This window comes from Megalobrama amblycephala, unplaced genomic scaffold (assembly GCF_018812025.1).
Source record: "Megalobrama amblycephala isolate DHTTF-2021 unplaced genomic scaffold, ASM1881202v1 scaffold456, whole genome shotgun sequence".
Classification (NCBI taxonomy): domain Eukaryota; kingdom Metazoa; phylum Chordata; class Actinopteri; order Cypriniformes; family Xenocyprididae; genus Megalobrama; species Megalobrama amblycephala.
Genome location: NW_025953387.1, coordinates 95,826 through 157,487, shown reverse-complemented (window position 1 = coordinate 157,487; position 61,662 = coordinate 95,826). Strand labels below are relative to the sequence as shown.

The following is a 61,662-nucleotide window of genomic DNA, read 5'->3' as shown; positions in this document are numbered from 1 at the left end:
AAGTACCTGCATTCTGGAGAAAAATCTTCATCTCTGGATGTTTGTGTGTCATCCATGATGAATCTGAACAGTTGAAACTGAATCTGATCTCCAACAGTGACTCTGGATGGAAGATCTTGTACAAACACAATAATTCAGCTTTTCCTCAAACAGGATCAAGAGACTTCACTCAAATACACAATGTTATTGTATGTTCACACAAATGCTAAAATAAACCCAAGAAACACGAAACAATATAAAACTCCTCCACATTTTCTATCAAGTATCTAAATTCACGACTTACCTTTTATAAAGGTTCCTCTAAAACACACCGATATTCCTGTTGTAGAATATTCCTGGTTGTTACAAATGGCGAAACATCAACTCTGTTCATTTATGCCTTGTCCATATACACATACTTGCGGCACTGGCCACTTGAGAGCTCGTGCACGCGACAGGAAGTGCGTGCGCAAGACTGTCCCAGTTCGCAAAGTTCGGACTCGCGTCTTTGGTAGTTAGGACCATAGATGGTTATGACTTGGAAAGTTCGACTCAGGAGAACGAACTCCCGTGAACGGGAAAACAAAAGTCCGGAGATTCTGCAAATGGCAGAGCAGCGTACTTGATAACGTCACTCAGCTCGCTCTGGCTTCTCCGGTTATCTATGTATGTATATTTTAGCCAACGATAACACGAAATGTGTTATAAAACACCACTCTGCCTCTTTTCGTTTTATTTAAAAAACAAACAAAAACATATTAATAGCCTCAGGCAACTAGTGATTGATTATCTGCAATGTCTGCATATATTGAACAAAATGAAATATTAAACAACCCCGACTCTTTTCGTATATATTTCAAAAATATTAAGCATAATACTATTTGCAGAGGTGGTAGAGTATCCAAAAACTGTACTCAAGTAAAAGTACAAGTAAAAGTGGAAGTAATAATCTTTATAGTTACTTGAGTAAGAGTAAAAAAAAGTATCCAATGAAAAAACTAGCCTACTCTAGTAGCTAGCTACTAGATACTTTGTAAATATATATATATATATATATATATATATATATTATATATATATATATATATATATATGTTTTTGAACGAAGTCTATATGTTCATTAAGGCTGCATTTATTTCATAATAAATACAGAAAATACAATTTCAAATTATGTTTTTTTAATTGTTAATATACTTTAAAATATAATTTATTTATGTGATGCAAAGCTGAATTTTCACTATCATTACTCCAGTCTTCAGTGTCACATGATCCTTCAGAAATCATTGTAATATGCTGATTTATTATCAATCTTGGAAACAGTTGTGCTGCTTATTATTATTGTATAACCTGTGATACTTTTTCAGGATTCTTTGATGAATAAAAAGTTTAAAATATCAGCATTTATTTAAAATAGAAATCTTTTGTAACAATATACCGTTCAAAAGTTTGGGGTCAGTAATTTATTTTCTTTCTTTTTAAAAAAAAAAAAATTAATACATTAATTCAGCACGGATGTGTTAAATTGATAAAAAGTGAGAGTAAAAATTTATATTGTTTGACAAGATTTCTATTTTGAATAAATACTGTTCTTTTTAACCTTTTATTCATCAATGAATTCTGAAAAAAGTATCACAGATTCCAAAAAAAATATTAAGCAACACAACACTGTAAAAAGAAAACTGTGAAATGTACGGTAACTTGCTGGCAGCAATTAGCAAGTAAGTTGCCATGTTCTATTCCACAGTATGCTTACTGTAAATCCAACTATTTTGTTACTGTTTTTATTATACAGTAATTGTACTGTAATAATAAACACAGTAACAAAATAGTAACTGTAAATTGAATCATGGTAACTATTTTTTACTGTGTTTATTATTACAGTAAAATTACTGTATAATAATAAACATAGTAACAAAATAGTTGGATTTACAGTAAGCATGCTGTGGAATAGAACACGGCATCTTACTTGCTAATTGCTGCCAGCAAGTTACAGTACATTTCACAGTTTTCTATCATTACTGCTGTATTTTTTTTATCACAGCAAATATAAGATTACTGTAAACTGCTTTAATTGTGTACTGTAAAATTAAGACATGGTTTTTGTCACAAAATGACATTTATTTAAAACATTTTAAATGTGAAAATACATAGGCATAAAATATCTTACATTATATACATTTATAGGCTATACATTTTTATTATTTGTTATACAACACCCCTAAACATACAAATCCATCATCTTTGTTGAAGTTGAATCAAAATGTCCAGATACAGTTGGAAATGAGTAAAACAGAAAGTAAATATAATTCAAAAACTGTAAAATTTTAAGCTTCAAAATCCTTAATACTGACTTTATTCCTGAATGGGAAACTTGTAGACGACTAAGAAGGCAAGACCGATGGCTTGATGATAATGTGATAAGTTGGTCTGGATAAATTAAACAATCCAGTCAACATTAATATTACTATGTTGACCATATTAACTAGTGTGGACATGATAATGAGTCGGCCTCAATCAGCTCCCTAGGTCAGTAACTAACATTTTTATCCCTGACTTGATGCACATATATGTAACAAGCAAAGTATCACAAAGTACTTTAAATAACATTAAATATAATGTCAGAAAGATATTAGTTCTGCTGCTGTTCATGAATACCAGTAGTGGAGTTATAAAATTGTAACCTTAAATTCACTATATTATTTTAGTTTCAGTTTAATTCATTATTTATTTTTGTTTGTTAATTCATGTTTTTATTTAAAAAGGGAAAAGAAAGAAAAAGAAAAATTGATGTGGATGTGAAGACACTAATAATTGATTTAGTAATGTTTTCATGTTTTATTCAAGTGTCTTATTGTTACGAAGGGAGACTCAGGCAGGGGATCCAAATGCAGCGTTTTATTAACAGTGAGCGTGGTCATACAGGCAGGGTCAAACGGGAACAAACAGGAACAGCAAGGGACAGGCAGAATCGTAGTGAGGGTACAGGCAGTAGATCGAGGCAGGCAGATATCATTCACAGAACGGCAGACAAGGCAAGGGTCAGGACAGGCAGCAATGGGTCGATAACGGGTAGCAGGCAGGAACAGTAACAACAGGCAGACAGGGTATAAATGCTCGGAATTGCTACAACAGTAAACAAGACTTCGCGGTGAGGTGGTGTGTGTGAAAGTCCTTTATAGTCCTGGTAATGAGCTGCAGCTGGGTGTGGTGATTAGTGATAGTGATTGGTGGAGTGAGTGCAGGTGATAGGCAGAGAGGATTATGGGTAATGTAGTCCGGGAAGTGACAGGAACAGACGTGATCGTGACACTTATGCAGAGTTATATATATATATTAGTTGGGAAATTATTTGTCCCTCGGCCCCTTTAAGGGAGCGCGCTTGGAAGAGAAGAAGCGAGTTGTACGAGTGAGTTAGGCAGCTGTTCATGTTATGCCGATACTTCTGATTCTAATTAAAGAAAGAAACATGAATTATCACCATTGTAATTCGTGTTTTATTTATGTTATCCACGCCGAAGGGACTGGAGTGTTCACAGCAGAAAATAAGGGTTACAAAATGATGACATTGTGTTGTCACCAGAAATAGAGTCATCTGTGTCCCAATGTGTGAGCCAGTGCCTTTTACTGTTCTTACAAGTGCCCGGATTCATGTACACCATATACTGATTCACAAGCTCAGGAATTAGGGAGCTGAGCTGATGATCCCAAAAAATCATGGCCATGTCCTGTGATGAGGAAACATCATCTTAATGTGTAAACAAACCTGTATGACTGTAGAAACATGGGATAGTCATAAAGGGAGAATATTAATACATTTACTATAAATTTCAATTATGGCATAATGTCTACATTATAATACATTATATTATATTAACATGTACGCTATCTTCATTGTTTTTGGTTCGTCCCTGTTGGACCTAGTTTCTCAGTCTGTTTGATTAATCATTCTGTTCACCTGTTGTCTCGTTAATTATTTATCTCATTAGGTCCCTTTGTTTGTTCATGCTTATAAGCCCTCAGTTTTCCCTTAGTCTTTATCGGTTCTTGTGACAGATAGCATTTCTTTTTATTCCTGTTTTCTAAGCATTCGTCATTAAAGTCTGTCCTTGAATGTTTCCTCGTCTTTGTGACTTTGCTAACCACGTATTGTAATAATTATACTATATTATTGTCACACAATGGGTGTGTGTGCCGGTGGACAAAAGAAGACTATTGCAGCACTGAATATAAATCCAATACCAAGTTTAATAAATCCCCAAAAAGAAAAACAATCCACTACACAGGCAGAGTGACACCTTAACATAATTGTAACAACAAACAGAGAATGGAGACAAGGCACAACTTAAGTAGGTAATACAAATGAAACTAATTAATCAAACACAGCTGAAACCAAATTAACTAATGACAGTTACTATAGAAACAAATGAAAAGCATGTTACTATATGGTCATGTAGATTATTTAACACTAAACTTGCGGCCTTGAGAACATATGATCTCGCTGTCATGACAAAACATTGATTTGCCACAACACAAGGATGTACATAGTTCATCATATCGATTTTGTATCAATCAAGTTCCCAAACAAAACTCATTGAACCATTCACCATATATAATAATGCTCATTTCTCTTCTCTATAAAGTGCGACTCAACATATTGTATCCATAGTTAATACGTACCTGAAATGACTGTCTTGGTTTCTTTGATGCAGCCTAAAAAGAAAGGGGTTAAACAGTAAATGAAGGGTCCTGTGACAGTTAAAAGCAAACACAATGACAATACAATGGCATATTATGCTTCCACAAGGCAGGAATTCACTTTAAAAGGCTAGCATCTATTCTATGTAGCTGCTGTATTTTGCCTGGCAAAGAAGCTCAGAAAAACATGATCCTTTGAAAAATGTTGTGCTGTTTAAAATACTTACCTGCATGTTGCGGTGTTTTACTTCAGCCTGCTTCAGTATTTGATTCATCATGCCATAGAGAAACAACAAGAAACAGCTAGCACACTTTGCTAACACACATGCATGTGCATGGATACAGTTCCAGTTTACTTTTATCCAGCAATGTTACTCCACCAATCTGATGACATTATCAAACATTGATGGATTAAAAAAAATCTATCCAAATTATATGAGCAAATAGTTATGTTTGTAATGATATGGCTTACTAGTGCCGCTCTCTGCATCTCTCTCCTGGCGCACTCCTAAACACAGGTAAATTTACATGAGGAAACCTTGGTAAATTAACCTAACTTTGCAAAATATGAGCAAAGTTACCTTGTTGAAGTCAAATCCTAAAGAAATTGTGGAATCTCTTCAGTTTCTGCTGCTGAAAAAAGTCCTGCTCAAAATTTCTTTATTGTGATTCACAGTAAAAAAATATATTTACTGTAGAATTTAACCACCATTAAAATTGAACCATGATGCTTTGCAGATTTACAGCAACATGCTGTATTCAAGTTCTACAGTAAGGGTTTATTTATTTTACAGTAATAATGGTGTGAAAACTACAGAAATTTGTTACAGTGTAGACTAATTCACATCTGCTTATTCTCTCTCTCTCTTTCCGTGTGTGCGCATGCGCTGAATGAGTGAGGCTTGTGGATGGAGAGTGCGTGACGGCGGTGTAAGGTATGAGTGTTTGAAAACTTTTTCTACCCTTTTCTATCTCTGAGTTTTGTGTTATTTTAGTTATATTCAGTTTTTGGTCATATTAGGTGTTTATTTTGTGGGAGTCTTTACTCCCAGTCTGTGTACTGGGAGTATGGCAGCTCCAGGTGCGGAGAGTTTGGAGTTTCTAACGAGACGTCATGGTGTGAAAATCGATACTACTGCTAGAATAGAAGATTGTAGTTTAGCGGTAATGCAGTAGTTGGACATGAAAATGTTTAATCGGCGTCGCGAATGAACATCGCGGTTGTTTTGTTTGTTAAAGTACATTGAACTGGCGAACTTGTTATTAGAGCGTGGTCTAGAGATCGGTCTTTGTCAGACATGTGATTTTGTTGTGTGTGACGTCACCGCGGCGCCATATTTGTGGTATCCCTGCTGACTGTGAGAATGAAAGAGATTACACGAGTAGAGATAACAAGTAAATAACTCGCAAAAATGAAGAAGCACAAGAAAACTGTGAAAATGTCATATCGCGATAAACTCACCAAAGATGCCAGGGACCGTTATTTGGAGAAATTGTCATCCATTCATAGCACAGATCTGTACGAGCTGACTGCAGTAAGTTGGAGTGCTGCTGGTCCCGCATTGCTACCTAAATCATCATACTTAAATATTGTTAACTATCTTGTTTATGGTATAAACGCATATACTAGTGAACAATTTAAAAACTATAAATCCCTCGAAGCCCACAGACATTTCACTAATGGCTGGGTGCAGGATTTATTTATATTCTGAACGAAGGACTGCGACAACACAGTAGTAACGATAATGATGATGATGTCGTATTACCTATATGCTATATCATAAGTGCCTGATTAAGGATGGTTTAGTGTTGTGATCAGGAAGAATTTTGAACTATGTAATACTACCCTTTTTTTCATGCATTTTTTTTTCTTTATTGCATTAAGTACACAAACCAATGTATAACACAGTAAACATTGTTCCAATAAACAAGGCATCATCATAGATGTATGTAGAATTTAATAGTTTATTTTATTATAGTACATTCTGATTTATCTTTAGAGCCAAAATAATTTGTAAATTATTGTCCTCCCATCTACCTGTGTTGTCTGGTTCAATGACATTATGTTTTGTTTTTTTGTTTGTTTTTTTTGTCCAAAGGCCTTAATAATAATAAAAAGAAAGATATGTCATGTAAGTTAAATTTCTGGTTTACAGATCGTGCATATTATTAATTATCTTGTTAATGCTATAAGTGCATATACTTGTGAACTCATAAAATAAATCTAAAAATCACCCTGAAAAATGTAATTATACATGCTTTATTGTTCATGCAAGACTGGATAAAGCATCAGCACATTTCTACACTACAATTCTACAAAAGATAGAAGCATGCGCTGTCAGACCGGATGGTTTCTCTGTGAAAATCTCAAAACAATCAATAATCTCTGCTACTCTGTATTCAAACAAAGGAGACATGTCTGTGCAAATCATCTCTGTCTGCCCATACAACTGAAAGCTTCAGGTTTGCATATAGATATGACACCGTTTCATTGAATGTTCTGTATACTGTCTCAGGGGAAACATGAGAAGTGTTGTGCAGGCAGATCAAATCTGAGGTTCATTAAGGTTCACACAAGCATTTGAAATTTGTATTTGTTGCGTCTGGAATCAGAGGCACATGCAGATCACCATCTCCTCCAACCTCCTGCATCTTCTCAGTGTGAAGCTGATCACTTTCTCCAGCCTGATGGACCATTAGTGTCAGCTGACTGCATTGTTTTTCCTTACTTAGTGTCTGTGTGTGCATCTCAATCAGCTCTGAGCTCTTGAATCACTATATTATGTACAAAAATTTTGTGACTGAGACAGTCCTGATCAGTGCCCTAACTACTGAACTAGGGAGCTGATTGAGACACACCCTGTGTTTAATGCTGATGTGGCCCTAATGTACGGAGGGATGGTGTCCAGTTGGGGTCAGTCTCCATAATCTTTAAGCAGGCTGATCTGCAATGAAATGAAAAGGTTTTTTAGCTACATAACATAAGACCACAGCTGTAAACAGTAGTCAGAAAATTAGAATCAGTATATGGATACTGAGCAAAATTGTCGTACCTTAAGTATATAAAATAAAAAATGCCTCAGCAAAATTAAGAATAAAAAAAATGTAGACATATTCAAGTAAAGGGATTCAGTTTAAATTGACTATTGTTTCATAGCACATACAATCCAAAACAATGCGTTGCTATAACATTTGCTACTTTAGAAAACAGAAATCTCTAACTTACCTTTGTGAATGTAGAAAGCAAGCATACGTGAATGGAGATATCTTGACGAAAGTGATGTTTTGCGTCTCACCGCCTCTGTTATTACCTCTTCATACTCTCCATACAGCATTTTTTCAAGTAGGAAACCGACTAAATCTAATCTCGTAGTAAAGTTTTTGACATTTTCTATCGTGGGACATATTATTGAAGCTTTTCACACAAAAGTGTGCAATTTTCATAATGAAAAGAAGCCAAAGAAAAAAACAACAACTCTGCACAGATACAGAAATTGTTTGGATACCTCACAAATGGCAGTGACACCCATAATGCACTTCGGTTTTCACGAGTGTAACGTCACCTGACAAAGACCGATTGGTGGTATTTTTACCTCAGTGTCACCTCTTTCTATGCCTTCAAAGAGAGTAACATTATCTAATGTGATTAAACCAGTAATGATACATTACTGTATAATTTTAACAGTGGTGTATTAATTGTTACTTTTAGATCTATAATGCAAATGTCTGAATATTTACTGTTAGTACACTGTAAATACAATACACTGTAAAAATAAACAAAACAAAGATTATTAGAGCACATTTCACAAGACAATGTTATTTCAGTTTTTATAGTTTGAAATTGTGAAAATTGTTTCTTCATTTATTTCAGTCTACAAAACATCTTCAAGCACTATTATTATGAAGCACAGTCCTGTAATACGTGTAAACACAGCAAGAAAGAACAATAAGTTCATATGGAAAAATGTTTTTAGAAACATAATGACGTCAGCAGTTTAAATCAACCCATCATTCATACTTTCATATGAGCAGTTTATGGATGTGTGTTGGGGTTGATCTCTGTGTTCAATATGAGCTGATCGTCATTTCTACTGACCTAAAGACTGTTATGTGCTTACATATGAATAACACTGATTGACTAGGTACTATGACTAGATGACAGCACAAAAATGTGATTTTTAAAGACACCTGAAGGTGAATTAGTTGTAGAAGGTCTGCAGTTTACATTTAAAAACCAATGATACACATTATTTGACATGGAAATGGAGTTTTTTACACAACAGCTTTGAAAAGACACTTCATGATTACAGCACTACTATATTCTCATCTCCATTCAGACTAGAGCTTCATCAACATCACATTAGTGATCAATTATGAGACAAATTCAAATTGTGCTGTAAAGTAGTTTTAAAGTGACAATAGTGTCATTTTATGTGAGTGAAAGACTTTAATACAGTGCAGTCAGAAATGTATGCTATTTATACAGTCATACAGTATTTTATACATACATATATACAAGTTAACAGAGTTAGTGTAAAATTCACATACTGTACAGTCATCATTAACATTTATGAAACCCCGATTAATCTATGATTAATCTATCAGTCTGTATTCAGTATGTATAACAAGAAACACAAAAGGTGTCTCTCTGTCAGCTCTCTGAGCTCTCTGCTTCAGGACCCTGTGGTTTCTGCTTCAGATTCAGATCAGAGGAGTTTATAAACACTGTGGTGAATTTCGCCAGTTAGAGTGGAGAAAGAAGAGAGTGTCCGTGAGGAGAGTGTGTGGAGCCGGACTCAGAGCGGATATTTGAATGGAAATGGGAATTTCCTCAAAAAAACCTGTAAATCCAAAAATAAAACGGTCAATTATGTAAAAAGACATTCATTTGAAATGATAAAAGTCTGAAACATTCCTTTACTATTTTAATACAGATCAATTATAAACAAGCCAAATCTGTTTATCAAGTACTTGTTCATATAAAAGACATCTCATTTTATCTCATCTCATATATAAATGTTCAGCTACATGTAAACGTGAATATTTATTTGAAATTATTACTTACCACAGTGTCTCTAGTTTATAATGTGGAGAATTCTTTAGATCGGTGAGTAGTTTATGTCCTGAATCTCCTATTTTATTCTCAGACAGACTCAGTTGTCTCAGGTGTGAGGGGTTTGATCTCAGAGCTGAACCCAGAGCAGCACAACCTTCATCTGTGACTCCACAATCTCTCAACCTGTAGAGAACAATGACACACTCTTCACTCTCTCAGTTCAAATCAGATCAGTTTAGCAGTGAATCCATTATTAAAGAGAATACAAACTAAGGGTGCGTTCACACTTGTCATGTTTGGTTCGATTAAAACAAACCCTGGTGCAATTGTTCTGTTAGGGTGCGTTCACACTTGTAGTTCGGTTCGTTTGGTTCATTTGGTCCAGCCCAAAACATATGTGAACGCTGCCATCCGAACCCTGGTGCACACCAAACAAGCTGACCGAGTCGGCTTGTTTTCCATTCCATTCCATTCCGGATCGAATGATATATTAACGCAACACGGACCAAAGACAAAGATAAACTAACCAAAAACAGGAAGATGAGACCCTAAAAAGTACAGAATCCTCACGCATATCGGTTTTTCTCGTCATAGTCACAAGTTTGCCCATCACAGACATCAGATGCGCGTCTCCATGCAGCAGATCGTTTGTGTGTGATGGAGGGATTTCCGTCGCTGTTTTGACTCCTTTACGCTTTTTGTAAGCTCTTCACGAGTTCCCAACTGGCCAAAATCCCATCATATGCAGGCTACGCATGCACAGCGAGCGCATTTACCTCAGCACACAGCCTTGTTTTGGATGTTTGGTAAGTTCCGTCTCAAAAAAAAGCAATGTCATAAAATCCTACCAATCAGGTTGTGAATGTATCCCTATGTCTTTAGGTTCGGTATCTTTTGGTTCGGTGATAAAATTGCCAATCTGAACGCTAATCAAACCAGGACTAAATGTTTTTTTTTTCTTTCTTGGTCCGGACCAAACAAACCAAAGTGTGAACACACCCTTAAAGCACAAATCAAAACCATTACTGGTGTGCATCCTGAGACTGAGGGTGTACTCATACTAGGTGCTCTGAACCATGCCCGAGTGCATTTGACCCTCAAAGCTTGGTTCGTTTGACAAGTGTGATCACTCCGTTCCGTGCCCTGGCACGGTTCATACACTATCCGTGCCTGAGCACAGAACGGTTACTACTTTTGTGTGCGCTACTGTCATCGTTATAACGGCAAACATCTTTATTACTTCTCTCATAGTACACTTATCAATTCATGTAATTAATGTGAGTGTATTTGGGTTTATAACAGGTCTGCTTTTCACTTTTGATGAACAGGAATTGTAGTTTGTGAGTAAAGCTGCAAATTCCTTCATTAATGTCAGCTGCTGTAATAATCCTCTGATACGTGCAAGTGAAAATCACTGCACGTCATAAATGATAAATACATTAGGCGTTATCTTAGCAAAAGTGCATTTCTTCCTGTTTTATTCCATTAAAAAAGTTGCATCGTAGCCTATATGACGTAAGCGTGCTTCGGCCCGGAACGTTAAATAAAATATGAGTGCAGGCCAGTGGGGGAGGGGGGACAATCTCGCTCGGGCTCGGTTCAAGGCAACCATGCCTAGTGTGAGTACACAGAAGCCGTTTCTCAATATGCATACTTGTCTGCAGTGGCGGCTGGTGCAAAAAATATTTGGGGGGGCACAAAAAAAACAAAAAACAAAAAAACAATTTAGAAATGCAGGAATGAATAGGCTAATTGTTAAATATCCATTTAACAAGTGATATAATAATGTATCTATCTAAAACAGTGGTTCTCAACCTTTTTTGGGCCAACGCCCCCCTGTCCATTATCCAGGTCCTTTACCGCCCCCCAAACACCATTAGCCTACATCATGAATCCATTTTCCAAACTGTGTTTTTGTCTTATCCTGAATCACTATGACACACCTATAATAAGAGTTTGTATTGTATATTTATATTGGGACTATTAGACTGGTTCGAGTCAGCACCGCTGCGGAGTACAGAACAAGACGCCTGCAATTTTGATTATTTACCGCTAGAGCTCCAAAAGGTACGGACTGCAGCTTTCATAATGTCACTGAAAGCCAAATAACAGATTTGATTTGACTGAACAGTGGCAGGCAGCCGGGACAAGCTGGAGCTGGAACCGGAACCTCCGAAATCTGATCCTGCACCTCATTTGGGGATCCCCCTCTCATATAACACCAAAAGTGGTCTGTGCCGGGTTTTGTGTTTTCCAACACGCAACATATAAAGCAGTGGCTGTCAAACTTTTTTTTTAAAGAACAACCTTTTTTTTTTTTTTTTTTTAATTGACGCGACCAAACCAAGTCAAGTCAAACTGTGTAGTATATGCTATAAATTATGTGCAAAAAAGGGGTCAAATCACATTAGGCCTAGGCTACATCCTAAAATTGTACCTTTACAATCTAAAAACAAAATGTTTTTTGAAGCAGAAATTAAATACACTAAACTAAAAATTAAAATAAATAAAAACAAAAGAACAGACTAATAATTATTATTATTTTGATTACCCTAGAATAGTCACTTTGCACAGTTACTGCTATTGTACAAATACACTTAGTTGTAGGTTCGAAATTCTACATATGACATAATTATGTTCACCAACAAAAAACATTTTTCAACAAATATTTTGAGCCAAATGTATTTTACTCAGTTTGAACTCCGTCTGTTCGGCGCGCGGCGGCGCTCGTTCACGGAAGTTTGTGCTTGCTGAAGGCTCGTCCACGCCTAACTGCAAAATAGAAAGTCGAGAAAATATTTCCAACTTTTACAGATGGAGAATATGTCTGTGAAACAGGGGCGGATCTACCGGGGTGGCACGGGGTGGCAGCTGCCACCCTAAGAAAAAGCTTTACCACCCCATCTGCCACCCCAAAATTATCAGAGAATAAAATATAAATGTTAGCAGTGTTTCAAGTACTACTGCTTTTCAGCAGCGGCGCTTCAATTATGTGATGACATAAAAAAGACAGCGTATTGCAAAATAATGGCAAGAAAACACGTCTTTCAATAAGCTGCATGACGGTTCATTAACAAATGACTCTTATGAACCGATTCTTTGAGAGTCAAGAACACACAGCGCAGCCAAGTTTCCCCTTATTTCTTCGTGAATCAAAAAATTACTGCTTCTCGGCTAACTCAGAAGTCCTTGAATTTTCGTTATTTTTTGCGAGCTGATTCACCGACCGCCCGCTCCACTTTCATCATGGTCTTTTTGCCATCCGATGAAACGGTAACATGAAATCAATAAGAAAATTCCGATCACAGAAACTAGTTAGGTAAGAATCTAAATGTACTGTATTTTATCTTTTCTAACACGTGTGTTTTCTAACTCACATTTTCTAACACATTATAAGTGATTCAGTTGGCCTAGTTTCCCAAACCATCAGTACTCAAAACAAAGACACATTTCTCAAAACGTTTAACAATGACAACATTAGGTAGCAAAACTGATGACAGACCAGTCAAAATCTAAATGAAAGCTGGATGAAAAATTTACAGGGGTTTTAAACTTACACAGTGGCAGTACTTTAGATGAGGGAAATTTCACTATGTACAGTAAACTGTAGCTCGCTGTACACCCTCAAACTTGTGATTGTCAACTTTCTCTGTAGCCATTTGTTATACTGTATTTTTGCAGAACTGAGAAATGACTGCCTAGGGATATAGGCCTTGTCTTGTGTCAGAAGACCAATACACTGCTATAATACTGTATATACTGTAATAAAATTTGGCCAACTGTGCAGAGGATGCTGAATTTAGTTTTACTGCAATTGACAATATACTGTATTGTGGTGCATACTACTGCAATCTACTGCAAGATCAATTTATAATAGTCAAAATAAAAAAAAGAAAGAAGAAAAATCATTGCTGTATTTTACTGTATCTGTAAATTTATTTTTGTATAATGTAGTAGACAGTGATTCCTGAATATTCCTGAATTCCTAATTCCTGAATCCCAGTATTTTTGTTACAGTGTTACATGAATTGATCTCACTAGTGTTCACTGGGCAGTGCAGTAGTCTGTGTATTTGTTAAGTTTTGTGTGTCATCTGAGGCCAAAGTTTGATTTTGTCAGACAAGAATAAGTTTTTGACTAAAACATTTTATTTTGACCTGGAAGTTTGAGGTTTGTACAAGTTGGTGCATAGTTTTGTGATTGTGTTTATAGCTGTGAGAAAATGTTGAATTGTTTCATTTCAACTAGATGAAAAGTTTGAAAGACAAATTTATGCTGGCTTGTCATAAAGCCAACTTAAAGTCTTGTTTAAAAAACATAAATAGTTTGGTCAGTTAGGCCAGAATATAGATGTTCTGGGTGATCGCTAAAGTGTGGCTAGGTGGTTGCTAGGAGATTCTGGGTGGTTGCTAGGCTCTTGCTATGCCATTGCTGGGGTGTTGCTAGAGTATGTAGTTGATAGGTTGCTCTGGGTGAACACACACAGACATTCCCACCTCTGTTAATAACAGAAACTCAAAAATTGTTTGCAAAAAAACAAGTTTTTGTTGTTCTTTAACTTGCACTAAAACATGTGATTTATGCCATCGAAGTAACCTGTGTAATATTAATAAAACTGCTCATCTCCTTTAGTCATACAAGCTCAGACTCATTTTGAATCTGTTGATGTTTTTCATATAGTGCCTTTAATTGGTGCCATTAAGAATATTGAAATCTTGTTATTTATTTTTAATTTTAAACGGTATATAGGACTACTTTATGGTAATGCAATGTTTGTGAACACAATTGTGTATGTCAGGCCTAAATCTCTAAAAACTATGCATGGGCGCTTGCTTTGGTGTTGCCACCCCTCATAGACCTCATGCCACCCCTTTGCCACCCTATAAATAATTTTCTAGATCTGCCCCTGCAAAGCGCTTTACAATCATATCAGGGGTCTCTCCTCATCCACCACCAGTGTGCAGCATCCACTTGGATGATGCGATGGCAGCCACAGTACAACGGCGCCAGTGCGCTCACCTCACACCAGCTGTAGATGGAGAGGAGAGAGAGTGAAAGAGCCACTTCAGTGGATGGGGATTATTAGGAGGCCGTGATTGGTAAGGGCCTATGATTTAGATTTAGATTTAATTCAGATTTAATTGGTGATTTCAAATGTGGAATTTAATCGAAAGCTTGGCAAACAGCTTTGGAGAATTTGATATTTCCCCATTCAAAGAGATAGGAGCTGCACTTGCATGCCCAAGAGGCGTTTCAAAGATGGCCGCCGAGTGAAATGACTTGTCTTTACAGGACTTTGCTGTTAGCCAAAAAGTATCAAAGTGTCCCCTCTTGGGTTCTAAGCTCTTTCTAAGCTTGCATCTCGCACTAACCAGGCAGCAAGCGTCGATAGTAGGCTAAAGGAGAAAACCCGCATAATTTAAACATATTACTGTTATTATGTCATGATATGAGTTTTCAGGTGAGAATGTGCTGGTTTAAAGCTCAAATTTGTGGTTTATTGATAAAGATAGCGCCTTTCTGAAAATTTGATCTGACGTTGTCGGAGTTGTGAGATCCAGACGATCACCGGACGCTCAGCGCTCATGTGCCCAGCCGAGAGCAGCCTTACCTCGGCTAGTCCTTCTGACGTTTGCTGCTGACTCCGTTTTGGCTGAGGGCAACGTGACGTTTCATAACTTTATATATGGCTATTTAACTTTTGTATTCTAGTAAAGAGCTGATTTTGTACACTTGATTGAATTGTTTGCTTTATTTCTTGTTGTATTCACCTTTTATAATGGCTATTATTGATCATTAAAACTGACATTAAACTAATAAAAAGAAACAGGGTTGTGTTTTATGTTATAGCCCATTTCATTTCATTAAAGTGAAGATAATCGAGTATTTATTTATTTATTTTTTTTAATAAAAGTAAAAGAGAGAAATTGTGACCTAAAATGTATACAGAGATAACCGGAGAAGCCAGAGTGAGCTAAGTGACATTATCAAGTACGCTGCTGTGCCATTTGCAGAATCACCGGACTTGTGTTCTCCCGTTCACGGGAATTCTTTCCCATGAGTCGAACTTGCCAAGTCCTAACTACCAAGATCTTTGCGAACTTGGTTTTGAGAATTGCCTAGTGTGTCTTTATTTAAAGGACAGGACACCTGTGCGACCCACACTTTCAATATCATTTGGAGAAGTCGTCACACAGAGTTTCACACACTGTCCTGTCAATGATCACTCAATGTCTTCAATATCATTCTGAAAAATATAACTGTGTGTGTTATTAGATTAGTCAGATTGTGTTTGTCTGAGTGTGACTTAATTTTATTAATAATGAATGCAGAAATCCAGATATTTTCAAAGGGTTCACAAATGTATTCTTGTCACTGTATATATTGTATTCATATTGAAATGGTTCTTTGTTCAGATGTTTCAGTTGTAAATTTATATGATTGTCAAGGCCTCATATTCACAGTGTCTCTGCTGCCCTCTGCTGGTGAACAACATCAATAATACAGATTCAGTCTTTACTTACACATTCTTCTTCACAACTCAAAACTGCAGTGATCTATGGCATTATATTACTATCAAATGTCAAGAGCGCATTGTGACGCAAGAGCACATCAATGTAATGCTCGAGCTTAAATCTCGAACATTTGATTAATATTATTAAATTGTAAAGAAATTACATATCCATTTTTATCAAAAGAATTCCGTTGTCAGTTCACTCTCAGCCAATAAGATTCCACGTTGCATTTTCATGGATCATGGTCTCTTCTGATTGGTTGATAACTTTTGACAGCGTTTAATCCAGAAGCAAATTAATTTCTAGTGCAAGAGCACAGAGAGATTCGCGAGTGCACAGGACACAGTTTGAGCACGCAGGCGTAATATCTGAGCGAGAGGAGAGGTAGTTCATAAGAGGGCACTGTATATTTGAAAGTGCGTGTCCTGTTTTGCACGAGAGCAAAGGAAATCCGCACGAGCGGAGAGATTTGCACTCAAGCATTACATTGATGTGCTTTTGCGTCACAATAATGCGCTCTTGACATTTGGTAGTAACATAACGCCATATTGATCTTTCTGAATTACATTTCTAAATATATTACATTAAATAAATCTCTACAAGCACAAACGTCCTTTCCTGTCCTTCACCTCAAGTAAGAATGGTGTTAAAAATGCTTTCAACTTTGAAATGTTCATCTTTTACATCATTACTTCTAAGGAGAGTCCCTACAAGGATAGTGAACCAGACTGTGTGTGTGTGTGTGTGATTTTACAAAATTAAAACAATACTTCAGAAAGTGTCAATGCAGAAAGATGAACGTGATGAACAGTAAGAATGAATCCAGCATGTTCTTCATTTCTCTGTTGTGTTGAGCTCGAGTCGGTTTAAAGTCAAGAGACTGAAATGTTGATTGTGTGAAAGTGTGTATTTCAGTGTGACTCTCAGGCTACGTCCACACGAAGCCGGAGCTTACCCTAAACCGATCTTTTTTTTCCCTTTTTTTTTTTGTCTCAAAAAATATCTGTGTCCACACGAAACCACTGAAACGACTCAAAACGATGTAGTATACATGCCAGACCATTATGTGGCGCTGTAATTCTGCTGCAGAAATGCACTTAAAGTAGCGAAGAAGACTTGGAGCATGCGCATAAACCTTGCGCGCTGAATACAAACTTTAGCAAAGCTTAGAAATAACACTTTATTTTGGTTCAGTAGCTTCTGCAGCACAAACGCAAGCATGTAGAGTCTGCTATTGCTGTTGGTGGTGCTGTTTTGTGGCGTTAGCACCGTCTGACTAGGGTCGACACGTGGGGTGATGACATCATCGTTTCAGAAAATATACAGATTGCCCCATCCACACAATAACGCCAAGACGGCGTTTTCAAACTTTTCCACTCTGGGACCCGGTTTCAAAAAATACCGGTTTCACCTTTCGAAAATGGCGGATCCGTGTGGACGAAATGCCTATCCGATAAAAAATATGTGCGGTTTCACGAAACGCGTCTCCGTGTGGACAGGGCCTCAGTCCTGCAGTATTATGTGACTGAGGAGCAGCTCATGTGTTCAATCATTTACAGCTCAATCAGCTGAACTCACAGCAGCAGAAAGAGGCTGAACACTTCAAATATACTTTATATTGTGATTCATGTGTGAGAGTCAAATATGATCTTACCACAGTTTCTCCAGTTTACAGTGAGGATCCTGTAGTACATCAGACAGCAGATTCACTGATTTTCCTATTTTATTCTCAGACAGATTCAGTTCTCTCAGGTGTGAGGGGTTTGATCTCAGAGCTGAAGTCAGAGCAGCACAACCTTCATCTGTGACTCCACATTTCATCAACCTGTAGAGAACAATGACACACTCTTCACTCTCTCAGTTTAGATCAATGCCATTTGTGCCATACACTTTACATTGATAAAATCATATATCCTCTTTATGTTTTAGAATAAATGGCTATTGTTTGTTGTCACTCTAACCCCTCTCTATTAATCTCTCACTCTGTATTTCGAGGTACACGCATACACAGCACCTTACCTGAGCCAATCAGCATCCTTGAAACGTTGATCCTGCCCTCACAGAGACGGTAGTTCAATGCAGCGGGACACCGAGACGGACTAAAGTTATAGCGGCATAATTGTTTATAAATCTTTTATAGATTGTCTTTTGGATGATGGGTTGTGCGTGATTGAAGTAAGTAAGTTTGCAATCCTTAACTCAATAGCCGATGTAAACTTAATTCGCTCTTGTAAACGAGTTATGTCGGTGATGTAACGAGATGTGCTTATGTATGTGTGTAGGCCTATTCATAAGGGTGCTTGTAACCCTCTAGTTAGAATGTTTGTTTATATATCTTCATTATTGTCTGTGCCACAATCTAAATATAATGCCATAGATCTGACTGTAATGCAACACTTTTCACAATTAGTTAACCTTGAGAGCTGTAATATTAAAAATGTGCTAAAAGTTTTTGAGAGAGTAATACTTGGTAACTGTAACGTAGTTTGTAGTTAGGGAAGAAGGAGGCGGGAACCGGCGAACATTCAACATAACTTTAATATAAAATAAACAAATACAAAACGAAAGTAATGCCGGCAGACCCTCGCGGACGTCTGCCGGCCACACAAACATAATAAAACATAAAATAAAGTCCAAGCCTGGTCCTCTCTCATCCTTCACTGTCGTTGCTCCTCCTTTTATGCTTCCTGAGCTCCTCCGTGAGAGACTCAAGGCCGGTGCGCCTCCCAGGTGAAGCTCATTAACTCTCGTGCCACCGGTGTTACAATATATTCGGTTCCTGAAATATTCTGTTCCACTGGGTGGCGCTTACACGAATATTCATGATATCCTGCTATTGCCCGTGTCCTTGAGACAACGCGCAAGTGAATGGAACTGAAAATATTAGCACACGCTCCTCAAATTGCACCGGCCTCGCTGTTCCCTCACGGCTCTCGCCCGCCCTGCTTGCCACAGTAACTATTTCATATTGCAAAGATGTCAGCCAATCACAGCGGTGGGCGTTTACACTGAAGTCTCTCAGAAGACACGCCCCTTAAAACAGCATTCAAATCAGAGGGCTAAAGTCAGGGTAGGAAAAATGCCTTTTAATTCTAAATTATAACAATTTTTGATGTAAAAAGCAAACTAACATTATGAGTGCACCGCAGGAAACATGATAAAACAATAAAGCAATGCAGTTCATGACCCCTTTAATGTTTTCATGTCTTTGTGCCATTAAACTGGTGTTAACTTATTTTTGTTTCTTTTTACCCTAGACCTGATGGCTCTGAAAGAGGAGAGTCAAGAACTGAATGAAATGGAAGAGAAAATTCATGTCGAGAAAGGCCATGATATCATGAACGGGGGAAAATCTTTTAGTAACTCACAAACTCATAAAACAACCTGAAAACCTTAAAGTTGAGACGAGCATTCCCACTGGAGAGAGTCCTTTCACCTGCCAACAGTGTGAAAGAAGTTTCAGAGGGGAAAAAAACCTGGAAGTCCACATGAGAATCCACACTAGAGAGAAGCCTCACACCTGCAATCTATGTGGGGAGAGTTTCTTACTAAAACGAAACCTTAAGACTCACATGAGAATTCACATTAGAGAGGGCCCTTTCACCTGCCAACAGTGTGGGAAGAGCTTCTCACAAAAAAAAGTGTTAACATGAGAATTCACACTGGAGTGAAGCCGTTTGTTTGTGATCAGTGTGGAGAGAGTTTCAGATATAAACAATGCTTTGATCATCACATGAGGATTCACTCAAGAGAGAACTGTATTACATGTCATAAGTGTGCAATGAGTTTCACAGACAGGGATCACCTTAAGAATCATGCAAAAATTCACATCAGAGAGAAGCCTTACATGTGCCATGACTGTGGAAAGACTTTCACAAACAGAGCAAACTTTGAGTTTCACATGAGAATTCACACTGGAGAGAAGCCTTTCACCTGCCCTCAGTGTGGAAAGAGCTTCATGATGAAATATCAGCTTAAGATTCACATGAGAGTTCACACTGGAGAGAAGCCTTACAAGTGTCTTCAGTGTGAAAGGAGCTTCACGACAAAAGGAAACCTTAAGATGCACGTCATGAGAGTTCACAGTTGAGAGAAACGTTTCACCTGCCCTCAATGTGGAAAGAGTTTAACAGTGAAAGGAAATCTTAAGATTCACATGAGAGTTCACACTGGTGAAAAGCCTTACAAGTGTCTTCAATGTAAAAAGAGTTTCAAATGTCACATACACCTGAAATGGCATTTGCAAACTAGGAACTAAGTCTTTGGGGTGGTACTCAATGTTTCAACTGCAGGGACCAGGGTCTAAATGAACAAAGTAAAAAAACATCCCACTCAGAAAGTCCCTGCTCATGAGTTAGTACTTTTTCAAAGTTCATTGTTCTCCTTCATTTATGCTGTTCGTCTGCTGTTTATACTACACGTTACGTGACAGAAGAACAGCAACTGAAGATGGACTTACCGGCTGTCCAGCTGTTATGCCTCGAGCGGCAATCCCTCGCAACCCACACCCACGGATTTCTAAATCTGGCAAGTCTCACCAACAAGCGTCTTTTTCCACACAAGCCTCAGCGCAGAAACTGAGGCATCCCTGCCCAATGTGGGTCCTCGGGGGAGTTTCGCAGAGTATGTGGATTGGGTGCTGATGAACTGCGATTCACCACTGACCATCGGCCTCACTGAGGAGGAAGTCACCAGCCCCGCTCCTTATCCAGAGTTCAGCCTGCCTTCACCCATCTACATGGACAACAAGCTAGAGCAGATGGAGGTATTTAACCTGCTGCGAGGAACGTGCCAGAGATGACGAAAGGGACTGAGCTTTACATCGCCTCAGAGTCGCTCAGATCGTCTGACCAGGTGTGTGAGCTGGCAACACCATGCGCAGGCATGGGAGTCCGAGGGGATGGAGTGGAGCCCCACCAACACTCCCACCACAGAGGATAAGCAAGCGTTGGACTATTTATTTTTTAAAGAGAACTGTTTTGAAGAGGATGATTCCCTGTCCCCGCTGGTTCCGTCCAGCAAAAGTTCTCCTGTGTTTCCAATGTTCCCTCCCAGCCTCCCTCTCCCGCCTCCTCTTCAGACTTCATCCAGTTCCTCTGCCCAGTCGCCACTGTCTCCCTCGGGTCATCTGGCTTTGCCTCCTGGCTCTTCCTCGGCTTGTCGTCCAGACAGAAATGGATTCACTCAACAGATGTGTTCAGAAGCCTGTGGAAGATCTTTTCCTCAAATGGTCCTCCAAATATGGGACTGAAAAGTAAACTGTTCTTTTCAAGATTGTTAAGTTTATACATTTCCTATTTATTATTATTATTATATATTACAATTATACTTCTGTTTTATTTTTAAATGATAATATTAGTTCTATCATTTGTTGTTGAAATGTCTTTAACACTACAATAAGGTTTGATTTGTTAACATTAATGCATTGATTAACATGAACTTACAATGAACAACATATTTTATTAGTCTTTGTTAATGTTAGTTAATGTAAATGATTAAAGCTTTTTGGATCGAGGCATCATTCACACTAACCAATCTTTGTCATGTTTGTCAGTAACAGGCTTTGTGTGTCTTTATCACCTCAAGGTAGAATAGTGTTAAAATGCTTTAAACTTTGAAATGTTCATCTTTGACATCATCAGTCAGGGTGTCGATTACATTTTTAGCACAACTGAATATGATTAAACCAGTAATGATACATTACTGTATAATTTTAACAGTGGTGTATTAATTGTTACTTTAATATCTATAATGCAAATGTCTGAATTTTTACTGTTAGTCAGTACACTGTAAAAAAAATCTCCATTCAGACTAGAGCTTCATCAACATCACATTAGTGATCAATTATGAGAAAAATTCAAATTGTGCTGTAAAGTAGTTTTAAAGTGACAATAGTGTCATTTTATGTGAGTGAGAGACTTTAATACAGTGCAGTCAGAAATGTATGTTATTTATACAGTTATACAGTACTTTATACATACATATATACAAGTTAACAGAGTTAGTGTATAACTCACATACTGTACAGTCATCATTAACATTTATGAAACCCTGTCTTAAAAAAGCTATATTATTAATCTATCAGTCTGTATTCAGTATGTATAACAAGAAACACAAGCGGTGTCTCTCTGTCAGCTCTCTGAGCTCTCTGCTTCAGGACCCTGTGGTTTCTGCTGCGTGATTCAGATCAGAGGAGTTTATAAACACTGTGGTGAATTTCTCAAGTTACAGTGGAGAAAGAAGAGAGTGTCAGTGAGGAGAGTGTGTGGAGCCGGACTCAGAGCGGATATTTGAATGGAAATGGGAATTTCCTCAAAACCTGTAAATCCAAAAATAAAACAGTCAATTATGTAAAATCAGACATTTGTTTGAAATAATAAAACTCTGAAACATGCCTTAACTATTTTAATACAGATCAATTATAAACCAGCAAAATCTCTCTGTTTATCAAATACAATGTACTTATTGTGTTCATATTGTATTGAAAACACTTTTGCTGCTATTGAGGTTGAATATGTGTAAGGTATGGGTAGGTTTAAGGGTGGGTTAAGGTGTAAGGGAACGGTCAACAGTGTAATTATAAATGTAATTAAAGAAATTATTTACAGATGTAATTAAAATATAAGTACAATGTAAAAACATTGCATTGTACTAAGTGATTCATTTAAATGTTAGTACATAGTTGTTAAAGACACCTAATATAAAGTGGGACCAAATATGCATATAAATATATTAATGTTCAGGTATATGAAAATGTGAATATTCAATTGAAATTATTACTTACTGCAGTGTTTCTAGTTTATAATGTGGAGAATTCTTTAGAGCAATGAGCAGTTTAAGTCCTGAATCTCCTATTTTATTCAGTGTCAGATCCAGTACTCTCAGGTGTGAGGGGTTTGATCTCAGAGCTGAAGTCAGAGCAGCACAACCTTCATCTGTGACTCCACAATTATACAACCTGTAGAGAACAATGACACACTCTTCACTCTCTCAGTTCAGATCAGATCAGTTCAGCAGTGAATCCATTATTAAAGAGAAAATACAAACTTAAAGCACAAATATGTGATGAATCTTTGAGATCTGAAATGTCTCAGAGCACAAAACATGATATATGTATGTATGTGTGTGTGTGTGTGCGCATGTTTATATTACATTTTGGGGACCAAATGGTTGCCACAAGGATAGTAAAACCTGATATCACCTACACTCTGGTGACCAGCCAGCTGTCCCAATGGGGCAAATGTAAATATACAGGTCCTTCTCAAAAAATTAGCATATTGTGATAAAAGTTCTTTATTTTCCATAATGTAATGATAAAAATTTAACTTTCATATATTTTAGATTCATTGCACACCAACTGAAATATTTCAGGTCTTTTATTGTTTTAATACTGATGATTTTGGCATACAGCTCAAAAAATTAGCATATTTCATCCGACCAATAAAAGAAAAGTGTTTTTAATACAAAAAAAAAAAAAAAAGTCAACCTTCAAATAATTATGTTCAGTTATGCACTCAATACTTGGTCGGGAATCCTTTTGCAGAAATGACTGCTTCAATGCGGCGTGGCATGGAGGCAATCAGCCTGTGGCACTGCTGAGGTGTTATGGAGGCCCAGGATGCTTCGATAGCGGCCTTAAGCTCATCCAGAGTGTTGGGTCTTGCGTCTCTCAACTTTCTCTTCACAATATCCCACAGATTCTCTATGGGGTTCAGGTCAGGAGAGTTGGCAGGCCAATTGAGCACAGTAATACCATGGTCAGTAAACCATTTACCAGTGGTTTTGGCACTGTGAGCAGGTGCCAGGTCGTGCTGAAAAACGAAATCTTCATCTCCATAAAGCTTTTCAGCAGATGGAAGCATGAAGTGCTCCAAAATCTCCTGATAGCTAGCTGCATTGACCCTGCCCTTGATAAAACACAGTGGACCAACACCAGCAGCTGACATGGCACCCCAGACCATCACTGACTGTGGGTACTTGACACTGGACTTCAGGCATTTTGGCATTTCCTTCTCCCCAGTCTTCCTCCAGACTCTGGCACCTTGATTTCCAAATGACATGCAAAATTTGCTTTCATCCGAAAAAAGTACTTTGGACCACTGAGCAACAGTCCAGTGCTGCTTCTCTGTAGCCCAGGTCAGGCGCTTCTGCCACTGTTTCTGGTTCAAAAGTGGCTTGACCTGGGGAATGCGGCACCTGTAGCCCATTTCCTGCACACGCCTGTGCACGGTGGCTCTGGATGTTTCTACTCCAGACTCAGTCCACTGCTTCCGCAGGTCCCCCAAGGTCTGGAATCAGTCCTTCTCCACAATCTTCCTCAGGGTCAGGTCACCTCTTCTCGTTGTGCAGCGTTTTTTGCCACACTTTTTCCTTCCCACAGACTTCCCACTGAGGTGCCTTGATACAGCACTCTGGGAACAGCCTATTCGTTCAGAAATTTCTTTCTGTGTCTTACCCTCTCGCTTGAGGGTGTCAATGATGGCCTTCTGGACAGCAGTCAGGTCGGCAGTCTTACCCATGATTGCGGTTTTGAGTAATGAACCAGGCTGGGAGTTTTTAAAAGCCTCAGGAATCTTTTGCAGGTGTTTAGAGTTAATTAGTTGATTCAGATGATTAGGTTAATAGCTCGTTTAGAGAACCTTTTCATGATATGCTAATTTTTTGAGATAGGAATTTTGGGTTTTCATGAGCTGTATGCCAAAATCATCAGTATTAAAACAATAAAAGACCTGAAATATTTCAGTTGGTGTGCAATGAATCTAAAATATATGAAAGTTTAATTTTTATCATTACATTATGGAAAATAATGAACTTTTATCACAATATGCTAATTTTTTGAGAAGGACCTGTACTTTTTGTTACAGAGCCCCATGTTTGTCTTCCCCTGTGACCTAGTTTCCCCATTCTGTTGATTAGTTCATTTGATCCACCTGTGTCTTGTTAATCATCCCATCACCTTGTTTAGCTCCCTTTGTTAGTCATCTGTATTTATACCCTGTGTCCCCATTCACTCCTTGTCTGTTCTCGTTGTTGTCTACATGTGTATGCTGTTGTAACCCTGTTTGGAAACTCCTGTGTCTAAGTAAAGTATTGTTAATCGTCATCTTCGTCTTCATCGTTCTTGCTACCACAGCCACACGTAACACTTTTAAATATACATTTTTTTTTAAATGTAAAAATGCTGAATGTTTTCGGTAGGTTTAGGGTTAGTGTAGGGGACAGAATGTACAGTTTGTACAGTATAAAAACCATTACTGGTGTGCATCTTGAGACTGAGTGTCTTTATTTAAAGGACAGGACACCTGTGTGACACACTTTTTTAATCTCATTTCCTTAATTGACTCCAGTTATCTTTTGGAGAAGTCGTCACACAGAGTTTCACACACTGTCCTGTCAATGATCACTCAATGTCTTCATTATCATTCTGAAAAATATAACTGTGTGTTATTAGATTAGTCAGATTGTGTTTGTCTGAGTGTGACTTAATTTTATTAATAATGAATGCAGAAATCCAGATATTTTCAAAGGGTTCACAAATGTATTCTTTTCACTGTATATATTGTATTCATATTGAAATGGTTCTTTGTTCAGATGCTTCAGTTGTAAATTTATATCATTGTCAAGGCCTCATATTCACAGTGTCTCTGCTACCCTCTGCTGGTGAACAACATCAATAATACAGATTCAATCTTCTTCACTTACACATTCTTCTTCTTCACAACTCAAAACTGCAGTGATCTTTCTGAATTACATTTCTGAATATAATTACATTAAATAAATGTCTACAAGCACAAACTCTTCCTGTCCTTCATCTCAAGTGAGAATAGTGTTAAAATTAGAGTTGTTGTACTCGAGACCGATCTTAAGACCACTTTTTGAAGATCTTGGTCTTGTCTTGGTCTCAGACTGAAAGGACTCAGGATTTTATTTCAAGATTTTATTTAAAAAAAAGTACTTGTAAAAGATCTTGATATTTATATTATAACATATGATATAATAAAGCAATATCACAAGAAAGAGGGCTGTTTTCACATATACTGCAAACGTGATATTGATTTTTTACAAATGTTCAATGAACAAAATTTTATTTTTAAAACATTAATCTCAACATTACTTATGAATTTGTAATTGTTTCAATTCAGATGCAACTTCTGTTCCACCTCTGCAGTGTAAAGATGAATTTTGTTGTTAGTGATTTCAATCGATTGGTAACAGCTCTATATAGTCTCTTATTATTCTAATGGTAATTACTGATTAAAAATGAGACGTTTCTCAGGCAGTAAATGTGGATCTTTCAGAAGGATTTGAGGAGTGCTAGTCTGGTCTTGGTCTCAGTTTAGGTGGTCTTGACTACAACACTAGTTAAAAAGCTTTAAACTTTGAAACTTTAATCTTTTACATCATTACGTCTATGGAGAGTCCCTACAAGTATAGTGAACCAGACTGTGTGTGTGTGTGTGTGTGTGTGTGTGTGATTTTACAAAATTAAAAACAATACTTTAGAAAGTGTCAATGCAGAAAGATGAACATGATGAACAGTAAGAATGAATCCAGCATGTTCTTCATTTCTCAGTTGTGTTGAGCTCGAGTCTGTTTAAAGTCAAGAGACTGAAATGTTGATTGTGTGAAAGTGTGTATTTCAGTGTGACTCTCAGTCCTGCAGTATCATGTGACTGAGGAGCAGCTCATGTGTTCAATCATTTACAGCTCAATCAGCTGAACTCACAGCAGCAGAAAGAGGCTGAACACTTCAAATATACTTTACATTGAGATTCATGTGAGAGTCAAATATGATCTTACCACAGTATCTCCAGTTTACAGTGAGGATCCTGTAGTACATCAGACAGCAGATTCACTGATTTTCCTATTTTATTCAGTGACAGATTCAGTTCTCTCAGGTGTGAGGGGTTTGATCTCAGAGCTGAAGTCAGAGCAGCACAACCTTCATCTGTGACTCCACAATTATACAACCTGTAGAGAACAATGACACACTCTTCACTCTCTCAGTTCAGATCATTTATAAAACTTTCTGTAGATTTCATCATAAATGTGTACGTTCTCAAAAAAACTAGATTCTGCGTATGCACAAAAGTGTTCAGTTTTATAAAACAATGCATTTTGCTTTACTCCATGTGCAAAAAATGTAGGTTTTTGGTTTGATTCTGGTCTAAAGCTCGACAAACAGATAAATAGAGTAGTTAAAGAGTGTTTTTTTCAATCTTGTGAAACCTTTTTTATCAACCAAGAACTTTGAAAAAGTAATTCATGCATTTGTTATTTCATGTTTAGACTATTGTAATTCACTTTATTATGGGATTAACAGCTCATCTATGGTTGACGAGAACACATAAATATCAGCACATCTCTCCTGTCTTGATCTCTCTCCAGTGGTTTCCTGTAAAATTCAGAGTTGTAATTTTGTTTTTAAATCACTTAATAATCTAATGTCAGTCTATCTCACTGAGTTGTTGCACTCACACAAATCACGCCAGAACCTGCGCAAAAATCTTTCATATGGAGCTTACAATGCCTAGTTTTACTATTCATAACCTCATCTGCATATCATTTACATGCATATTCTCATCCACGTGACACCATGTTAACACCGTCAAAGGTACGAGACATTGGAAAATATTAGATACGGACTATAAATGCAGATTGTGCCATACACATTACATTGATAAAATCATCCAATATCCTCTTTATGTTTTAGAGTAAATATATCAAAATATCCATAAAAACAAAACTGTAGCTATAAAGTACTTCTCAGAGTTTTTCGAGTAGAGTTGATTCATTTATTTCCACTGGCCAAATAGTGTTTTAATTGTTTTAATCAAATTAAATCAAATCAAATTTATGCAGTTTTACTGATAATGTAATCATATCTTTTAGGATGTTTATAAGCTATTTTTAGTGGAAACAGATCCTACTTGTTTATTGCAGAGTAAATATATGTGATGCCCACTAAAGTGTTATCACATTTGTGGTAGTTTCTGTAATTTTATAATTAATGTTTTGAATATTTGTTTAGGGGTAATGAACCTGTTTCCACCTTCCTTTCATTAAAATATTTTAAATAGAGGTCAGGAGTAATTATGAAGTTCGCCAGCAGAGTGTAGCGTGGCGCTTATTTTGCTCCATGGGGCTTTACGTCAGTTTTGTCCGCTTTGCGGTTTTTTCTCTTTCTGCTGAGCCAGATGAAAAACAGACGCAGAGTTTGCCCTGTCTCATTTATTTCTTCTGTTTCCAGGTTGGTGGAATAGTAACTTAAGCTAAGTACCTGGAGTGTAATATGTTGGCATGTCGCTGAATGTTTTAATGTCCGCTAGTAAGGCTGTTTTATGAATATGTGGACATATATGTACATATAGCAGTAGTCGCATTTTCGCGCATGTTAATGTCACCTGTTGCTACCATATTCACATTGGACAGAGATTTATTTTTAGCTCCTTGAACATTTTTGTAAAGATTCAATACTTTTGAAATGTATGATATTGTGTAAAATGTTAAAAAAGCAAATGTTAAAGCTGAGTTTATGTAATGGTTAAAGCCTAATGTTAAAAACAAATGTGATATATTTTAAAAGTGGTAAAAAAATAAGTTAAAAATCTGTCAGCTCAAGCATTTTAGGAAGAGTAAGAAAATTACTTTATCTGGAAATGTAAAATTGCATTTAGGAACAAAATGTAACCATATGTAAGTGATAACATACACTGTTTGATTTTTAGCTGGAAAGAGACAACTTACAGGGTAACAGTGGTTATTGTCATTGTGATTTATTTAATCACACAAAACTTATAACTCAGTATTTCCTGAGAGGAAAAAAAGACAAATTGTATTTTATTTTGAAGTTGTGTTTATTTCATAGTGAACATTGAATGTTTGTAACCGAGGAGGATTTAAATTGTGAATGTTTAATAAATCCTCTCGTTCTCTCTTTCTGCTGAGCGAGATGAAAAACAGACGCAGAGTTTGCCCTGTCTCATTTATTTCTTCTGTTTCCAGAGAGAGCATATAAGCTGTTTACGTGGTGTCAGCGGGTACCTGTAACAGTTTATTGGGGGCTCGTCCGGGATCACTCCCACCTTGTGGCCGGAGGCTGATCCAGTGATACTGCAACCTTGGACCAGAAGTGACCTAATGCAACCAGCGAGCTGCAGCCAGTGAAAAAGATCTCCAGATACCATCGATGCTGTCTACGGATAAAGAGGTTACCTGTAATGAATAAAGACTGATGACTGTGCCGTGCTGAAATCACCACTCATCAGGAACAGAGCGTGAATTGTGATCCTGGGCTCTTGTGACCAAGTGCGAGGAATTGGGAAGCAGTAAGGCGGATGGTGAGAGGAAAAGGTTGGTGTGGGCCATCAAAAAGACCCTTCTCACTCTCTCTGTAGATGAACTGTTCCAGATTGCCAAGTCAGTGGGTCCAGTGTCAGGAATGGATGAGTCTCGCGTTGAGTCGACAGATGAGGAGGGTTGTTTTGAGTACATTTGCAGTTTCATGTCCAGTGAGCTTTTACTGGAGTTAGAGGATTCGGGGATGGCACATTTATTAAACTTAAAGGAGTTGATTGACATAGTCATTCGGGGTCGTGCTTCACAAGTTGCTGTAACAATTGATGTATCGGGCAGTGGGGATGTAAGTCATGCTAATAATAAGGTTAACCCAACTGATGATAGTGATGTTACCGATATTGGGATTACTAATACAACCCACATGGCACTATCTACGTCTAGTGACACACATGACACAGAGTTGCAGAAAATACTTACTAGTTATGAGGAGCTGAGTAAGAAAATTATGCAGTACAAACACACACCCACTCCACAGCCTGAGTCATCTGTAAAGATAGGACACACCACACAGAGTAGTAACGTGGCAGGCACCAGAGGTTTAAGTGAACACTCTATACCATCAACACATGACAAGTTGCTCTCCTTAAGAGAGTTGTCTTACCTTCATCGCAGGGAACTGAAGATCCAGGGGGGTCAGGTTGGGGACCAGGGGTCAGATCTCAGCTATAACAGTGTCTGTCGGCAAATGGAAGACGGTTTAAAGGAGCAGTTCAGTGATGCAGAGGTTGTAAGAGCCGTCCTCAAAGTCATCAAGCCAGGGACTTTTAAAGACATGTTGATGAATAAGGATGATCTGACTGTAGAAGAACTAAAAGCCTTCCTCCACTCCCACCTGGGTGAGCAAAGTAACACCGAACTGTTCCAGGAACTGATGTGCACCAAACAAAAAGACACTGAGACACCCCAACAGTTCTTATACAGAGTTATAGGACTTAAGCAGAAGATCATGCTGGCCTCAAAACATGCTGACACAGTTGTCAAGTACAGTGCAAGCACAGTGCAGGATGTGTTTCTCCACACCGTGTATCAGGGACTAGGTCATAAACATGATGATGTCCGCAGAGAGTTGAAGCTATTGCTTGTGGACCCCAGAGTATCGGATGAGGCAATCTTAAAACAGATGAAGAAAGTGATGTGTGATGAAAGTGAAAGGCAGCGAAGGCTGGGTCCCGCCACCTGCCAAAGACTAACAAATGTGAACAGTGCTCAGTCTGAAGTCAATGCTTCGCAGTGTCCTAGTGTAAAGGAGAAGGGGCCAAAAACAGATGTGATTCAACAGTTAACGGCAAAACTTGAACAGCTTACAAATACAGTTGAGCTCATGAGACAGTCAATGCAGACACAGACGGAAGGCCACCGGGCAGTGGGCTGTCTTAAGAGACCAACACGCCAGGGAAACTGGAGCCGGTCCCTGCCGAGGGACAAACAGTGACCGGGTCTCAGCGATTGTCCCAACCTGACATTTGTCATGCTGATCAATCTGGAATTGAAGGACAGAAAAAAGACAAAGTAATGGAAAAGAGACTGAAACAACCAACCAAGACAACCAATCCATCCACTTATGACTTACCTCACAGCAAAAGTGAACGTCTAGCCAAACTCATTGGAAGGAGAGCTCTCACCCATTGTAACCTAAATGGATTAGCAGTCAGTGCTCTGCTAGACACTGGGGCTCAAGTCAGTATGATTGATAGAGACTGGAAGAGTAAATATCTACCTGACACTCCTGTTAGGCCACTCAGTGACATTATAGGTGACGAAGATGAGTTAAGGGTGTATGCAGTGAACGGTGACGTCCTCCCGTTTGATGGCTGGGTTGCCCTTACAGTCAATTTGATGGGGAATGAGGACCCTAATCTGTCAGTCACTGTGCCTTTTCTTGTCAGCAGTCTTGCTCTGGAGAGGCCACTGTTGGGTTTCAACGTGTTGGAAGAGATGATACAAGGACGACCTGAAAAGCTAATTTCAAGCCTTGTCGTCCTACTCTGTAATGCCTTGTGTATACCAGCAGAGAAGGCAGAGCTAATGGTGAGCTTCATCCAAGCCAACAAACCCTCTGTGCAGTGCGGGCGCCTACGGACGGGCAGACAGGACATGGTTATCCCAGCAGGTCAGGTAGCCTGGGTCAAATGCCAAGTCCCACCCCACATGAGTACATCTGACGCAGTCTTCCTATTTGAGCCTGATGACAACAATGTGCAGTTGACAGAACTGGACGTGGGTGAAGGTCTGTTGGAGGTACAAAATCCAAGAAAACCTTATGTAGCTGTACCTGTGGGTAACAACACCAAACATGCAGTAACTCTGCCAAGAAAGACAGCACTGGGCGGCATCGACTGTGTTGAAAAAGTGATCGCAACAGACTCACCTGAAGCACCCGACCCCACAGTCACTGTTAACAGTGCTGTATCAACACCTGTTGACGCCCGTCTATCATCATGGCAACCTCCCATCGACCTCAGTCACCTTGATGATAAACAAAGGGAAAAAGTCAACAAAATGCTGTGTGAAGAAGCCGGGGCTTTCGCACGTGACGGTGATGATCTTGGATGCATACCAAGCTTACAAATGTCGATTACCCTCACAGATGAAATCCCTGTACAGAGAGCATACTCAGCAGTCCCGAAGCCACTGTTTAAGGAGGTAAAGGAGTACGTGCAGGAGCTGCTGATGAGAGGCTGGATTGTTAAATCCAAGTCCCCATATGCTGCCCCAGTAGTCTGTGTTAGGAAGAAGGATGGCAGCCTACGTCTTTGTATTGATTATCGCCTCCTGAACAAAAAGACTGTGCCTGACTGACATCCACTACCCAGGATACAAGACCTGACAGACACACTGGGGGGCTACACCTGGTTTAGCATCTTGGACCAGGGAAAGGCGTACCATCAGGGTTTCATCGCCGAGGGCTCACGACACCTGACTGCCTTCGTCACCCCATGGGGCCTCTATGAATGGGTCCGTATCCCATTCGGACTCTCAAATGCCCCAGCAGCATTTCAGCGGAGCATGGAGGAGGTGCTAGGCACCCTCAGGGATGAATGCTGCATCCCTTATCTGGATGACGTGCTCTGTTACGCGAGAACATTCGATGAACATGTGGAAGCCCTCCGCAAAGTGCTCCAGGCTCTTCAACAGCATGGAGTAAAATTGAGACCTGAAAAGTGTGAGCTCTTCAGACAGGAAGTCAGGTACGTGGGGCGCCTTGTGTCAGCTGATGGTGTCAAGATAGACCCACGGGACCTTGAAGCAGTCAAAACCTTAACAAGCAAGACACCACAGACAGTTGGTGAAGTAAGGAAACTGACCGGCTTCTTGGGATATTATCGCTCCTATATCCAGGATTTTTCCAGGATCGCAAAGCCAATCTATGAGCTTCTCCAAACTAAGTCAGGGAAAGCCCAGACTCCAACATGTGGGAAAACCACCAAACGCCCACAGCTTCCTTCCCGACAGCCTGTTGACTGGACCACTCAACATCAGGAAGCTTTAGAGCAACTGGTCACTCTCCTTATAACCCCCCCTGTCTTAGCGTATCCTGATTTCAGCCTACCTTTCACGCTGCATACAGACGCCTCAGACCAGGGCCTGGGGGCTGTCCTCTATCAGCGCCAGAATGGAAAGCTGAGAGTCATTGGCTATGGCTCGAGGACTTTAACACCTGCTGAGCGTAACTATCACCTACACAGTGGAAAACTGGAGTTCCTCGCATTGAAATGGGCTGTGTGTGAAAAGTTCCGGGACTACCTGTACTACGCCCCCCATTTCACTGTGTATACGGACAACAACAATGTACGCCAAACTGCAAGTGGAGCCACACGAAAGCTGCTGCATGAGTGGAGTAAGTTGCAACTTGAAGGCGGCCTCCTTTATAGAATGACGACCCAGCAAAAGCAGTTAGTCCTCCCTCTGAAACACAGGCAGATTGCTCTGAAGTACCTACACAATGAGATGGGTCATGTAGGCACAGAAAGAGTGCTCCATCTTGCTCGGGAAAGATTTTACTGGCCCTTTATGGCTAAAGAAATTGAAGACTATGTCACCCGAAAATGTCCCTGTATCAGGTCTAAAAAACCCACGATACACACAAGAGCTCCTATGGGCAGCATTACATCTAACTTCCCCTTAGAGCTTGTGTGTATTGACTATTTGCATCTGGAAACCAGTTGTGGGGGATATGAATATATTCTAGTAGTACTTGATCATTTCACTAGATTTGCTCAGGCATATCCCACGAAGAATAAGAGCGGGAAAACAGCAGCTGAGCGCATCTTCAATGATTTCATACCCCGGTTCGGATATCCATCCAAACTACATCATGACCAGGGTCGCGAATTTGAGAACAAACTGTTCCAATCATTACAGCGGCTGTCAGGGGTTGGCCACTCGCGGACATCGCCCTATCACCCACAAGGCAACCCAGCCGAGCGGTTGAACCGCACCATCCTCCAGATGTTAAGAACATTGACTGATAGTGAGAAACTGCGGTGGAAGGATCACCTCCCGCATGTTATACACGCATACAACTGCACTAGACATGAGTCAACTGGTTACTCCCCGTTTTTCCTCCTTTACGGCCGTCACCCACATTTCCCAGTCGATTTGCTGTTTGGGTTGGTTGGAGAAAAGGAACCATACTCACCTAGAGGATTTGCAGAGAAATGGGCTAAAAGGATGTCGGAAGCCTACCGCATTGCTGGCGAGAATAGCAAAAAGTCCAGTGCAAGGGGAAAAGTGGCATATGACAAGAGAGCAAGAGGGGTTGTACTGCAACCAGGGGACAGAGTGCTGGTCCGGAACCTCAGTGAACGTGGAGGGCCAGGAAAATTAAGGGCATACTGGGAGAAGACTATATACATAGTCGAACGTCAACTTGCTGAGAACCCAGTGTACGTTGTCTGCCCTGAAACTGGAGACAAACAGAAAAGCAGGACACTGCACCGTAATCTCCTGTTGCTGGTGAACGACTTACCTGTCAATGTCACTCCATCTGACACCAGATCTATTCCTGAGAAGAAAACACATAACAGACAAAACCAAGATAGAATGACAGACACTCAAAGACAAGCAGACACGAGTGATGACAGTGAAAATGATTCAGATGATGATTCTGGCTCGGGATACTGGTTAAGGAGACCGGCCGAAAGGATAGAGGAAAGACCCGTTACCTACCAGGAGCAACTCACCAGGTATCCGGAGATTCAGGGGTCAGAACCAGCACCTGTAAGGAGAGAAAGACATAGTGTACCTGAACACTTACCAAATCCTACTGAGAAGAGACACCATGCTGATGAAAACCTACCTTTATCCACTGGACCTGTGGAAGGGGAGGAAAACAATGGACACCAAGACTCTGACTCAGAAGCTCGACCTTTGACCCCACCTGTAGAGCACACTCAGTCAGACGTTAGAAGGTCCGTTCGTGAGAAAAGGCCACGCCGTTTTCTCACATATGACTCATTAGGTGAGCCATCAGTTCAGACAGACACCACAGTTAACTCAGTGACCGGATACACAGCACCCTATATACCTGTCATAGAAGCATCTCATCACACTACACCTGCACACTCACTCTTTCCATACATCCCGCCTCTTTGTATGCCATATTCACACCCACTCCTTTACTCCCAGGCACCATACATGCCATACCCTTACCAAGCACCAGCCACATACATTCCACCTACCATGCTTGTTTGTTAAATAGAAATTTGAGAATCAAGGTTAAGAATTGAAAAAGTTAAACGGTTTTGAGGTAAAGATTTTTGGAAATGTCGGGAGCCATTCTTCTCTGTCAGGGAGCGTGTGATGCCCACTAAAGTGTTATCACATTTGTGGTAGTTTCTGTAATTTTATAATTAATGTTTTGAATATTTGTTTAGGGGTAATGAACCTGTTTCCACCTTCCTTTCATTAAAATATTTTAAATAGAGGTCAGGAGTAATTATGAAGTTCGCCAGCAGAGTGTAGCGTGGCGCTTATTTTGCTCCATGGGGCTTTACGTCAGTTTTGTCCGCTTTGCGGTTTTTTCTCTTTCTGCTGAGCGAGATGAAAAACAGACGCAGAGTTTGCCCTGTCTCATTTATTTCTTCTGTTTCCAGGTTGGTGGAATAGTAACTTAAGCTAAGTACCTGGAGTGTAATATGTTGGCATGTCGCTGAATGTTTTAATGTCCGCTAGTAAGGCTGTTTTATGAATATGTGGACATATATGTACATATAGCAGTAGTCGCATTTTCGCGCATGTTAATGTCACCTGTTGCTACCATATTCACATTGGACAGAGATTTATTTTTAGCTCCTTGAACATTTTTGTAAAGATTCAATACTTTTGAAATGTATGATATTGTGTAAAATGTTAAAAAAGCAAATGTTAAAGCTGAGTTTATGTAATGGTTAAAGCCTAATGTTAAAAACAAATGTGATATATTTTAAAAGTGGTAAAAAAATAAGTTAAAAATCTGTCAGCTCAAGCATTTTAGGAAGAGTAAGAAAATTACTTTATCTGGAAATGTAAAATTGCATTTAGGAACAAAATGTAACCATATGTAAGTGATAACATACACTGTTTGATTTTTAGCTGGAAAGAGACAACTTACAGGGTAACAGTGGTTATTGTCATTGTGATTTATTTAATCACACAAAACTTATAACTCAGTATTTCCTGAGAGGAAAAAAAGACAAATTGTATTTTATTTTGAAGTTGTTTATTTCATAGTGAACATTGAATGTTTGTAACCGAGGAGGATTTAAATTGTGAATGTTTAATAAATCCTCTCGTTCTCTCTTTCTGCTGAGCAAGATGAAAAACAGACGCAGAGTTTGCCCTGTCTCATTTATTTCTTCTGTTTCCAGAGAGAGCATATAAGCTGTTTACGTGGTGTCAGCGGGTACCTGTAACATATACAATTGACTGACAAAATATTTTAAAAAGTAAACGTGCAAATCTTGCCATAATATCGAAGTAAGTGTGCATCACTGATCATCGTTCTCACTAAAATATTTAGTCATAACATGAGATCTGCAGTTTAGTTTGAAGAGGAATTATTGTGCTCCTATCACTCCTCACTGTCATTAAAACAGCGTGTCACAGGAAAAGTGATCAAAAGTTGCACATCCACTGTCTAAATTCATATAATTTCTGTTTAACTTCTGCGTAATGACTTTCAGTGCTTATCGCCATTAATGAAAGAGGAATATTAATGTAAATGTGTTTATCAAAATGAAGACAGAGTTTAAAATCGCTCTGTTTACTTCATTACTTTTCTCACTCTAGTAAAAGAGTTTGTACACATGGGTCAGAGTTTGTGTGCAGGTTAAGTTAACATTAAATTTGTTTTTATAAATCCCATCTTTTGTGTAGGAAGTGGCGTACGGCTCTTTCAGGGCATGTTTTGTGTGTAACGGTTATAAATGAGGCCCATGTGCTGCGTTTCCCAAAAGCATCTTAAGCCTAAGAAGTTCATAAAAAACGATTGTACGACTATTCTTAATATTTCGGTCTGTTTCCCAAAGCATTAATGAACTCACAGCAGCAGAAAGAAGCTGAACACTTCAAATATACTTTACATTGTGATTCATGTGTGAGAGTCAAATATGATCTTACCACAGTATCTTCAGTTTACAGTGAGGATCCTGTAGTACATCAGACAGCAGATTCACTGATTTTCCTATTTTATTCCCAGACAGATCCAGATCTCTCAGGTGTGAGGGGTTTGATCTCAGAGCTGAAGTCAGAGCAGCACAACCTTCATCTGTGACTCCACAATCACTCAACCTGTAGAGAGGTTCAAATAGCATAATAAATAGTTAAACTATCAAAAAAGCATCAAACAACTTTCAATTCCAATATAATTTAACAATGTCAAATTCTTTTCCAAGTTTCATGGTCAAATTCACACTAATAAAAAGGTTAAGATTGAATTAAATTAATATTCATGTATTTATTCACTTTAAACCAAGGGTCTTCAACTGGGGGTCCACAGCGGTACTGCAGGGGTCCGACAATTAATGTTTGATCACAGAAAATGTTTTGATCTCTTGAACTCAATGGCCAATCAGAGGAGTTTCATTTAGTCAGAATCCACTCACACACAAAATATTCATATCAATAAATTTTTGAAATTATATTCCAATTATTTGTAAAAGTAATGACTTATTAAATAATCTTAAATGTCTCACTGTACATTGTTATTCTTGTTATGGTGGAGCCGCTGCTACACATTACATCTGCTCTTTACTAGAGAACCTGCACTAACTTCAGATACTCAGTGATTTGAGTCTTAATTGTTCATCTGACAGTAAAATTAAAATGTACGACTCTGCTATGTTAACCATACATCAAATATCTTAAATTCTTTTATGTCATTAATTTAAATGTTTAAATTCCTTCTTTATGTGCGAAAACACTGACTTTATTTGAATGTATGAAGGAATTTTTCATTGTGACGGTTTAGAAAACACATCAAAATACTGACCACTAAACTCTGGACAACTTCTGCAGCTCTGAAGATTTATGAACTTTTATAGATGGAGCTGTTGAATGCTTGAATCTGATTGGTTGACGAATGTTATAATGTGTGTGATTATTTTCAGGGAAACACACGACTGAAGTAGTTCAGGCAGGTCTTGACCACATTACAGTTCATATCACTTCACCAAAGTTATTTCAGTTATTTCATAAGGTCCTTACAGCCTACAACTGCAAAAGAAACAAAATCCACAACGACACTGACCAAGTAAATAAATATAGTAAACAATATGATAAAAACAATGAATTATTGTCAAGGTTTTTGCCACAAAATATATTTTATTATGTCCTGAAAGGTCATACTCTCTTTCTCTCTCACTGAAACACACACACACACACACACACTCACACATACAGTACAAACACACACTCACACAGAAATGTGTTGTCCGCGCTGCTCTGATGAATTAATCAGTTAAATAGTTTAGTAACTTAAAAGCTACATGAAATTTCTCACCAGTGAGGAAATAACGGTGCAGTTCTTGATGTAGATAAACTTACAGTTTCACTATTAGTAGAGACAATGCTGCTGAACACTGTTGAGAGACGCACAGACTCAGGTAGATTAATTCACATCTGCTTATTCTCTCTCTCTCTCTCTCTCTCTTTCTCTCTCTCAACTGCATTAATAACTGTATTATTCTGCTATCAATGGCTCAAGCCTCTGTTACTAGTTCTGAAATGACGCATTGGGATTAGCAACAGAGGATTGGGATGAGATGTGTAAGAAATTAGTCCCACACAAGAGTGTTTTAAGGACAAAAACATGACAAATGTCTTGAAATACAACATCTGAACAATGTTTTGAGGTGTGGTAACTGTAGTACAAGCAGAATAATTTATTCCGGGCTGTTGAATTATTAGAAAATCCGATTCGAGTCGTGGCCGCATTACTAATTTGGGTGTGCAATATTTTCGAATAATTCAACAGCCTGGAGTCAAATATTCCTTACTTATTCTTTTAATGTTTTAACAGTGAAGTGATTGTTCTCAAAGATACTTACTGAACTGATCTGGATTCTTTCATCACAGGCAGCAGCTTCAGAAAAACTTTCATATCTTCAGCTTTATCGCATCCTCCAACAAATGTATTAATATCAAACTCATCCAGCTCCTTCTCTGATGTCAACAACACAAAAACTACAGCTGACCACTGAGATGAAGAGAGTTTGGCTTCATTTATTCTTCCAGATTTCAGATACTGTTGTATTTCCTCCACTAGTGAATGATCACCCAGTTCATTCAGACAGTGGAACAGATTGATGAATTTCTCTGGAGAGTCAATGGTCTTGATCTTCTTCTTGATGTACTCAACTGTTTTCTTATTGCTGTCAGATCTGCTTCTTGTCTGTTTCATTAGTTCTTGTAGGAGAATCTGATGAGACTTCACTGACAGACCCAGAAGAAACCGCAGGAAAAGGTCCAGATGTCCATTTTTACTCTGTAGAGCCTCATTCACAGCTCTCTGATGCAGCTCAGATAATGAAACATGTTCTGATGAATTGAGTTGAAACCAGTCCTTAACTTTAGACAGCAAACTCTGATCAAACACATTTCTGTTGTTGTTTGTACAGGAGAGGTGCACATATAGAGCTGCTAGATGTTCCTGAACGCTCAGATGAACAAAGCAGAAGACTTTCCCCTGATACCAGCCAAACTCCTCTCTGAAGATCTTAGTGCACAATCCTGAGTACACTGATGCTTCTGTCACATCAATGCCACACTCTCTCAGGTCTTCCTCATAGAAGATCACATTGCCTTTCACAAGCTGCTGAAAAGCCACTTTCCCCAGTTTGAGGATCATGTCTTCATCTGTCACGTTCTTCTCATAGTCCTTCTCATGTTTGATGTTGGTCTGAAGGATCAGGAAGTGTGTGTACATCTGAGTGAGAGTCTTGGGAATCTCTCCACTCTCTGCTTCGCTCAACATCTTCTCTAGAACAGCGGCTGAGATCCAGCAGAACACTGGGATGTGGCACATGATGTCGAGGCTCCTTGATGACTTCAGGTGTGAGATGATTGTATTGGCCAGACTCTGATCACTGATTCTCTTCCTGAAGTATTCCTCCTTCTGTGGCTCATTGAAGCCTCGTACCTCTGTCACTCGATGGACACACTCAGAGGGGACGAGATCAGCTGCTGCTGGTCTGGAGGTGATCCAGATGAGAGCAGAGGGAAGCAGATTCCCCACAATGAGGTTCGTCAGCAGCACGTCCACTGAGGCTGATTCACTTACATCACACAACCTCACATCGCTCTGAAAATCCAGAGACAGACGACACTCGTCCAGACCATCAAAGATGAACAACACTTTATATTTGTCACTGGATATTTCCATTTCTTTTGTTTCAGGGAAAAAGGCATGAAGAAGATCAGAAAGACTGAGTATTTTGTCCTTCATCAAATTGATCTCTCTGAAAGGAAGTGGAAATATGAGCTGGACGTCCTGATTCTCTTTCCCTTCAGCCCAGTCCAGGATGAACTTCTGCACAGAGACTGTTTTTCCAATGCCAGCGACTCCCTTTGTCAGCACAGTTCTGATGGGTTTGTCTTGTCCAGGTAAAGGTCTAAAGATGTCATTGCATTTGATCGGTGTGTCCTCTGTTGCTGCTCTCCTGGATTGTGTCTCAATCTGTCTCACCTCATGCTCATTACTGATCTCTCCACTCTCACTCTCTGTGATGTAGAGCTCTGTGTAGATCTCATTCAGGAGTGTTGGGTTTCCCTGCTGTGCTGTTCCCTCATACAGACACTCAAACTTCTTCATCAGATTTGATCTAAACCTGTTGAGGACTTCATGGCTGTAAAATTAGAATACCACATTATAACATGAGTTAATAAGCACAAGGTCTTTTTGCATTCTGTATCATAATCAATGCATATCTTTTACAGAAATGTTATACATCAGATCAGTCTGTGTATCTCCACTCTTAAAATGTATTTTATGACCCATAGACTCGTCACTCCTCATAGACACACAGCTGGACTCTGGTTCTGATCTCATCTGATCAAATGAACTATAACAGAACAGATTTGATCTTTTATGAATATAATCACTTTAAGATAAGGTCTTACAAGCATTTATCATCAAACATATTTTTGCAAAATATCTTGCCATCTTCAGACATTTAACCATCATTTAAAGGTGATTTAATCTGGTGTTTATTCAAAGTACCTGAATCCTGGAGAAAAATCTTCATCTCTGGATGTTTGTGTGTCATCCATGATGAATCTGAACAGTTGAAACAGAATCTGATCTCCAACACTGACTCTGGATGGAAGATCTTGTACAAACACAATAATTCAGCTTTTCCTCAGACAGGATCAAGAGACGTGGCGTTCACTCAAATACACAATGTTATTGTATGTTCACACAAATGCTGAAATAAACCACAGACAACACGAAACAATATAACCATGTTCATTTGTTTCAAAATTAAAAATATCAAACGCATTTCAAAGAATTATTTATGTCCTTCAGATAATGCGGAAGTCACCTGTAAGTCTCGTGACCTGAACACTCACCTTGATCAACATTTAATTATATATTAAATTAAATGCTAAAAAAAAAAAAACTCCTCCACATTTTCTATCAAGTATCTACACGTAAATTCACGACTTAGCTTTTAAAATGGTTCCTATAAAAACATTGATATTCCTGTTGTTGAATCGGTTCTGGTTGTTTAAATGGCGAAACATAAACTCTGCACATTTACTTTTACTTTAACCGTTTCTCAATATGTGTTCTTGTCTGTACTTTTGTACTTTTGTTCTTGTGGACTTGTGAAACGTCATCAGTCGCTGCCCAAGTACTGTTCAAAGTTCACACAAAGAATATACACTAACAAGAAGCGACACTCAATAGAACGTTCCATTGCAACACCAGCGCCCAGCAGCAGCCCTGCGTTTCTGCCATTTTGTGGTGAAAGCGAGTTGGAGGTCCACTAGTTTCTATGGCAATATCAGCTGCTTTGTAAAAAAAAAATGTACATTAAAGCTGAAATCCAACCTGAATGATGACAACACAGAATAAAATATTATCACTAGTGATCATCAAATCCTTTTAACGGTTAATTTTACACACTTTGTGTTTAAGTCTTCCACTTTTTTCTCTCTAGAAACCCAGTCAGTTTGGGTTAAAATTCTTTAAAAGGCTTAACACTGAATTATTACCAATATATGAAATTAAATTAAGGAAATGCATCAGAAAAATTGGGAATGTTGGACAATAAATATATGAATATAACAGCTTGATTTTGCAGTGTTGTCTAATGTCCATTGAAGCAAAAGTGTCCAAAAGTGGGAATTATGCAATAACAGACACAGCAATGCATCATGTATAAGATCGTTATGTTTGTAGCGTGGTCCATTAAAACTTATTTAAATTCAGATCTAGATCAGTGGTGTGCTGTGGTGTTTTCAATTGAGGAGGCAAAGTCCTCATTTATTTCCCTGTTACACAATTTTATGTGAACATTACTGTTGTGAATTCTTTATATTATGTTTTTTTCAGTATTCTGAATCTGTTAAGGGTTTGTATTAATTATTCTACATATGACAAACGTATTACGCAATTCGTAGTGAATACAGTTTTGGCATAAGTGACGCATACCCCGTTATGTACGGAGCCCCTAAAGGGACATGGTGGTAAAAAAAAAATTGGGAAGGGAGGAAATTTTATGTGCTGGTGGAAAAAGAATTTGGGATGGGAGGATTTTTTTTCAAATCTTTTGCGTTCCCTCGCAAAACTTTTGCATTCCCTTGCTAAGTTACAGTATAACCATTCCCTTGCTGTGAGCTCGGACAAACACTTCCTCTTTAATGTCCCACTGGCTGGCAGTAGTGTTTCAGTTAGTAACATACGTTAATAATGCACACAAATAATGCACAGCTCTTAAGAGTTTGAACTTGTTGGACTCAAATGTAAAGAAATGCAGTCAGTGCTTATGTCAAGCAGTTCAGTTGGCAAAATATTCACAGATTCGAGCTTTCTGGATTAATAACTTGTGAGCTAAACGTTGTTAAAACACAAATGCAACTACTTCCAATCATAGTAACCTAGACAACCCTAGTGAAAAAAAAGTATACTTTATTGTATTTTAAATATATTCCCTTTTTCTATAGTACACTGCAAATATACTAACAAAAAATGTACTATCATTAAATATATAAAAAGTATATTAGTATCATATTTTCACAATGCAACTTTTAACACACTTTAAAATAATTGTACTTTAGTATATTTTCTAAAAAATATATTTTAGAAAAATATACTTGAAGTGTAAGTTCAGTTTATTTTTTAAAAGTGTATTTATTTGCACTTTATAAAAATATATTTGAGGTATATTTTAACAGTGTGCTGAAAATGATCATTGTAACAATGCACTGAAAGTATATTTAAAAAATACATTATTTAATATCCTGAAGTTGTATCTAATGTTAAACTTGAGTATATTTTTAAGTTTACTTCTTCATCCTTGAAATTCATTATATTACTTGTGCTATTTATTTCAGTATGAATGCATTACAAGCCCATTTAGTATATGCAGTGTAGCCTATACAATTTCCAAATATGTGTAAATGTTTATTAAGTTTACACTGGCAGAATCATTTTACAATCGTACACACAAATCTATATTAAACAACACACCAGCAGCACAAGTAATGTAAAAAAATATGTCGAGTGGTTAAACTTATCGGAATTCAAATGTCTCTTCAACTCGGTCTGTGACCAATCAGATTTTGTTGCTCACTGCCTTCAGCCAATCAGAGCTGCTGAATCCCCTCGCTCAGTGACTCAGGTGAAGTATAATGTCGCAATGTATAATTTATTTAATAAAACACTGAAAGCGCAATACATCGCTCAATCTTGGGGATTCTGACCAGTTCAATCAAGTGACATCGCAGCCTGACCGTGATGGCGACGACAACCGGCTAATCTAATGGCCTACGCGATCCTGAAAGAACCGGAGAAAAGTGCTGCTATTGGGAGGTGAGTTGTAGTCTACCAGTTAACAAACTTTATTTTATTTTCTTTAAGAAACGGAGAGCGATATTTCGGCTTGAAATCTCCTTTTTGAGTTTTTGTGTGGTGGTTTATGGCACATGTTTGTATGCAGCACCAAAACATTCATATGATTGGTCAAATCGGTCCGTATTCTGTACGATATTAATTCATAAAGTGTTTTATGCTTGACTATGTACCGAAAACAATATCGACATGCCATTCTGATACAGTTCCCTGCTGCTAATCCTCATTTACTGTTCAAAAATAGTATTGGTTCAATATAGGATTCAGACAGACTATTGTAAACGTGAATAAAGAGTTGAACATGCTGTCTTATATCTTTGGTATATTCTGTCAACAGATGCTGTTCTTCACGAGTCTCTGCGGTCATCATTGTGCCATCAGACACAGTGAGAAGCTCATCAGAAAATGGAATATAATGTGTAATTTGTATTTGTGTATAGAGGGTCACCATTGGTCCAATATATATATATTTTTTTTCTTTAATGAAAAACATGGTAAGTTTTGCTGAATCTAAGTTTAAATAAAAACTATTGGATTTGTCAATGAAATATGTCTCTTCATTAGTGATGTTCTTACATTTTATTTATTTTAATGGCCTTGAAAACAAATGCATTCAACTTTGGGAAAATGTGTTAAACTGTATTTAAATAGTAGCACAACTGTATTGTGTGAGATTATGTAATTCAAAGTACAGTAGTCAACATTTGAAGTGGATCAGAAAAGTTAGGACAACTTTGATTAAAGGTTTTGATCCGCTTCAAATGTTGACTATATTATACAAAGTATAAGTAATAACAAAGTGTATTGTTATTGACTGCAAAGTGTGTAATGTTTAATATTTGGAATAAGTCAAAGGTACTGAGCATACAGTATATAGCCTACTATTACCTGTAAAATAATATATTCAGTGTATATTGCTTGTGTTTTCTGAAGACACTCGTAATTATTTTGCAATGTACTTAAATCACAAATAAAGTGTACTTATAACACAAAGTGTACTCATAACAGAAATAAAGTATACTTATAACACAAATAAACGTATACTTATAACAGAAATAAAGTATACTTATAATACAACGTATATTATAACAAAAAAATATATTTTAACACAAATAAAGTATACTTATAACACAAATTAAGTACACTTTAATATCACTAATCAAGCATGTAATTAGTCCCTATGCAGACATATACTTAAAGTGTACTAAGTATACTTGAAGTTGTTCCAATTTAGCACACATAAGTATACTAAATATACTTAAAGTTGTATTTTAATACTACTTAATTTCAACTTAAATATACTTAGTACAAAATTAGTTGTTTCAAAATAGCACACTTTAAATGAACTAATCATTAACACACTTGAAATATACTAATAATTAGTCTTGCTGCAAGTATACTTAGTATACTTTTTTTTCACTAGGGAACAAGCTACAACAATTCAATTTTCCTCAAATTCTCTTTATAATAAATTGGTCTCTATGAGCAGGCGGCGGAGATACACATCGGAAGGGACCGTCTGAAAAGTGCAAAACCCAAAACCCTTTTGCTCATTTTATATTATGAAAAATACTCAGTAACTTCACTGTAACACTGTACTGTCACCAAATTCAGTTCATACATCACTGCATCTCCACATCGAGATCGTCAAGGCAGCCCATCTTCACATTATCAAGATCATCATGGCAGCCCATCTCCACATTATCAAGATTGTCATGTCAGCCCATCTTCACATTATCAAGATCATGTCAGCCCATCTCCGCGTTATCGAGATCGTCATGTCAGCCCATCGCCACATCATCAAGATCGTCACATCAGCGCTTCTCCACATCAGGATCGTCACATCAGTCCATCTCATCGAGATCGTCATGCCAGCCTGCCTCCACATTATGCTGCTCAACATGCCAGCCCTTCTTCTTATCATTGTAACCAACATGTTGGCCCCACTCTACATCATTGCAATCGTTATGTCAGCCCGACTTCCGATAATCAAGATCATGGCTTACATCACACCTCTCATCATCAGGATCGTCATACAACAGAATGGCCCTCCAACAGGTTCTCTGGTGAGAGATATGGCCTACGATCGTCTACTGACCATCCACTGACCATCCACCCTCATCTGGTGATCATCATGTCAGTTTCGTCGACGAGGATGTTGATCTTCAGGGAAACAGCGGGTAGCAGGTACTATGGGCCAGGTATCTGCTGAATCTATGAGCCGGCCCAAACAAACTGAACTGGTAACACCTTTCATTCCCACACCTTATGTTTTTGCTATCATTGAGAACATTGCCATACAGTAGGTGGACAACCAAAATGGGTATTACCGCCGCGCATACCGCCGCCGCAGGGCCGTTGCGTTAACTGAAAATCAGTCGAGTGTAAAAAACTACCGCCAGGTGGCGCAAAGGGACGGATTGGAAAATGACTGTAATAATAAAATGTCGGTTTGTAAACGGAGATGAAAGGACGAAGTAATACAACAATAACATTATAATATAACATTTTAACAACCTTAAAAAACATTAGAACATTTAAAGTGAGAGTTAATTTCAAAACGTGGGATAGTCTTTGGCTACAGTCTATGCATCAAAAATTAAAAGAAAGACCTTTACACAAAGTCTTACTGCATGCTATTGTCATTAAACAGTCATTACTAGGCATATATAGCATATATATATATATATATATATATATATATATATATATATATACATATTTATTTATTAGGAGCACACACACACGGATTAAAAAAGTAATATTTTCATTCTGGTTTGCTCTTAGCAAAAAAAAAAAAAAAAAAGTTCCATATGCGGAGCGAAATGAGAACGGTCCAGCGTTAAGACCGCATTAAGAGCAATAATTCTTATTCACTGCTATTGTTTTTTATTATTTTTTTATTTTTTATTGTTGTTATTGTTAGGCTATATGCTAGGCTATGTAACGTTTAGTGATTTTGATATTGCAGACTAAAATACCGGCAGGAATAAATATTTTGGCTAATTTACTCATTAAAACCAAAGGTGTTCATCTGTGATTGTACATCAAGAGCAAGGACACGTTGTGTGCATTTTGTTTTGTGCTTTTACCAGACCGAAACGCTCGATTGTCTGTGTGAAAACTGCGCGTGCACGAGCGCCAAGAGAACTGATAACAGCAGCAACGAGCACTGGCCATGATTTCAGAAACAACACGTTCCAGCGGATAGATCGCCTCTTATTTAACACAGACCTATATCTTATCGAATTGAGATATTTCTTTCTTTTTAGGTACAATTATTCGCTGAGTTTAAGTTCACTTTTGAGACGTTTCAGATTCTCGCAGAGAGACAGCTGAAAGCGCACCCTATTTTTTATTTTATTTTATTTTATTTTTCAAAAGTACAAGGTTTTGTTGTTATTGTAAGCGTACACAAATAAAAGTAGACCATTTGTAGTCTTGCACTAATCTGTAGGCTATCGCCAAAAATGACGAGAGGCCTGTTTTAAGTTGTTTCAGCTGTCATGAGGAGAAAATCCATCAGAACGCGCTGGCGCTTTCGTCAGCCAGAGGGATAAAAATGTAACCAATTTAGTTTCATATTTATATTTAAATATTGGGCTATAGCCTAATATAATTTTTTTAAGATGTCACCAATGTTGATTATGAAAAGTGAATAGCATGACGGATGCGCAATGTTGGGAGACAAATGCAGCCGGTCAGGCATAAGTTTGACCACTTCATTAAGTTTTGTTTTATAGTAAGTCTTTCTTTAAAGTGAATTTCGTTTTGTAGAAATTGTATCTTAATTTCAATCAATGTTTCATCAACCAATTGGCTATATTTAATAATTAGGAAGAAAACAAGTGTGTAACAAACGAAACCATGTTTCCGCGGCCTTTAAGGCTCAATCAATATACGTCTTTCTGTTTTAATTAAATTTATTTATTACTTTATTACATGTCTTTGTTACTTAAATAATTGATAAGATGTTTTTGGTCGAACAATATATTTTAGCTGGTCTAGTTAGACACAAATTTGCGTAGTGGCTTATTGTGCAAACGTTTTTTTTCCCCTACCACACGCCAAACTCATAACATTTCTTGCAGATTTAAAAAAAAAAACCAAAACAAAACAAAACAACAACAACAACAAAAAAAATAGGACGCTCCGACTTTTAAAAAATCCCTCCTCGCTCCAGTCAAAACTTCGCACATACTCTGCTCGGCAGCAGCAGACGCTGGCAAACGCGCGGGGGAGGGTTGATCCCATTCGGAACTTCTGCAAATCCCCATAACACAAACAAATAAAGAAACTTACTCCAAATACTCATAATAGAGTCTAACCATAGGCGCCGATTTATGTTTCTGCCGGTGGGTGCCCAGTAGTTTTTTTATTTTTTTTTTTATTTTTTTTTTATGATATTATAGTTTCATTCTTACAGCTACATTACAATATAAGTATCGAACTACTACTATATTTTAGTAGCCTGACGTGGTCATACTCAATTCTAGTTCGAATATGAGTCTGATACTGCTCCATTGGGCTTTGATTATGGGGGCGTATTTCAACCGATCCAGGAAAGACCTCAATTGGATAGACCTACAACCAATCAGAGCTACAGAGTAAGTGACGTATGTTGAGCGACGCATAGTTGTCAACAGAACTCTTCTTAGCGACCATCGGGGCCAGCTGATAAATCAAACTTTTGCCGAATTCCGTAGGAAGGACGGCAAAGACATCTTTCCCATCGACAAATGCCTTGATCGCGGTCCTCTGTTCCTTTTTTCAAATTAATGCGCTGTCGATATCTTCTATAACGGACGCGATGGCGGAATCTACACATCTCAGTTCTTCAACAGCCATCATTGTTGTAAACTAATTGACCTTTCGCAAAGACTCGCCCCCCTTAGTTACTGTTGCTTTGTCCGACAAGCCGTGGCGCTGTCACGCCACACAGAGTGGAAAATACATCGCGGAGCAAAGAGGAAACTGACAACACATCGACAGACGAGACAGAGCAGGTTACTTATGATATTAAACAAAGTCCCAGCTTTCAAACTGTGTAGTTATTAAAAAAATTCAAACAATAAAAACCGTTTTGTGGCTCTTTAATGGGTTGTGACCATGATCGTGACAGATTTCTGTAGCGCCTCAGCTCAAGAGGCTCGTGAACCGATCATCTCTTCCTACTAGTCCATTTATAGCATCAAATAAACATGAATGAACATGAGAATGAATGTTGTTTCAAACGCGGAAAGACGTCAATATGCACAATTTTTCAAGTTTAACTCCACCGAGGTTAATCTTCTAACTCCTGACTGCTTTGTCGGACAAAATGTTGGATGCGGCGTTCTGATTGGTTAGATCGCTTGTCAATCAAACTCCCCAAGCGCTCTTTGATGACGTGGCTGATTACGTTTCTGGTGATAATCTGTCAATCATCGCCATGACAATGTGATTGGTCCGAACAGTTTCTGTTCGGGCATAATTACAGGTGTGTTCGAGCTCATGCAGCGCCGCAAAGGCCGATCGGCGGCTGACTTGAAGCAGTGCATGCCGGTAAGAAATTTTGTCCGACTTGAGACAGCGCCGACACCATGTGACTGTGACGTATGGCTTCAAAGTACCACGAGAGCGATTCGAGATCAGCCGCCTGAGGCAGCCAGCGCAGTTTCTCAAGAGGAGCTGCACGAGCTGTGATGACGACACAGCTGTTTCACGATTGGCCGGATTCACCGCATGACAACGATCACGTGTGTTTCGTGTTTATTTTCACGCCTTCAGTTCCACGAATGTTTACAAATCTGTACTTTTATAACAGTTAAAGCTCTTTTCATGAAGTCACGATGTTATTGTGTCATGTTTATCAAAATAAAACTGATAAGAAACGTAGACCCCACAACATTGGTATTTAAATAATATATGCTTATATTGAACTTTATTCTTGTAAAAACAGATGCTGTAAGTGTAAGCCTCTTCAGTTCCACTCATGCTCATACACGCACTTTCAAAACAGTAGCCTACAATTCATATTTCATGTCGTTTTCATCTTTTTTTTTTTTTACATTATTATTATTTGATTCATTTGTTTATAAAGGTTTTGTGTATAGGTTTATTTTGGACTTTCATACAAACTTTTACAGTATTAAGCATAAGTTTACAGCAAACGCCACACGATCAGCCATGACTGACGTAAATGCAGCAAACTACGTGAACCACAGCGTGTCCGACTTCACGTCTCCGTTTTCAGCTCCTCCCCGCCTGCACACGGCTACTCTCGCCGATCGGTTGCATCCAGCCGCAGCCGATGTCGAACACACCTTACTCCTCTACGGATCGAGTCCAGACCGAACTCCCCGACCTCAAAATGTTGTGGGCGGGGCTAAGTTCGGCTGGCATCCAGGCTAATATTTTAGACAAATCCGCATTTTGTCTTAGTATTCCCCATTGGTCTCGTGGTAGAGTTATCGTTAATACAGTCAGAAATTCTCTCATGCTCTAATTATCAGCGGTTCGAATCCGCCCTCGCATAGTTTTTTTCTCTCATTAAGATCAAAGAAGTTTATTTATGATTGTATATCAATACCAGGGAACTCAAATGAATGTCAACTGGATGTTTCATTTGAATTCGACCCAAAACAAGCACATTCTTTTCATGAGTGTTGTCGTGCTCTCGTTGAAATCTGATGATCAGACAGTAACGTTACCTAAAGGTAGCCTACACTGTTATTTCGTCAGTCAGTCATGAAAGTCAGGTGGTTAAAAGCTTCTGTCAACTTTAAATCCAGGAAAGAAGACCATTTTAGGGACAGGGCAAGGACAGTTTTAAGTTCTGATTCTGAATCTGAGCGAGCGCGAGAGTGATGGAAATCCGAGTTGAGATTTGTGCTCACTCAACACTGGACGCGCTCTCGACTTTTGCCATTAAAATAACGTCATTGAAACGGCCTTAAATAAACTATATATATAAGGATCGTTTCTGATAGCAATAGCAATCGATTTTTTTTTCTTGTTAAAATCCATGGAGAATATCTTGTAATTTTCCGTGGGTGCTCGACCATTTCCGTGGGTGCGGATCGGCGCCTATGAGTCTAACAATTGTGTATTTCGTCAGCTTATTTCATATGATCAGATCAGGATGTTAAAATTAACAAAAAGCACCAAGATTGCAAAAAGGTCTGTCACACGCATAGCTTAGGCTAATATTTTGAGTCTCCCGCCCTCTGGATTAATGGCTTTGGTGACAAACATTTTAAACAAAGCGCCCTTCCCCCATCTCAGACTTGTCAAGTGTTGCAGAGCAAGCACTGTTAGGTTGGGTGAGTGCTTTTTATACACACAAGATAATGTAAATATTATACATTGATATATAAATGGAACACAATCGGTTTGTTGTTTTTGTTTGTTTTTCTTTAACATTTTTATTTTATTTCTTTAAGGAACATTGGTTGGCAGTAAAGATTCTGTACAGTTATTGTTCTAATAATACGGAGCCATAATGTTACATATCTTGGTCAATAAATATAAATATAAATAAATATGCCTAAATAAATAGCAAAAACCAAGATTGGGTTTGTACGGTTCATTTGAACTATAATTTAATAATTTATGTTATGATGTTATAGAGGTACAATGTACAGATGCCTATATGTTTTGCATAAAGTAAGAATATTTAATAAAGAATCTTAAACTTCCAATATTAAACATGTTCTAGTCATTTTGCTCTTAACTGCAGTCAAAATACAAATAGGCCTATAAAATATTGTGTAGCCCATTGTGGAGAGTCAGATTAGACGCAAACTATCTATAGCAGAAACTTTTTATCTTAATAGCCTAGCACTTGTTGAATAACAAAATGTTGATTATTGGGATATCAAAGTTTTTTTTTTTTGTTCGTAAGCTTATGGCATGACATTTCTTTTTGTAATGTTTATGAGCGTGTTAATGGATACAAACTGCACAATTGCAGTTTATCAGATTGTTACAGCTATAATTGCACGATAGTTGAAACATTAACACATTAAAATCGTCTGATAATCATACAGTAGTTAACAAGAACCCTTTGTAAGCGATGTATTACCATTACATCATGGGCGTACGGGACACCCCCGCAGCCCCCACCCTATGATAGGCCCCGTCGCAGATTATTTACTAGCCTTTGCTTTTTTTTAGAACTAATCAGTTGGATGCTTTATTTTTATCTTTAGTCAATTGAGTTTAGTCGAAAATGCAAGCAGAATACAATAGAAAATAGTGCTAAATTACCACAAAAGGGGGGAAAATTCACTCTTGTTTCCATCGCCTTTTGTAAGGTCGCCAAGACAACAGCAAGCTTTGATGCGCTGTTACTGTGTTACTCTTAGCGGTCGTGTGCCGAGACAAATAAATATGTTCGGTCTTTGCTGAGATATTATTATTATTATTATTATTATTATTATTATTATTATTATATTGCCCAAAGGTAAATATCCTAGCCAATAAGTCTAGAGTTAGGCTATTTCTTTATTCGTTTACTGTAAATATATGAATTTAGTTTAGGCCTATATATCATTTGATGCACCGATAGAAATTACTGAAAATTTGCGGCCGAAACAGCAATTTACGCGCTTGTCTAGAAGGGAACCTTATATAGCCTATAGCCTATTACGCAAATTTGTGTCTAACTTAGAATTTAGACCAGCTAAAATATATTGTTAGACCAAAACATCTTATCAATTAATTAAGTAATAAAGACATGTATTTAAGAAATGTAATAAAAACAGAAAGACATCTATTGATTCAGCCTTATTCAAAGGCCGTGGAAACATGAGTTCATTTGTTACTCAATCCATTCCACACCCGACGTTCTTGATTTTCTTCCTAATTATTAAATATAGGCAATTGGTTGATGAAACTTTGATTGAAATTAAGATACAATTTCTACAAAACGAAATTCACTTTAAAGAAAGACTTACTATAAAACAATACTTAATGAAGAAGTCAAACTTATGTCTGACCCGCTGCATGTCTCCCAACATTGCGCATCCGTCATGCTATTCACTTCTCATAATCAACATTGGTAACATATTAAAAAAATATATATTAGGCTATAGCCCAATATTTAAATATAAATATGAAACTAAATTGGTTACATTTTTATCCCTCTGGCCGACGAAAGCGCCGGCGCGTTCTGATGGATTTTCTCTTCATGACAGCTGAAACAACTTAAAACAGGCCTCTCGTCATTTTTTGGCGATAGCCTACAGATTGATGCAAGACTACAAATGGTCTACTTTTATTTGTGTACGCTCACAATAACAACAAAACCTTGTACGTGTGAAAAATAAAATAAAATAAATAAAAAACAGGGTGAGCTTTTAGCTGGCTCTCTGCGAGAATCTGAAACGTCTCAAAAATGAACTTAAACTCAGCGAATAATTGTACCTAAAAAGAAAGAAATATCTCAATTTGATAATAAATTCGTAGGTCTGTGTTAAATAAGAGGCGATCTATCCGCTGGAATGTGTTGTTTCTGAATTTGTATTTGATATTTTAAGGAATAGAATACACTCCTGCATCTAAATGCGGCTGCAGGAGTTGCAGTTTTTTATGACGTTTTATTAATCCGTCCATTCTTTTTAGTTTCAATGATTTAGCTAAATCGTGCCTTAATAATGGGAGCGAAATTATTCAGTGACTCACGTTTTAAAATAAAGGATATAATTCATGAAACACGCAACAATTTCTTAATCAGTGTCCAAACAGATAGGCTATATTTTTCCTAAGTAGTTATCTGTCAAAATAAAGGACAGGTAACGAATAACAAAGTATGTGCGTGTCAAAAATCCATACTGTTTTATTAAAGGAGTTTAAAATATAAATTAAAAATGTATTTGTGATAAATATAGGCATAATATGTGAGAAAATTGACATTTTGCATAAAGAAATGTGCTTAGATGCATTTGTTGGATAACGTGGTTAAAGCTCCACTCAGCGGTCAAAAGCTGCAAATGCACTTTGCGACGCGGCGGCGGCGGCACGCGCGGCGGTAGAAACACCGTTTTGGATGGCCACCTACTGTACAAGCATTTGTAGACAGTGGTTCAGAAATATCTTTGATCAGTGAAACACTGAGAATGTCAATTCCATCTCTCACAAAAAAAGCCATTTCAGAAATCCTTTCTCTTGGCAAAATCAGTGACTGGTGACTATCTTGACACTATGTGACACTATGTATGTTACCTATTACTATTAGGCTTGGTGAGGAAGTGTTCTCGCATGATGTTCAGGTGGTTAGGAATGCAACACAGCCAGTTATCCTTGGGTGGGATTTTCTTAGCAAACATCATGCTGTAATTGATCTCAGAGAGAATAATTTAAAGGGGACCTATAATGCAAAATTCACTTTTGCATGGTGTTTGGACATAAATGTGTGTTGGCAGTGTGTGTACACAACCACCCTGTAGTGATAAAAATCAACCCACTCCTTTTTTTTAATCCCCATAAATCATAAGCAGTGTCTCAGAACAAGACGTTTCCAGATCCCTGGCAGTGTGACGTCACAAAAGCCACAGGCTCCGCCCACGACTGTTGACTGACACTTAAGTTTGAACTTAGAACCGCCCTGAGCGCGTTGTTCACAGCGAGTCCGCCATTGCTGCACTGATGAGAACGTCTCCCAGGCGTTTTAGGTGTTCTGCAGCTGGATGGATTAATCCACAGAGCTCTCTCCATTTACTACCTAAATCTGAGCTGCTGAAAACAAGGTGGAATAACTTGGTTTTCCAGGAAAATGCTCCCTCAGTTCTGCCGAAATTCGTATATGTCTGCGTGAATCATTTCACACCGGACTGCTTAGTGAAGGAATATCAATACAAAGGGACAATATAAAACAGAGACTGCTAAAATGTACTCAATGATATACAAGTAAAAAGGATATACAAGGATATACAAGTTTACTTGTACTCAAGGATATACAAGTAAAAACTGTTTATGATCCAGTTTACAGCCTCCAGTGATACTGGAGTAATGACAGTAATGAAGGTGAGGGCACTTTATTACCATTCATCTGAGTTTATTTACGGGTATAAATTTTATTAAGCACCACCTGAAAAGCATGAGGTCTTATATTTGTTTACTGTTAGTTGTAACGAGTGTTTCTGTGTTCTTCGCTATGTTTGTTGGTGATAATACAAGGATAAGAGAGAGTTTATGGATAATATTTTAATGCACACTTGCAGTGTTTTATTAAGCTCTTACAGTGATTTTCTAGAGTGAAAAAGGACGCTTCATATTTTGTGTGAAGTACAATAAACGTCAGAAAACTCATCTGTATAGTTTTGCCTTCATTCGGACGGTACAACAGGCCTGTACTAATATAGTGGATTAAAAACAGGAAGGCAATATAAGTTATAACCGTAATTTAACTAAATTATACCTGTTCTCTCCCCATGCAGCATATATTAGCAGTTTCTGACATTATTGTGCGCCCTGACTGAATCCAGACAGGGGAGAATCAGATCTTGAAGCTCCGTCCTCTTAGGCCGAGCGCAGCAGCTCATTTGCATTTAAAGGGACCGCACTGAAACGGCGCGTTTTTGCTCAACCACTAAAAGTAGCAATTTTAACATGCTATAAAAAATTATCTGTGGGGTATTTTGACCTAAAACTTCACATACACACTCTGGGAACATCAGAGACTAATTTTACATCTTGTTAAATAGGGCATAATAGGTCCCCTTTAAAATTGTGGAACTGGACTGTTCCTCTCTTGTGTTTGCAGGATATAATCCCTCTTCGGAGTAGTGCTGTGACTTTAGAGATCCATTCTGATCCCTGCCAGGTCACAGATGAACGTTTTGTCAAAGATTTCACATGCAATTATGTTGGACTTTTAGACCCTGAAAGTCAGACAGTACCAGGTCTTTTTGTAGCACGTACAGTAACCTCTGTAAAAGTAGGTGTGACTTTTGTTCGAGCCATGAATCTGACAAATGAGGATTGTCATGTTCCCTGTGGCACAAGGCTTGGTGAGTTTCATTCCTTAGTCACTCAACCAGGTGAAGAATACACAATGTTGTAACCCACAGTAGCTCAGATACCGACACAAATTGACCCTGTCCAAAACCCAAAGTAGACCTCAGTCAGCCTGCATTGGACAGAGAACAACAGACTTGGCTAGAGACTCTGATTTTCAAATATTCAGATGTCTTCAGTGCAAACGATTATGACTATGGTCATACAGATTTGGTCAAGCATACCATCCATACTGCGAATGTACAGCCAATTAGGCAGAGGGCTTACAGAACATCTCCACATATTCGAGCTGAGATAGATAGGCAAGTTCAGGAGCTCCTTTCGCATGATGTCATTGAGGAAAGTTGTAGCCCCTGGGCTTCCCCTGTCATCTTAGTGAAAAAGAGAGACGGCAGTTACAGATTCTGCATTGATTTTAGAAAGCCTAATGCAGTCACTGTAAAAGACTCATACCCATTACCCCGACCATCAGACACTTTAGACAGCTTGGCAGGTGCATGCTGGTTTAGCACAATGGATTTGTCCAGTGGATACTGGCAAGTTCAGCTAGACTCTAATGATAGTGTGAAAACCGCATTCAATACAGGCAGTGCATTATACCAATTCGAGGTTATGCCGATGGGTCTTACGAATGCCCCTCCAATTTTCCAACACCTAATAGAGCTGGTGCCTCGTGGACTTCATTGGAAGGTTTGTCTTGTTTACCTTGATGATGTGCTGGTGTTCAGTCAGACTTTCAGTAAACATCTTAACAGTCTTGAGGAGGTTTTTCAGTCACTTCTGTTCAACAGGTCTAAAATTGAAGGTTAACAAATGTCATTTTGCTTGTAGTGAAGTGTCCTACCTGTGTCATGTTGTATCCAGCCAGGGTCTGCTGCCAGATGCAAAGAACCTAGACAAGGTCCGGTCATGGCCCTAGGACTGTCACAGAGGTGAGAGCATTTGTTGGTCTATGCTCCTATTATAGGAGGTTTGTCAGAAATTTTGCTGTAGTTGCTGCACCTCTTCATGCTCTGACCCAAAAAGGTGCTGTCTTCAAATGGTCGAGTGAATGCGAGGAGGCTTTTAGATCACTGAAGCATGCCCTCACTAGTCCTCCCATTGTCGCTCACCCTATATTCACACAGCCTTTTCTACTATACACTGAGGCTTCTCATGACTGTGTAGGATCAGTGCTTGCGCAGATACAGGATGGGAAGGAACGCGTAATTGCGTATGCCAGTCACAATCTGACTCCTTCCGAAAAGAAATGGTCCACCTATGACCGCGAGCTGTGGGCTGTGGTGTGGTCTGTCCGATATTTCAGACATTTCTTGTCAGGGGCCCCATTCAAAATTATTACCGACCACAAACCCCTATTGAACCTCAAAAAGGCCTCAGTTGATAGTGATCCGACTGGTAGAAGAGCACGTTGGATACTTGAAATGGATGTGTATGACTTTACCATTCTTCACAGAAAAGGAAAGCAGCATAGTAATGCTGATTCATTGTCACGGCGCCCTAGCTTACCTGTGACAGAAACAAAAGTAGTGCAGTGTGTAATTTTCAGCCATACTACTGATGGAAAAGTCTCCTCTCCTGTTGAAGTGCCAAATGTTAGTGGAGTTCTTCCTGATGTGAGTACAACACTGTCAGTTGATTTGGCTGAATTACAAGTTCAGCCAAAGGCTGACTTTTGTCTTAGTACTCTCATGGGCTGGAAAGAGAATGGTAATCAAAGACCACCATTAGGCAGACTGAAAAGTTCCCCAGCCACATTGAGGAAACTCTGGCATGAATTCCCCAAATTATCAGTCCAAGAGGGTATATTGTGTCACAGAGTAAAGTCATCTCCTCATAGCCCTCCTGTTTACCAAGTAGTCTTGCCTGAAGTACTCATTCTAACCGCTCTTAAGTGTTTTCATGGGGAGAAGTTTAGTGGTCATTTGAGCGCTGAGCGTACCTTGTTGAGAGCCAGGAAAATATGCTATTGGCCATACATGTCCCGTGATATTCAGAAATTCTGTGCTGAATGTGTATCCTGTCAGTCATGTGCTTCTTCCACTCCTCATGAAAGGGCCCCATTACAGTCCATTGATGCAGATAGACCATTTCAAAGAATTGCTGCTGACATCACTGAGCTACCTGTTACTTCACTTGGGAATAGTTATGTTTTAGTTGTAATGGACTATTTTACTTGTTTTGTCAATCTGTACCCCCTGAAAGATCAGCGTGCGACAACTGTAGCACAGTGCATTTTTGAGGATTACATTAAGCAGCACGGGGTCCCTGAGGTAGTCCATACGGACCAAGGTAGACAGTTTGAGTCAGATTTGATTAAACATCTGTGCAGTCAAATTGGCATTGAGAAAAACCGTACCTCACCCTACCATGCCCAGTGTGATGGTATGGTCGAAAGACTGAATCGAACATTGAAGGACCAACTCGCCAAGTACATTTGTGAAAGTGGGGGTGAATGGGATAAATATCTGCCTCAAGTGGAACTGGCCTATAATTCCAGCGTTCATTCCAGCACTGGGTTCTCTCCTTTCTTTCTTGCACATGGCAGAGAACCACGCCTGCCTGCCGATATCCTTTTGAACTGTAGTCCTGCTATCATTTCCTGTACACCAGGCACCCCTGCAGATTATGCTTGTGATGTGACCACACGTTTATCATATGCTTTCAAAGAGGCTGCTGTGCGGTCCAATGCAGCTAAACTTAATCAGAAACGGCAGTATGATAAAAAGACATTTTTCCACCCACATAAGCCTGGTGACTTTGTGTTTTTGGACGACCCAGCTCAAAAGCAGAATAAACTGGCTCCTAAATGGAAAGGGCCATACAAAATTCTGAGGAGAATGGACAAGGATGACACCCCTTGTGTAACTTACGGGATTACGGACCCGAGAAATCCACAGTCAAGTATGTGGGTGGTTCATCACAATCGCCTAAAGCCTTACAAGGGTTCTTCTTGGAATTTACCAACCATTGCCTCTCCAGTATTGGTGCCTCCTGTTGTGAATAGTGCTGAGGCCCCTCACTCAGTTCCCCTCACTGCATTGTCTGGAGCTTTGCCTTTCCGACCACCTACACCACCTTATGTGCCTAACCAAACTGCAAAGCAAATTGTTTGCGGGTCAAGAACTGACTGTTCAGCTCAAACTCTTTCTTTGTCTGGGCCAGACTCTGTGCCAAGGCCTAACGTTTCCCCTACGGACTCTCAGGGTCAGGAGCAAGACAATTTACCATCAGTGGACCCACCTCAACTGACTCGTAGTGGCCGCGTGGTTAAAAAACCTGGAAAGTTTAAAGATTTTGTATGTTGATGCACATATTGTTTGTCTGTGCACTGTACTTTTGCTGTACTGTATAATGCACAAAATGAATTTCATACAGTATTGTGTCATAAGAATGTGATACAGCATATGAGGAATGTGTTCTAAGGTTGTTGTGGACTAATTTGGTCTATTACACAAAAGAATTTTGATGCAATACTCCACTCATGCACTGTTGTTACATTAGTAGGTTGTTGCTACGTGACTGAGTTAAAGTTTTACAGTTTGAAGTTTTTAAGTTTTACAGTTTATTATCAATTATTTTGAGAAACGAGGACGTTTCTTGTTAAGCAGTGGTCGACTGTAACCTTAAATTCATTATTTTATTTTAGTTTCAGTTTAATTCATTATTTATTTTTGTTTGTTAATTCATGCTTTTATTTAAAAAGGGAAAAGAAAGAAAAATACATTTTGATGTGGATGTGAAGACACTAATAATTGATTTAGTAATGTTTTCATGTTTTTTTCAAGTGTCTTATGCAGAGTTATATATATATATATATATATATTATTGGGAAATTATTTGTGCCTCGGCCCCTTTAAGGGAGCGTGCTTGGAAAGAGAAGAAGCGAGTTGTACGAGTGAGTTAGGCAGCTGTTCATGTTGTGCCGATACTTCTGATTCTAATTAAAGAAAGAAATGTGAATTATCACCGTTGTAACCCATGTTTTATTTATGTTATCCACACCGAAGAGACTGGAGTGTTCACAGCAGAAAATAAGGGTTACAAAATGATGACATTGTGTTGTCACCAGAAATAGAGTCATCTGTGTCCCAATGTGTGAGCCAGTGTTTTTACTGTTCTTACAAGTGCCCGGATTCATGTACACCATATACTGATTCACAAGCTCAGGAGTTAGGGAGCTGAGCTGACTGAGACCATCCCAAAATGTCGTGGCCATATCCTGTGTTGAGGAAACATCATCTTAATGAGTAAACAAACCTGTATGTCTGTAGAAACATGGGATAGTCATAAAGGGAGAATATTAATAAATTTACTATAAATTTAAACAAACTTTTTATTTTCAATTATGGCATAATGGCTATATTATATTACATTATTTTATATTAACATGTACGCTATCTTCATTGTTTTTGGTTCTTCCCTGTTGGACCTAGTTTCTCAGTCTGTTTGATTAATCATTCTGTTCACCTGTTGTCTCATTAATTAATTATCTTATTAGGTCCCTTTGTTTGTTCATGCTTATAAGCCCTCAGTTTTCCCTTAGTCTTCATCAGTTCTTGTGACAGATAGCATTTCTTTTTATTCCTGTTTTCTAAGCATTTGTCATTAAAGTCTGTCCTTGAATGTCTCTTCGTCTTTGTGACTTTCCTAACCACGTATTGTAATAATTATACTATATTATTGTCACACAATGGGTGTGTGTGCCGGCGGACAGAAGAAGACTATTGCAGCACTGAATATAAATACAATACCAAGTTTAATAAATTCCCTAAAGGCAAGACAATCCACTACACAGGCAGAGTGACACACCTTAACATAATTGTAACACCAAACAGAGAATGGAGACAAGGCACAACTTAAGTAGGTAATACAAATGAAACTAATTAATCAAACACAGCTGAAACCAAATTAACTAATGACAGTTACTATAGAAACAAATGAAAAGCATGTTACTATATGGTCATGTAGATTTTTTACACTAAATTTGTGGCCTTGAGAACATATGATCTCGCTGTCATGACAAAACATTGATTGGCCACAACACAAGGATGTACATAGTTCATCATATCGATTTTGTATCAATCAAGTTCCCGAACAAAACTCATTGAACCATTCACCATTGTAACACAGTTCGTAAGTATGGGAAGAAGGAGGCGGGAACCGGCGAATGTTCAACAAAACTTTAATACCAAAATAAACAAAGAATAAACAAAAGTAATGCCGGCAGACCCTCATGGACGTCTGCTGGCCACACGAACATAACCAAACATCAAATAATATCCAGGCCTGGTCCTCTCTCGTCCTTCACTGTCGTCGCTCCTCCTTTTATGCTTCCAGAGCTCCTCCATGAGAGACTCAAGGCCGGTGCGCCTCGCAGGTGAAGCTCATTATTCACTTAAAAGGCTAGCATCTATTCTATGTAGCTGCTGTATTTTGCCTGGCAAAGAAGCTCAGAAAAACATGATCCTTTGAAAAATGTTGTGCTGTTTAAAATACTTATC

At 38.4% G+C, this 61,662-nt stretch overlaps 1 pseudogene; it reads right to left on the bottom strand.

Annotated features, from left to right (window-relative positions):
* Positions 1–9,384: 9,384 nt before the first annotated feature.
* On the bottom strand, positions 9,385–41,146 carry LOC125261665 (annotated as a pseudogene).
* Between the last annotated feature and the right edge of the window lie 20,516 nt (positions 41,147–61,662).